This window comes from Hirundo rustica, unplaced genomic scaffold, assembly GCF_015227805.2.
Source record: "Hirundo rustica isolate bHirRus1 unplaced genomic scaffold, bHirRus1.pri.v3 unplaced_BUSCO_63198at7742, whole genome shotgun sequence".
Lineage (NCBI taxonomy): Eukaryota > Metazoa > Chordata > Aves > Passeriformes > Hirundinidae > Hirundo > Hirundo rustica.
Window position 1 is genome coordinate 39,383 of NW_026690739.1, and position 54,665 is coordinate 94,047.

Here is a 54,665-nt window from a genome sequence, read left to right on the forward strand (position 1 = left end):
CGGCGGGAAGGGGGGGACCGCCGCCATCTTGGATGAGGACTGTGGGAAAGGGGAACCGCCGCCATCTTGGGTGAGGGCACAGGCCTTGTCCCCCAAATTTCCCAAAGAATTCCCCAAAGATTGTCCCCTAAGATGCTGTCCCCAAAGACTTCCCCTCTCCCCCAAAACCTCCGTTGTTCCCCAGTGTGTTCCCAGTTCCCCAAGAGGCCTCTTATCCCCAGAGGTGTCCCCCAAGATGGCCCCTGTTCCACCAAGATGTCCCCCGTTCCACCAAGGCGTCCCTCACGGTATCCCTTCTCTGGCAAAGTGCCCGCTGTCCCCCAGGCTGTCCTGTGCCCCCAAAGGATGTCCCCCAGTCCCCAAGATGTCCCTTGTCACACACAGCGTTCCCACAGGCCTCTCTTTATTTCCTGCTGCTGGGAATCCAGGAAGGGGTGCCACGGCGCTGCTTCACGTGCCAGGCTCGGAGTGCTGCAGTGGAGTCGGGGTGCCATGGCAGTTGCCACACAGTCCTGGGTCACGGTGTGCCATGGCAGTGCCACAGGTCCTGAGGCCACAGTGCTGTGGCAGTGCCACACATCCTGGGGTCACGGTGTGCTATGGCAGTGCCACAGGTCCTGGGGTCACGGTGTGCCATGGCAGTGCCACAGGTCCTGGGGCTACAGTGCCATGGCAGTGCCACACATCCTGGGGTCACGGTGTGCCATGGCAGTGCCACATGTTCTGAGGCCACAGTGCCATGGCAGTGCCACACATCCTGAGGCCACAGTGCCATGGCAGTGCCACACATCCTGGGGTCACGGTGTGCCATGGCAGTGCCACATGTTCTGAGGCCACAGTGCCATGGCAGTGCCACACATCCTGAGGCCACAGTGCCATGGCAGTGCCACACATCCTGGGGTCACGGTGTGCCATGGCAGTGCCACACGTTCTGAGGCCACAGTGCTGTGGCAGTGCCACACGTTCTGAGGCCACAATGCCATGGCAGTGCCACACATCCTGGGGTCACGGTGTGCCATGGCAGTGCCACACACGCCAGGCCGTGGCGGAGCTCGGTGTCCCGGCACGGCGGCGCCGCGCCAGTGCTGCCGTGCCAGGATCGGGGTGGGAGCGCCGGGGCGACGCCCGGCACCCCGGGGCCGCGTTCGGGGCGCCGTACCGGTGCCAGGGTTCGGGCGCCGCGGCAGCGCCGCGGCAGCTCCTCACGTCCCCGGCTCACCACGGCGCCGTCGCCGGGAGCCGGCTTTGCCGTGCCGCCCTCCGTCCCGGCGCCGCCCCGCTACTCGGCGCCGTCGCCCAAGTCGTAGCGGTAGTGAAAGATCTGGAAGTTCAGCAAGGTGCCCAGCAGCGAGGGGTAGGAGCTGCCCACCTTGCGGAAGCCCTGCCCCTCGTAGAGCCGCTGCGCCGCCACCTGCACCGCCGAGGTGCTGAGCACCACGCCGCCGTACCCGCGGGCGCGGGCGAAGCCCAGCACCTCCCGGCACAGCGCCCGCGCCAACCCGCGGCCCCGGTGCTCCCGGCTCACCGACATCCTCTTCAGCTCCAGCTCTCCCCGGCCCGCCGGCACGGCCGCCACCATGCCCGCCACCGCGCCGCCCTCCTCGGCCACCCAAAAGCGGCAGCCCGGCGGGCGCAGGTAGGAGGCGGGCACGTCGCACAGGTCGCCGGCCAGCGCCTCCCGCACGTACTCGGCGCTGAGCGAGCGCACCAGCACCCAGAGCAGCGCCAGCGCCAGCGCCACGGCGCCCAGCCCCAGCAGCCAGGAGCCGGCGGCCGCCCGGGCGGCCACGAAGACGGCCAGCAGCGCCAGGCGCACCCCGCGCCGAGCGCAGCACGTGCCGGAAGCCGGCCGGGCGTGCTCCAGGATTCCGCGGGCGAACAGAGCCCGCACGGCCTCGTAGTCCCGGTCCTGGTACTGCCGGATGCGGAACGACGCCATGGCGGGGAAACGCGCGGCGGGCGCGGGACGGAGCGTGCCAACCGGCGGGGGGTGCCCAGGGGATGATAGAGCCTGTGTTTGGGGTGGGATGGGGGGTCAGGGCAGTGACACGGGACGGGGTGCCTAGGGGACGGGAGAGCCTGTGTTTGGGGTGGGACAGGGGTCAGGGCAGTGCCATGGGGCAGGGGTGCCCAGGGGACGGGAGAGCCTGTGTTTGGGGTGGGACAGGGGGTCAGGGCAGTGCCATGGGGTGGGGGTGCCCAGGGGACGGGAGAGCCTGTGTTTGGGGTGGGACAGGGGGTCAGGGCAGTGCCATGGGCTGGGGGTGCCCAGGGGATGATAGAGCCTGTGTTTGGGGTGGGACAGGGGGGTCAGGGCAGTGACACGGGGTGGGGGTGCCCAGGGGACGATAGAGCCTGTGTTTGGGGTGGGACAGGGGGGTCAGGGCAGTGCCATGGGGCGGGGGTGCCCAGGGGACGGGAGAGCCTGTGTTTGGGGTGGGACAGGGGGGTCAGGGCAGTGCCATGGGGCGAGGGTGCCCAGGGGACGGGAGAGCCTGTGTTTGGGGTGGGACAGGGGGGTCAGGGCAGTGACATGGGGTGGGGGTGCCCAGGGACGGGAGAGCCTGTGTTTGGGTGGGACGGGGGGTCAGGGCAGTGACATGGGGTGGGGGTGCCCAGGGGACGGGAGAGCCTGTGTTTGGGGTGGGACAGGGGGGGTCAGGGCAGTGCCATGGGGCGGGGTGCCCAGGGGACGGGAGAGCCTGTGTTTGGGTGGGACAGGGGGTCAGGGCAGTGACATGGGGCGGGGGTGCCCAGGATACCTTCAATCCCATCCCTGGGGTGGGACAGGGGGTCAGGGCAGTGACACGGGTAGGGGTGCCCAGGATACCCTCAAACCCATCCCTGGGGTGGGACAGGGGGTCAGGGCAGTGCCATGGGGTGGGGACCCCCAGGATACCCTCAAACCCATTCCTGAGGTGTCACAGGGGGTCAGGGCAGTGACATGGGGTGGGGGACCCCCAGGATACCCTCAAACCCATCCCTGGGGTGGCATAAGGGGTCAGGGCAGTGCCATGGGGTGGGGGTGCCCAGGGGATGATAGAGCCCATCCTTGGGGTGGGACAGGGGGTCAGGGCAGTGACACGGGGTGGGGACCCCCAGGATACCCCAATCCCATCCTTAGGGTGGCACAGGGGGTTCAGGGAAGTGCCATGGATACAGACACCCAGGATACCCCCAAAACCCCATCCCTGGGGTGGCACAGGGGGGTCAGGGCAGTGCCCACCTTCACAGGCACCCCACCAGGATACCTCAAATCCCATCCCTGGAATGGCACAGGGGAGTCAGGGCAGTGCCATGGGCTGGGGGTGCCCAGGGGACAATAGAGCCTTTGCTTGGGGTGGCACAGGGGTTCAGGGCAGGGCCCACCTTCACAGGGACCCCCAGGATACCCCCAGACCCATCCCTGGGGTGGCACAGGGGGAGTCAGGGCAGTGCCATGGATGGGGACCCCCAGGATACCCCCAAAACCCCCATCCCTGGGATGGCACAGGTGGGTCAGGGCAGTGCCCACCTTCACAGGGACACCCAGGATACCCCCAAACCCATCCCTGGGGTGGCACAGGGGGGGGTCAGGGCAGTGCCATGGGGTGGGGGTGCCCAGGGGATGATAGAGCCTGTGTTTGGGGTGGGACAGGGGGGTCAGGGCAGTGCCATGGGGTAGGGGTGCCCAGGGGACAGGAGAGCCTGTGTTTGGGGTGGGATGGGGGGGTCAGGGCAGTGCCCACCTTCACAGGGAACTCCAAGACAGCCCCAATCCCATCCCTGGGGTGGCACAGGTGGGTCAGGGCAGTGCCACAGAGTGGGGACCCCCAGGATACCCTCAAACCCATTCCTGGGGTGGCATAAGGGGTCAGGGCAGTGCCATGGGGTGGGGGTGCCCAGGGGATGATAGAGACCATCCTTGGGGTGGGACAGGGGGTCAGGGCAGTGACACGGGTGGGGACCCCCAGGATACCCCCAATCCCATCCTTGGGGTGGCACAGGGGGTCAGGGCAGTGCCCACCTTCACAGGGACACCCAGGATACCCCCAGACCCATCCCTGGGGTGGCACAGGGGAGTCAGGGCAGTGCCATGCATGGGGACCCCAGGATCCCACTTTTGGGTGTCACAGGGAGGTCAGGGCAGTGCCCACCTTCACAGGGACCCCCAGGATACCCCCAAACCCATCCCTGGGGTGGCACAGGGGGGTCAGGGCAGTGCCAGTCCCCCGCTCCCACCCAGGGATCCCCCCCAAAAAACAAGGGTATAAAAGCGTGGGGTTCCCTCGCCCGCCACCCCCCGGTGCCAGCCGGGCAGGGGGTTCCACTGGCACACCCGGGGCGGGCAGTGGGGGCACGGGGGAAGAGCAGCGGGATCTGGGGGTGCCCCTGGCATGCCCAGGAGCCCGGCACTCACCGGGAACCGCGGCACGATCCGCCCCGCCCCGGGCAAAGGTGGGCAAAGCTGGGCACCGTGACGGCAGCGGGGCAAAGGGACACGGCGGCGGGGCGGGCCGGGGGGGGCACGGGGACAGGAGGGGACACCGGGACAGGATTTAACGGATGGATGAACCGAGGAAAAGGGGTCCCCAAACCCCGCGGGGGGTTGCACGGCCTCAACCCCCCCTCCGCACCCCCCAAAAACCCCTCCCAGCCCCCCCCCACCTGCTGCTACCGGCGCTGTCGCTCCTCAAACCGGGCCCGGCCGCTCTGCAGCTCCTCGGGGCGAAGCGCGGGGGCTCGGTGACCCCCCAGCACCACGCCGAGGGGCTTTTTGTTGGTTTTGGGGGGGTTTTTTTTTTGGGGGGGGGGGTGTTTGGTTGGGGATCCTCTCTGTTTCCCAGCCCGGCCTGTGCCGGCGGCTCCCAGCGCTGGAAGATGCCCGATGCGTTCAGCCCATTGTTCCGCCGCGCTTTGGCCGGGGGGCTCGCTCAGGTTTTGGGGAGGGGGGGTGGCTCTGGTGACAGCACGGGGTGTGGGGAAGGGGGGGGATCCCCCAAATTCGAGCCGTGCCCAGGCCGGTGGAAGCTCCGGCGGAGCGGCGAGCGCAGGCGCCGAGAGGGAAGTGCTGCCCCTGCCGATGCCGGATGATGCCGCAAACCCGTGCCGGGAAGGTTACGGGTCACGGAGGGGGGGATTCGGGGGGAGCAGCACCTGCGCGGGGCAGGGGGACACCGCCCGGGCTCCCCAAAATCCCGGCGGTGGGGCGCGCCTACGGGCACGGAGGGGAAAGTGGGGCGGGGGTCCGGCCCCTCCCTCCCCGCTGGAGGGACCCCAAAGGTCACCCGGGGTCACCCCCAGGCGTGCTGGAGCCTCCTCCCCCGTGGGGGTCCCGGTGGTTTTGGGGACCCCCCCCCTCCCCCCGAGGCCAGTTCTTTATTTGGGGAGGGGGCACGGGCACGGGAGGGCCCTCCAGCAGCCCCCCGCCCCCTCGGGGGGACACGGCGGCACCAGGGCCGAGCAGGGCACAGCCCCCCGCCCCGCCGGGACCCCCGGAGGGTTGAAGGGGGGGGGGGTCACCCCGACCCCTTTTCTGCAGCCCCCAGTGCCCCCCCGGCTGTCCTTGGCACTCGGGGTGCCCGCCGTGTGTTCTGGGGGTTCAGGGGCTGCCGGCTCTGGTGGTGGTCCCGGATTGCCTCCGACCATCACCCCGCAGCCCCCAGACCCTCTGGAGTTGTCCCCAAAATCCCAACACCCCCCACAGTCCCGGGATCCCCTCGGACCCTCCCAGCGCATCCATGGTCCCAGAACTTCCCAGAGCCGCACATCCCGGGCACCCCCTGGACCCCCCCCACCCTGGAGACCCCCGCATTGTCCCCAAGGCCCCCAGAACTGCGGAGCCCCCCCAGACCCCTCACGGTCCAGCAGCCCCCAGCCCGTCCCAGCGGCCCCAGCACTCTCTGTGCCCCACTCCGCTGCACGTCCCCGGTGTCCCCGTGGTGCAGGAACCCCCCCGGTGTCCCCGAACCCCCCCGGTGTCCCCCCGGTGTCCCCGAACCCCCCCGGTGTCCCCCCGGTGTCCCCCCCGGTGTCCCCCCCGGTGTCCCCGAACCCCCCCGGTGTCCCCCCCAGCCCCGCCCCCTCCTCCCTACCAATGAATCTCGCCTCCTATTGGCCCCCGCCCCGCCCATCCCGCCGCCAGCAGCCAATAGGCGCCCAGATCTGAGGAGGGGGCGTGGCCGAGGTATAACAGACAGGGGGCTCGGCGCTGATGGGCGTGGCTCACGGCGATGACCATATATGGTAACGGAAGGAGGCGTGTCCCACTGCGGGGCGCGGCCGGGCGCTGGACTTTCTATTGGTCATCAAGGAATGGGCGGGGCTCGGCCGCGGCGGCGCAATTGATGGCAGGGAAGGGGCGGGGCCTGGCGAGGGGCGTGGCCACCGGGGCCGGGGCAGGATCGAGCCCGTTCCTATTCCCATTCCCGGTCCCGTTCCTATTCCTATTCCCGTTCCCATTCCCATTCCCGGTCCCGGTCCCGGTCCCGTTCCCGGCCCAGCAGAGTCGCAGCGGCAGCGCAGCTAAACTTTACTGGGAGCCGTCCCAGCCCGGCTCCCCCGCGCGCCCCCCGGCCGAGCCCGCGGCCCGGGGCCGCCCCGCTCACTGCCCGCGGCCCTGGGCGCGCAGGCGGCGGAGGCGCAGCCGCTGCAGCCGCAGGGCCGGGTCGGGGCCCGGGCGGGTCCTGCCGGGCCGGTGGCGGTCCCAGGCCCTCGCCAGGCGGAAGTTGCACGGGGTGGGAACGTTCTCGAAGTAGACCCGGCACGGCCGCGTGGCCGGCTCGTAGCCCTGGGCCCGCGCCGTCACCTCGTACTCGCCCGGGTTGAGCAGCCGCCAGTAGTCCCCGTCCGAGGCTGCGGGTGTCACTCTGCTGTCCCCAGCGCTGTCCCCAGCCCTGATCCTAATTCCCATCCCCAGTCCCATTCCCGGTCTAATACTGCTTCCCATCACCATCTGCAATCCCCAATCCCATCCCCTTCCATCCCTGTCCCCAGCCCCATATCCACAATCCCAATCCCATCCCCTTTCCCAGTCTAATCCTATTCCCATCTCCATGCAGTTCCCAATCCCATTCCCAAATCCCATCTCACTCCTTTCCCTGTCCCCATCCCATTTCCATCTCCACCCCATCCCTATTCTCAACCTCATCCCATCCCTGTTCCCATCCCAATCCCATTCCTGTCCCCATCCCCTTTCCCAGTCTAATCCCATCCCCATCTGCAATTCCCAATCCCATTCCCCAATCCCATTCCCCAATCCCATCTCATTCCTTCCCTGTCCCCATTCCCACCCCATCCCTGTCCCTATTCCCACCTTCACTCCCATTCCTGTCCCATTCCCATCCCATTCCCACCCCATTCCCACACTCGCTCCCCATTCCCGTCCCTTTCCCAACCCATTCCCACCTTCGCTCCCATTCCCGCCCCATTCCCCCCCCCCCATCCCCGTCCCCATTTCCACCCCATTCCCACATTCCCGCCCCCTTCCCGCCCCATTCCCACCTTCGCTCCCATTCCCGTCCCATTCCCGTCCCATTCCCACATTCGTTCCCATTCCCACCCCATTCCTGCCCCCATTCCCATACCTGTTTCTGACCCATTCCCGCCCCATTCCCGTCCCCATTCCCGCCCCATTCCCGCCCCATTCCTGTCCCATTCCCGCCCCATTCCCACATTCCCGTCCCATTCCCGTCCCATTCCCGCCCCATTCCCGTCCCATTCCCGCCCCATTCCCACCTTCGCTCCCATCCCCGCCCCCATTCCCCCCGCCCCATTCCCACATTCCCGTCCCATCCCCGCCCCATTCCCACATTCCCGTCCCATTCCCGCCCCATTCCCGTCCCATTCCCGTCCCATTCCCGCCCCATCCCCATTCCCATCCCCGCCCCGGCGGTGCCCGGTACCGGTGCGGATGTCGTGGTTGATGCCATCCACGGAGATGATGGCGTTGGGGATGCCCTGCCCCCGTGTCACTGTCCCGAACCACGCCCTTGATCCCGCGGTGCACCTGCAGCCACGGCCCCAGTGTCCCCAGCGTCCTGTCCCCAGTGTCCCCAGTGTCCCCAGTGTCCTGTTCCCAGTGCTCCCAGTGTCCCCAGTGTCCCCAGTGTCCCCAGCGTCCTGTCCCCAGTGTCCCCAGTGTCCCCAGTGTCCTGTTCCCAGTGTCCCCAGTGTCCCGTTCCCAGTGCTCCCAGTGTCCCCAGTGTCCTGTCCCCAGTGCTCCCAGTGTCCCCAGTGTCCCCAGTGTCCTGTTCCCAGTGCTCCCAGTGTCCCGTGTCCTGTTCCCAGTGTCCCCAGTGTCCCCAGCGTCCTGTCCCCAGTGTCCCCAGTGTCCCCAGTGTCCCCAGTGTCCTGTCCCCAGTGTCCCCAGTGTCCTGTTCCCAGTGCTCCCAGTGTCCCCAGTGCCCTGTCCCCAGTGTCCCCAGTGCTCCCAGTGTCCTGTTCCCAGTGTCCCCAGTGTCCCCAGTGTCCTGTTCCCAGTGTCCCCAGTGTCCCCAGTGTCCTGTCCCCAGTGCTCCCAGTGTCCCCAGTGTCCCCAGTGTCCTGTTCCCAGTGTTCCCAGTGCTCCCAGTGTCCTGTTCCCAGTGTTCCCAGTGTTCCCAGTGTCCCCAGTGTCCTGTCCCCAGTGTCCCCAGTGTCCTGTTCCCAGTGCTCCAGTGTCCCCAGTGTCCTGTCCCCAGTGTCCCCAGTGCTCCCAGTGTCCTGTTCCCAGTGTCCCCAGTGTCCCCAGTGTCCCTGCACCCCCAAACCCCTCCCAGTGTTCCCAGTGTTCCCATTGTCCCCAGTGTCCCTGCAAGCCCAGTGTCCCCATTATCCCTCCACCCCCAGGCCCACCCAGTGTCCCCAGTGTCCCCAGTGTCCCCAGTGTCCCTGCACCCCCAGAGCCCCCACTCTGGACCCCCCTTCCCGGTGTCCCCATGGCCCCAAAACCACCTGGGCCCCCAGTTCTTCCATCGCCAAAACCCTCCTAAATCCCCCATCCTGGATCCCTCCGGTGTCCCTGTGTCCCAAACATCCCCAAATCTGCCGCTCTGGATCCTCCTTCCCCAGTGTCCCCATGATCCCAGAACCACCTGGGCCCCCCCAGTGTCCCCACATCCCAAACCCCCCACCCTGAACCCCCCTTCACAGTGTCCCCATGGCCCCAACACCCCAAACCCCCCACCCTGAACCCTCCTGTCCCCAGTGTCCCCATTGTCCCAGCACCCCCAAATCCCCGCACTGTCCCCCATGGCCCCACAACCACCTGGACCCCCCAGTGTCCACATACCCCAACCCCCCACCCTGAACCCCCCTTCACAGTGTCCCCATGGCCCAAACACCCCAAATCCCCCACTCTGGATCCCCTTCCCCAATGTTCCCATGATCCCACACCTGGACCCTTCAGTGTCCCCATGGCCCAAATACCCCAAATCCCCCACCCTGGATCCCCCATTCCCAGTGTCCCCATGGCCCCAGAACCACCTGGACCCCCAGTGTCCCCACATCCCAAACCCCAAAAAAGCCCCCATCCTGGACCCCCCTTCTCCACTGTCCCCATGATCCCAGAACCACCTGGACACCCCCAGTGTCCCCGTGTCCCAAACACCCCAAATCTGCCACTCTGGACCCCCCATTCCCACAGTCCCCATGGCCCCAGAACCACCTGGACCCCCAGTGTCCCCATGGCCCAAACACCCCAAATCTGCCACTCTGGACCCCCTTCCCCAGTGTCCCCATTGTCCCAGCACCCCCAAATCCCCGCACTGTCCCCATGATCCCAGAATCCCCTGGACCCCCCCCAGTGTCCCCATACCCCAAACCTCCCATCCCCAATGCTCCCATGATCCCAGAACCCCCTGGACCCCCCAGTGTCCCCACACCCCAATCCCCCCATCCAGCCCCCCCTTCCCCAGTGTCCCCACATCCCAAACCCCGCATCCTGCACCCCCCCCCAGCGCCCCACACCCCAAACCCCCCCAAATCCCCCATCCCCAGTGTCCCCACACCCCAATCCCCCCATCCTGCACCCCCCAGCGCCCCACACCCCAAACCCCCCCAAACCCCCCATCCAGCCCCCCCATCCCCAGTGTCCCCACACCCCAAACTCCCCATCCTGACCCCCCAGTGTCCCCACACCCCAAACCCCCCATCCCGCGCCCCCATCCCCAGCATCCCGCCGCTCCCAGCTCCCCCATTCCCGCCCCTCTCCGTCCCCTCTCCGCGGACGGCCCCGGGCACCCTTGGGTGCCGCCGCCGCCTCCCACCTGCTCCATGAAGAGCAGCAGCGACTCGCGGTTGTTCTCCCACTCGTGCGGCAGCTCGGAGGCGTGCGGGAATTTGTCGCACGAGAGCTCCACGGTGATCTCGAAGCAGTTGGTGTGCAGGTAGCTGAAGTCGTTCATGCCTGTGGGGAGGGGTTTTGGAAAAGTCTCGATGTTTTTGGGGTTTTTTTGGGGTTGTTTTTAATTAACCCGGGGTTCCGGGAGGTTTTGGGATGGGTCGGGACAGACGAAAAGGAGGGCGCGGCGATTGTCGGGCCCCGGGGCTGGGGGAGGTTCGGTGTCACCCGCTCGGGTTTAGGTGGGTTCGGAGGAGGGAATTAAACAGAGGGACCCTCGGGGTAAGAGGGTTTGGGGGGTTTGGGGGGTTTGGGAGGGGTTTGGAGAGGGTTTGGAGAGGGTTTGGGGGGTTTGGGAGGGGTTTGGGAAGGGTTTGGAGAGGTTTGGAGAGGTTTTGGAGAGGGTTTGGAGAGGGTTTGGAGAGGGTTTTTGGAGGGGGTTTGGAGAGGTTTGGAGAGTTTTGGAGGGGTTTTTGGAGAGGTTTGGAGAGGGTTTGGAGGGGTTTGGAGGGGGGTTTGGAGGGGTTTGGAGGGGGTTGGAGAGGGTTTGGAGGGGTTTGGAGGGGTTTTGGAGAGGGTTTTGGAGGGGGTTTGGAGGGGTTTGGAAAGGTTTGGAGAGGTTTTAGGGTTTTTTGGGGCGGGTTGTAGGGGTTTTGGGAGGAGTTTGGAGAGGCTTGAGGGTGTGTTTGGGGGGGTTGGGAGGGGTTTGGAAGGGGTTCGGGGGAGTTTGGAGAAGTTTTGGAGAAGTTTTGGAGAAGTTTTGGAGGTGTTTTTGAGAAGAGTTCCAAAGGCATTTTAGAAGAGATTCTGAGGAGGGGTTTTGGAGGGGTTTTGGAGGGGTTTTGGAGGGTTTGGGAGGGCGCTTGAAAGGGTTTGGAAGGGGTTTGGAGGGTTTTGGAGAAGTTTTGGGGGCGTTTTGAGAAGGGTTTCAAAGGGATTTTAGAAGAGATTCTGAGGAGGGGTTTTGGAGGGGTTTTGGAGGGTTTGGGAGGGCGTTTGAAGGGGTTGGAAGGGGTTTGGAGGGTTTTGGAGAAGTTTTGGAGAAGTTTTGGGGCCTTTTGAGAAGGGTTTCAAAGGGATTTTAGAATAGATTCTGAGGAGGGGTTTTGGAGGGGTTTGGAGGGGTTTGGAGGGGTTTGGGGAAGTTTTGGAGAAGTCTTGGGGGTGTTTTGAGAAGGGTTTGGGAGGGCGTTTGAAGGTGTTTGGGGGGCTTGGAGAAGTTTTGGAGAAGTTTTGGGGTTGTTTTTAGAAGAGTTCCAAAGGGGATTTTAGAAGAGACTCTAACGAGGGGTTCAAGAAGTGGTTTCGAGGCGTTCTAAGGGCATTTCAAGAGACCTCAAGGAAAGTTCCGGATCCCGCTTCTTCCCAGCGCCCCCACTTCAGCGCGCCACCCCCGTAACACACACCCGCCCGCGAGGCCTCCATCACTGAACACCCCCCAATCACCTCCCACCCTCCGCCCCCCGCCCGACGGCGGGGCACTCACTGCCGGCCACCGTGTGCCAGCGCGCTCCGTTGATGACGCCGCCGAAGCGGGCGAAGTCGTCGTGGTGGCAGCGGCGGGGCCGGGCGCCGGCCATGGCGGGGTTGGCGGCGGCGTAGACGGTGGCCAGCCAGCGGAAGACGCCGTCGTCGGGCGTGGGCGTCAGCTCCCGCGCCTTCCAGTAGGTGCGGCTCATGTCGAAGGGGTAGGTGACCACCAGCTCGCCGCCGTGCAGGTTGGCGCTCAGCACGAACGGGTAGCGCTGCATCCACGCGATCACCGCCCGCGTCTCCGGCGCCACCTGCGGGCGGGGTCAGCCCCCGCCCCGGGGGGGGTGGTGTCACCGGGGTGTCACCAGGGTGGTGTCACTGCTGTCACCCGTGTGGTGTGTCACCGGTGTGGTGTCACCAGTGTGGTGTGTCACCAGTGTGGTGTGTCATCAGGGTGTCACCAGTGTGGTGTCACCAGTGTGGTGTGTCACCGGGGTGTCACTAGTGTGGTGTCACTAGTGTGGTGTGTCACCGGGGTGTCACCAGTGTGGTGTGTCACCGGGGTGTCACCAGTGTGGTGTGTCACCGGGGTGTCACCAGAGTGTCACCAGTGTGGTGTGTCACCGGGGTGTCACCAGTGTGGTGTGTCACCTGCACAGCGGTACGGCCGGTGTCACCCCCGGGGTGGTGTCACCAGTGTGGCGTGTCACCAGTGTGGTGTCACCAGGGTGTCACCTGTGTGGTGTGTCACCAGTGTGGTGTGTCACCTGCGCGGCGGCGGTGCGGCCGGTGTCACCCCCCGGGGCGGTGTCACCAGGGTGTCACCAGTGTGGTGTGTCACCAGTGTGGTGTCACCAGTGTGGTGTCTCCTGTGTGGTGTGTCTCCTGTGTGGGTGTGTCACCCGTGTGGTGGTGTGTCACCTGTGTGGTGTGTCACCCGTGTGGTGTGTCACCAGGGTGTCACCAGCGTGGTGTGTCACCTGTGTGGTGTGTCACCCGGGCAGTGGCACGGCCAGTGTGGTGTGTCACCAGTGTGTCACCAGTGTGGTGTGTCACCAGCATGGTGTCACCCATGCAGTGTGTCACCTGCGCGGTGGCGTGGCCGGTGTCAGCCCCGGGCGGTGTCCACCCGTGTGGTGTCACCAGGGTGGTGTGTCACCAGAGTGTCACCAGTGTGGTGTCACCAGGGTGGTGTGTCACCGGGTGTCACCAGGGTGGTGTGTCACCAGTGTGGTGTGTCACCCCCGTGCGGTGTGTCACCCATGCAGTGTGCCACCTGCGTGGCAGCACGGCCACTGTCACCCGTGTGGTGTCACCAGTGTGGTGTGTCACCCGTGCAGTGTCACCGCTGCTGTCAGCCCCGGCAGTGTGTCACCCGTATGGTGTCACCGCTGTCATCCATGCAGTGTGTCACCTGTGCAGGGTGTCACCTGTGCAGGGTGTCACTTGTATGGTGTCACCCGTGCGGTGTCACTGCTGTCACCCACACAGTGTCACTGCTGTCACCCACACAGCGTCACAGCTGTCACCCGGGGGATGTCACCGCTGTCACCTGCACAGCATCACCGCTGTCTCCCATGAGGTGTCACCGCTGTCACCCACAGTGTCACAGCTGTCACCCACATGGTGTCACAGCTGTCACCCATGAGGTGTCACCTCTGTCACCTGGACAGTGTCACAGCAGTCACCCACACGGTGTCACAGCTGTCTCCCATGAGGTGTCAGGTCACCGCTGTCACCCACAGTGTCACAGCTGTCACCCGCACGGTGTCACAGCCGTCTCCCATGAGGTGTCACCTCTGTCACCCATGAGGTGTCACCTCTGTCACCTGCACCGTGTCATCACTGTCACCCATGAGGTGTCACCTCTGTCACCCACAGTGTCACAGCTGTCACCCACACGGTGTCACAGCTGTCACCCATGAGGTGTCACCACTGTCACCCATGAGGTGTCACCGCTGTCTCCCATGAGGTGTCACCTCTGTCACCCATGAGGTGTCACCTCTGTCACCTGGACAGTGTCACAGCTGTCACCCACAGAGTGTCACTGCTGTCACCCACAGAGTGTCACTGCTGTCACCCACACAGTGTCACCTCTGTCACCCACACAGTGTCACAGCTGTCACCCATGAGGTGTCACCTCTGTCACCCACACAGTGTCACAGCTGTCACCCATGAGGTGTCACCTCTGTCACCCACACGGTGTCACAGCCGTCTCCCATGAGGTGTCACCTCTGTCACCCATGAGGTGTCACCTCTGTCACCTGGACAGTGTCACAGCTGTCACCCACAGAGTGTCACTGCTGTCACCCACAGAGTGTCACTGCTGTCACCCACACAGTGTCACCTCTGTCACCCACACAGTGTCACAGCTGTCACCCATGAGGTGTCACCTCTGTCACCCACACAGTGTCACAGCTGTCACCCATGAGGTGTCACCTCTGTCACCCACACGGTGTCACAGCCGTCTCCCATGAGGTGTCACCTCTGTCACCCATGAGGTGTCACTGCTGTCACCCACACAGTGTCACAGCTGTCTCCCATGAGGTGTCACCGCTGTCACCTGCGCCTGGCGGCGGTGGCCACGGCCTCGTGGCTCCAGGTGACACCCCCCGGGTTGGGTGGCACCGTCCCGGTGCTGGCCTGGGAGGTTTGGGAGGGGCTTTGAGGGGTTTTGGGTCTCACAGTGACCCTGACACAGGAGGGACGGTTTGGGGTGGGTTTGGGGTGGGTTTGGGGCGGTTTGGGCTGGGTTTGGGGCGGGTTTGGGGTGGTTTGGGCTGGTTTGGGGTGGTTTGGGGTGGGTTTTGGGCTGGGTTTGGGGTGGTTTGGGGGGGGTTTGGGAGCAGTTTTGGGGGTGGTTTTGGGCTGGGTTGGGGGGCGGTTTGGGGCAGTTTGGGGGGGTTTGGGGGGTTGGGCTGGGGTGGGGGCGGTTTGGGGCAGTTTTGGGCTGGGTTTGGGGTGGGTTTGGGGTGGTTTGGGCTGGTTTTGGCAGGTTTAAGGGAGGTTTGGGCTGATTTGGGCAGGTTTTGGCTGTTTTTTGGCAGGTTTAGGGCAGGTTTAGGCCAGGTTTTGGCTGTTTTTTTGGCAGGTTTTGGCAGGTTTAGGCTGGTTTAGGCCAGGTTTTGGCAGGTTTAGGCCAGGTTTAGCCAGGTTTTGGCTGTTTTTTTGGCAGGTTTTGGGCAGGTTTTAGCAGGTTTTGGGGCAGGTTTAGGCAGGTTTAGGCCAGGTTTAGGCCAGGTTTGGGCAGGTTTGGGCTGGTTTTGGCAGGTTTGGGCTGGTTCAGGCAGGTTTAGGCCAGTTTAGGCCAGGTTTGGGCAGGTTTGGGCTGTTTTTTTGCAGGTATTGGCAGGTTTGGGCAGGTTCAGGCAGATTTAGGCCAGGTTCAGGCAGGTTTAGGGCAGGTTTGGGCTGGTTTTGGCAGGTTTGGGCAGGTTTAGGGCAGGTTCACGCAGATTTAGGCCAGGTTCAGGCAGGTTTAGGGCAGGTTTGGGCTGGTTTTGGCAGGTTTGGGCAGGTTCAGGCAGGTTTAGGGCAGGCTTAGGGCAGGTTCAGGCAGGTTTAGGGCAGGTTTAGGGCAGGTTTAGGCCAGGTTTGAGCTGTTTTTGGCAGGTATTGGCAGGTTTGGGCAGGTTCAGGCCGGTTTTAGGCCAGGTTTAGGGCAGGTTCAGGCCGGTTTAGGGCAGGCTTAGGGCAGGTTCAGGCCGGTTTAGGCCAGGTTCAGGCCGGTTTAGGCCAGGTTCAGGCCGGTTCAGGCCAGGTTCCGGCGGGTTCGGGCCGGCTCTGGCGGCTCACCGTGGCGTTGGCGAAGGTGTAGTACTCGGGGATGGGGATGTAGTGGTTGGGGAACTCGTGGGGCACGCGCGCGTTGTCCTCGGCGTCCCACAGCGCCGTGTTCAGGTCGGCGAAGTTGTGGTTGAGGTCGATGCCCTCGTACGTCCAGCGGCCCGTGGCCCAGCCGGCCAGCTCCGAGCCCTGCCGGGACAGCGGCGTGGGCACCGGGACGGGCACCGGCATCACCGGGACGGGCACCGGGACGGGCACCGGGATCACTGGGAGGAGCACCGGGATGGGCACTGGGGTCACTGGGATGGGCACCGGACGGGCACCGGATCACCGGGACGGGCACCGGGATGGGCACTGGGGTCACCAGAAGGAGCACTGGGAGGGGCACTGGGATGGGCACCAGGATGGGCACTGGGTTCACTGGGATGGGCACTGGGATGGGCACCATGGTCACCAGGATGGGCACCGGGATGGGCACTGGGACAGCGGCGTGGGCACCGGGACGGGCACCGGGATTGGCACCAGGATGGGCGCCATGGGCACCGGGATGGGCACCGGGATCACTGGGATGGGCACCGGGATGGGCACCGGGATCACTGGGATGGGCACCGGGATGGGCACTGGGGTCACCAGAAGGAGCACTGGGAGGGGCACTGGGATGGGCACCAGGATGGGCACCGGGACAGCAGGGTGGGCACCGGGATGGGGACCATGGGCACTGGGATGGGCACTGGGATCACTGGGATGAGCATCATGGGCACTGGGATCACTGGGATGGGCACTGGGGTCACTGGGATGGGCACTGGAATGGGCACCAGGACAGGCACTGGGATTGGCACTGGGTTTGCTGGCATGGGCACTGGGATGGGCATTGGAGTCACCAGAAAGAGCACTGGGAGGGGCACCATGGTCACCAGGATGGGCACTGGGATGGGCACTGGGGTCACTGGGATGGGAACTGGAATGGGGACCAGGACAGGCACTGGGATGGGCACTGGGTTCGCTGGGACGGGCACTGGGGTGGGCACCGGCATGGTCACTACAGTCACTGGGACAGGCACTGGGATGGGCACTGGATGGGCACCACGGATACCGGGCTGGACACTGGGATGGGCACTGGGGTCACTGGGATGGGCACTGGGATGGGCACTGCGGTGACGGTGACGGCGGCGGCGGTGCCGGCCGTACCAGGCGGTAGGCGGTCTCGTAGCCGTCGGGGTTCATGGAGGGCAGCAGGTGGATGCGCGTGCCCGTCACCAGCCGCGCCACGCGCGCGTCGCCCAGGCGGAAGCGGCGGCACAGGAATTCCATCAGGTTCAGCAGCAGCTCCCGGCCCAGCACCTCGTTCCCGTGCATCCCGGCCACGTAGCGGAACTCCGGCTCCCCTGCGCCGCAACGGGGGACAGCGTGAGGGGCCTGGGGACACGGTGAGGGGTCTGGGGACACACTGAGGGGTCTGGGGACACCGTGAGGGGTCTGGGGACACACTGAGGGGCCTGGGGACAGCGTGAGGGGTCTGGGGACACACTGAGGGGCCTGGGGACACACTGAGGGGTCTGGGGACACCATGAGGGGTCTGGGGACATCGTGAGGGGTCTGGGAACACACTGAGGGGCCTGGGGACACACTGAGGGGTCGGGACACGGTGAGGGGTCTGGGACACTGTGAGGGGTCTGGGGACACGGTGAGGGGCCTGGGGACACGGTGAGGGGTCTGGGGACACGCTGAGGGGCCTGGGGACACACTGAGGGGTCTGGGGACACGGTGAGGGGTCTGGGGACACGCTGAGGGGCCTGGGGACACGGTGAGGGGCCTGGGGACACGGTGAGGGGTCTGGGGACACGCTGAGGGGCCTGGGGACACACTGAGGGGCCTGGGGACACGGTGAGGGGTCTGGGGACACGCTGAGGGGCCTGGGGACACGGTGAGGGGTCTGGGGACATCGTGAGGGGCCTGGGGACAGCGTGAGGGGTCTGGGGACACGCTGAGGGGCCTGGGGACACGGTGAGGGGTCTGGGGACACACTGAGGGGTCTGGGGACAGCGTGAGGGGTCTGGGGACACGGTGAGGGGTCTGGGGACACCGTGAGGGGTCTGGGGACACGCTGAGGGGTCTGGGGACACAGTGAGGGGCCTGGGGACACACTGAGGGGCCTGGGGACACACTGAGGGGCCTGGGGACACGGTGAGGGGTCTGGGGACATTGTGAGGGGCCTGGGGACACGCTGAGGGGCCTGGGGACACGGTGAGGGGCCTGGGGACACACTGAGGGGCCTGGGGACACACTGAGGGGCCTGGGGACACGGTGAGGGGCCTGGGGACACCGTGAGGGGTCTGGGGACACGGTGAGGGGCCTGGGGACACGGTGAGGGGCCTGGGGACACGGTGAGGGGTCTGGGGACACCGTGAGGGGCCTGGGGACACACTGAGGGGCCTGGGGACACGGTGAGGGGCCTGGGGACACGGTGAGGGGCCTGGGGACACTGTGAGGGGCCTGGGGACACGCTGAGGGGTCTGGGGACACGGTGAGGGGCCTGGGGACACTGTGAGGGGCCTGGGGACACGCTGAGGGGCCTGGGGACACTGTGAGGGGCCTGGGGACACGCTGAGGGGCCTGGGGACACTGTGAGGGGCCTGGGGACACGCTGAGGGGTCTGGGGACACGGTGAGGGGCCTGGGGACACGCTGAGGGGTCTGGGGACACCGTGAGGGGCCTGGGGACATGGTGAGGGGTCTGGGGACACCGTGAGGGGTCTGGGGACACTGTGAGGGGCCTGGGGACACGCTGAGGGGCCTGGGGACACTGTGAGGGGTCTGGGGACACGCTGAGGGGCCTGGGGACACTGTGAGGGGTCTGGGGACACGCTGAGGGGCCTGGGGACACGGTGAGGGGCCTGGGGACACGCTGAGGGGTCTGGGGACAGCGTGAGGGGTCTGGGACAGCGTGAGGGGTCTGGGGACAGCGTGAGGGGCCTGGGGACACGCTGAGGGGTCTGGGGACTGTCCCTGAGTCCCTGCACGCCTCTGGGTGGCCCTGTCCTGGGTCTCCCTGTGTTCCCGAGTCCCTCCATGCCTCTGGGTGTCCCTGTCCCCGTCCTGGGTGTCCCTATGTCCCCAAGTCCTTGCACCGCTCTGGGTGTCCCTGGTGTCCCTATCTCCATCCTGAGTGTCCCCAGCCACCCAGTCCCCACCCTGTGCCAGGCTGGGTGGCCCAGACACCCCATCCTGAGCCATCCTTGGTGACTGTCCCCAGTGTCCTACACAACCCTGGTGACTGTCCCCAATGTCCCACCCCATCCCTGGTGACTGTCCCCAGTGTCCCACCCCATCCCTGGCCACCCCGGGTGACCCCCTCCTCATCCCGGCCATCCCCAGTCACCCTGTGCCAACCCGGCCATCCCTGAACTCTGCCCCATGCCCACCCCCGCTGTCCCCCGCTGTCCCCACTGTCCCCTCTGTCCCCACTGTCCCCAGCTGTCCCTGCTGTACCTGCTGTCCACGTGCCCATCCTGGCTGTCCCCTCTGTCCCCCTCTGTCCCCCTCTGTCCCCTCTGACCCCGCTGTCCCCACTATACCCAGCTGTCCACTCTGTCCCCAGCTGTCCCCAGCTGTCCCCCGGCTGTCGCTTCTGTCCCCGCTGTCCCCTCTGTCCCCCGCTGTTCCCTCTGTCTCTGCTGTTCCCTGCTGTCCCCTCCGTCCCCTCTGTCCCCTCGCTGTCCCCTCTGTCCCCTCCGTCCCTTCTGTCCCCCGCTGTCCCCGCTGTCCCCTCTGTCCCCTCTGTCCCCCTCTGTCCCCTCGCTGTCCCCTCCGTCCCCGCTGTTCCCTCTGTCCCCGCTGTCCCCCCCCGTCCCCGCTGTCCACTCTGTCCCCTCTGTCCCCCTCTGTCCCCCGCTGTCCCCGCTGTCCCCTCTGTCCCCCTCTGTCCCCTCTGTCCCCCGCTGTCCCCTCCGTCCCCTCCGCCACGCACCGAGTTCGTGCTGCCCGGGGTTGTCGGAGATCTCCATCACGTAGAGGCGGCGGCCGCGGGAGCTGTGCCCGATGCTGTACACGCGGGTGATGTCGGGGCACTCCTCGCTCACCCTCCTCATCAGCTGCGGGCGGCGACAGCGACAGCGACAGCGTCAGGACAGCGACAGCCCGGGGGGACCCGCGGGGAGGCGGCACAGCGGGGGGGGCCCGGGGCTGGCACCTTTCTCATCTCCTGGTAGTTGTGGTGGCGGAAATCCAGCGGAGGCTCGGCCGGGGGCGGCGGGTGCCAGGCGTGGGCATCGCTGGGGTCTGCGCGGGGACAGCGAGGGGACAGCGCGGGGAGAGAGAGGGGACAGCGAGGGGACAGAGAGGGGACAGCGCGGGGACAGCGAGGGGACAGCGAGGGGGGACAGCGCGGGGACAGCGTGGGGACAGCGAGGGACAGCGAGGGGACAGCGAGGGGACAGTGTGGGGACAGCGAGCGAGGGGACAGCGAGGGGATAGCGAGGGGACAGCGCGGGGACAGCGAGGGGACAGCGCGGGGACAGCGAGGGGACAGCGCGGGGGACAGTGAGGGGACAGTGTGGGGACAGCGAGGGGACAGCGAGGGGACAGCGAGGGGATAGCGTGGGGACAGCGAGGGGACAGCGAGGGGACAGCGAGGGGATAGCGTGGGGACAGCGAGGGGACAGCGAGGGGACAGCGAGGGGATAGCGCGGGGACAGCGCGGGGACAGCGAGGGGACAGCGCGGGGACAGTGTGGGGACAGCGAGGGGACAAAAGTCAGGGACGGACAACGGCCCAGAGCGCCGATCCGGCCACAGCGCCGGTGCTGGGGCAGTGTGTGGGGACCCAGGGACAGGCAGGGGACAGGGAGGGGACAGGCTGGGGACGGGCAGGGGACAGCCAGCGGGTCCCCAGGGGGCAGGGGACACGCAGGGGACACGCAGGGGACAGGCTGGAGACACCCACCGGGCACGGGGCAGGGGACAGCAGGGGACACCCACCGGGCACGGGGCAGGGGACAGCAGGGGACACCCACCGGGCACGGGGCAGGGGACAGCAGGGGACAGGCCAGGGACACCCACCGGGCACGGGGCAGGGGACAGGCAGGGGACACGCCGGGGACACCCACCGGGCACGGGGCAGGGGACAGCAGGGGACACCCACCGGGCACGGGGCAGGGGACAGGCAGGGGACAGCAGGGGACACCCACCGGGCACGGGGCAGCCCAGCACCTCGGCCCGCAGGCAGACGGTGCCGTTGGGGAACCAGCTCTGGGGGTTGATGCGCAGGAAGCGCCCCACGAGCGGAGAGGGCAGCAGGTTCAGCACCGGCGTCTCGGGGTCTTTGTTGGCCGGGAACACCTGCGGGGGACAGCGGGGACAGGGGGGGACAGCGGGGACAGAGGGGACAGAGGGGACAGAGGGGACAGCGGGGACAGGGGGGACAGCGGGGACAGCGGGGACAAGGGGGGACAGAGGGGACAGAGGGGACAGAGGGGACAGCGGGGACAGAGGGGACAGCGGGGGACAGAGGGGACAGAGGGGACAGGGGGGGACAGGGGGGACAGGGGGGACAGCGGGGACAGCGGGGACAGAGGGGACAGAGGGGACAGGGGGGACAGGGGGGACAGCGGGGACAGAGGGGACAGAGGGGACAGCAGGGACAGAGGGGACAGGGGGGACAGAGGGGGACAGAGGGGGACAGCGGGGTCAGGGGGACAGCGGGTGTCAGAGGGGACAGTGGGGACAGGGGGGACAGTGGGGGACAGAGGGGGACAGCGGGTGTCAGAGGGGACAGTGGGGACAGAGGGGACAGGGGGGACAGAGGGGGACAGCGGGTGTCAGAGGGGACAGTGGGGACAGAGGGGCTCCAGGGGTCCCAGGGTCCTCCCGGTGGGCGCTGCTCAGACCCCAAAGCCACCGGCCCCAAATCGGTTCCTGGCACGGGTCAGGCAGGGGAACCCCAAAATCCACCCCTGGTACGGAGATCACCAAACCTGGCACAGGGCACCCCAAATTCCACCCCTGGATCCTGTCACAGGGATCCACCCCTGGCACGTGGCCCCCAAACTGGTCCCAGCACAGCCCTGACACAGCGACCCCAAATCCATCCACGGTCCAGGAACCCCCAAATCCACCCTCAGCACAGGGACCCCAACCCCAGCCCTGGCACAGGGACCCCCAAATCCACCTCTGGTACAGGGCACCCCAAAACCACACAGCACAGGGACCCCCAATCCCATCCTGGGCACCCCAAACCCTCAGAACACAGGGACCCCCAACCCCAGCCCTGGCACAGGGACCCCCAAATCCACCTCTGGTACAGGGCACCCCAAAACCACAAAGCACAGGGACCCCCAATCCCACCCCGGGCACCCCAATCCCACCCCTGGCACCCCAAACCCTCAGAACACAGGGGCCCCCAATCCCACCCCGGGCACCCCAATCCCACCCCGGGCACCCCAAACCCTCGCCACCCCCAGGCTGCCGTGCCCGCCCCCGGTGCCGCGCGTGTCCCCACAATTAACCCCCACTATAATTAACCCTTCCCTAATTAACCCTTCCCTAATTAACCCCGCTGCCATCCTCACCCCCCTGTCACCATCACCCCCCCCACGCTGGCACGATTAACCCCCGAGCAGAATTAATTAATCCCCGAGCAGAATTAATTAACTCCCGGGCATAATTAACCTCCCATCCTTCCCTCCCAGGCTGTCACTGCCACCCCGGCACTGTCACCCACCGTGTCCCCATCCCTCAGGGGTGCCACCCTGGCACTGTCACCCACCGTGTCCCCATCCCGGTGCCATCCCCGGTGCCACCCCCATGTCCCCACCCCGGCACTGTCACACCTGTGTCACCCCTGTGTCCCCTGGTGCCACCCCCGGTGCCACCCCGGCACTGTCACCCACCGTGTCCCCATCCCGGTGCCACCCCCGTGTCCCCACCCCGGCACTGTCACCCCTGTGTCACCCCTGTGTCCCCTGGTGCCACCCCCGGTGCCACCCCGGCACTGTCCCCCCCATGTCCCCCGTGTCCCCCGGTGCCACCCCCGGTGCCACCCCGGCACTGTCCCCCCCGTGTCCCCCGTGTCCCCGGTGCCACCCGCGGTGCCACCCACCGCCTCCTCGCTGCCATTCCAGCTGGGCGCCCACTCGTAGGAGTCGTTGCTGACCTGCACCTTGTAGGACGTCACCCAATCGTACCTGCGGGACAGGGCCGGGCCCGGGGGGCCCCGAGTGTCCCCGGGGTGTCCCGGGGTGGCACTGGGGTGTCCCCAAGTGTCCCAGGGTGTCCCGGGGTGTCCCCAGGGTGTCCCCTCCCTGTCCCAGGGTGTCCCGGGGTGTCCCCAGGGTGTCCTGGGGTGTCCCCAAGTATCCCCAGGTGTCCCCAAGTGTCCCCACCCTGTCCCCGGCTGTCCCAGGGTGTCCCCGGGCTGTCCCCAGGTGTCCCCACCCTGTCCCAGGCTGTCCCAGGGTGTCCCCGGGCTGTCCCCAGGTGTCCCCACCCTGTCCCAGGCTGTCCCCAGGGTGTCTCCAGGGTGTCCCCAAGGTGTCCCAGGGTGTCCCCAAGTGTCCCCGGGGTGTCCTGGGGTGTCCCCAGTCTGTCCCCGGCTGTCCCAGACTGTCCCAGGCTGTCCCCAGGGTGTCCCAGACTGTCCCAGGGTGTCCCCAAGCTGTCCCAGGCTGTCCCCAGGGTGTCCCCAGCTGTCCCCAGACTGTCCCCAGCTGTCCCCAGCTGTCCCCAGACTGTCCCAGGTGTCCCCAGGCTGTCCCCAGTCTGTCCCCAGGGTGTCACCAGTCTGTCCCCAGTCTGTCCCCAGACTGTCCCAGGTGTCCCCAGTCTGTCCCCAGGCTGTCCCCAGGCTGTCCCCAGGCTGTCCCCAGTTGTCCCCACTCTGTCCCCAGCTGTCCCCAGGTGTCCCCAGGTGTCCCCAGTCTGTCCCAGGGTGTCCCCAAGGTGTCCCCAGTCTGTCCCCAGACTGTCCCAGGTGTCCCCAGCTGTCCCCAAGCTGTCCCAGGTGTCCCCAGCGCCGTGCTCACGTCCAGATGGAGTTGAGGCCCTGGGTGACGACGCCGGTGAAGCGCGTGAGGCGCCGGGCGTCCACCTGCAGCCACTGCCGCGTGTCCTCGCGCGCCGCGCACCAGCCGCCGTCGAAGGCGTCGCCGTCATCGAGCCCCGACTGCGCCGGGGACACCGGGGACACGCGTGGCACCGCGGGGGCACCGGGGACACCGACACGTGTGGCACCGCGGGGGCATCGGGGACACGGACACGCGTGGCACCGCGGGGACACCGGGATCACAGCACGGACACGCGTGGCACCGCGGGGACACCGGGATCACAGCACGGACACGCGTGGCACCGCGGGGGCACCGGGGACACCGACACGCGTGGCACCGCGGGGACACCGGGGACACCGACACGCGTGGCACCGCGGGGGCACCGCAGTGGGGACACCGACACGCGTGGCACCGCGGGGACACCGGGGACACCAACACGCGTGGCACCGCGGGGGCACCACAGTGGGACACCGACACGCGTGGCACCGCGGGGGCACCACAGTGGTGGCACAGGGATCATGGCACGGACACGTGTGTGGCACCAGGATCCCAGCATGGGCACGCGTGGCACCGCGGTGCCACCGGGATCACAGCACAGACACGCATGGCACCGCGGTGGCACCAGAGTGGTGGCATCGGGATCCCAGCATGGACACGCGTGGCACCACAGTGCCACCGGGATCACGGCACGGACACGCGTGGCACCCGCGGGGACACTGGGATCACAGCACGGATACGTGTGTGGCACTGTGGTGGCACCGGGATCACGGACACGTGCGTGGCACCGCGGTGGCACCAGAGTGGTGACACCAGGGTCGTGGCACGGACACGCACATGGCACCACAGTGACACCGGGATCACAGTACGGACACACGTGGCGCCACGGCGGCACCGGGATCACGGGGTGACACGGGGGAGGGAAGGAGGGGGCCGGGCTGGAGACACCTGTGTCCCTCGCGTGCCCCTCGCGTGCCCCTCGCGTGCCCCTCCTGTGCCCCTCGTGTGCCCCTCCTGTGTCCCTCGTGTGTCCCTCGCGTGCCCCTCGTGTGCCCCCAGCTCGCCGGGAGATGTCACAACCGCGCCGTGAAGGTGCCGCGAGCTGCGCGCCACACCCGCCCTGCGTTTGGCACACCCACGTGCCACGTGCCACGCGTGTGACATCCGGCACTCACCCGAGCCTGGCACAACCCTGGCACACTCCTGGCACAGGCAGCAGTACCTGACACACTGCTGGCACACTCCTGACAGTACCTGACACGCTCCTGGCACACACAGGCACGCTCCTGGCACACTCTTGGCACCCCCCGGCACACTCCTGGCACACCTGGCCACATCCGGCAGTACCTGACACTCCTGACACACCCGACACACTCCTGGCACACCTGGCAGTACCTGACACACCCCTGGCACACCCCTGGCACTCCTGACACATTCTTGGCACACCTGGCAGTACCTGACACACCCCTGACACACCCCTGGCACCCCTGACACACTCCTAGCACACTCCTGGCACACCCCTGACACACCCCTTGCACGCCCCTGGCACACAGAGGCACACCCTGGCACACCTGGCAGTACCTGACACACTCCTGGCACACCCCTGGCACACCCCTGGCACTCCTGACACACTCCCAGCACACCCCTGGCGTACCTGGCAGTACCTGACGCAATCCTGGCACACCCCCTGGCACACTCCTGGCACTCCCCTGGCACTCCTGACACACTCCTGGTACCCCCTGGCACTCCTGGCACACTCCCAGCACACCCCTGGCAGTACCTGACGCACTCCTGGCACACTCCTAGCACACCCCCTGGCACACTCCTGGCACTCCCTGGCACTCCTGGCACACTCCCAGCACACCCCGGCGTACCTGGCAGTACCCGACACACTCCTGGCACTCCTGGCACCCCCCTGGCACCCCCCTGGCACCCCCCGGGCGTACCTGGATGTTGAGGCGGCCGCGGTGCGCGCCCAGCCCGTGCCGCTTGTGGCTGGAGGCCCGGAGCTGCTCGTCCAACACCCGCAGGGACTCCAGCCCCAGGGGGGGGCACGCTGCGGGCACAGCGGGCACCGCGCTCACACGGGCACCCCGGGAGGGGCTGTCCCCAGCCCGGCTGCCCCCCGAGTGCCCCCCGAGTGCCCCCCGAGCGCCCCCCGAGTGCCCCCCGGGTGCCCCCCGAGTGCCCCCCGCCCCCAGCGCACGTACGGGGCTCCCGCGGAGCCGGCGGCTTCTTCCTCAGCACCTTCTTCTTCTTCTTCCTCAGCACCTCGGCGCTGCGGCTGCCAGGGGACACGGGGGTGACAAAGAACCCTGGCACCGCCCCGGTGAGCCCCCTCCTCTCCTTGCCAGCCTGCCCCGAACCCCCCGGCCCGTACCTGTGCCCATCCCGAACCCCCCCGGTTCCTACCTGTGCCCGCCCCCCGAACCCCCCGGCCTGTACCTGTGCCCATCCCGAATCCCCCGGGCTGGTACCTGTGCCCACCCCAAACCCCCCGGTTCGTACCTGTGCCCATCCCGAACCCCCCCGGCTGGTACCTGTGCCCATCCCGAACCCCCCCGGCTGGTACCTGTGCCCACCCCGAACCCCCCCGGCTGGTACCTGTGCCCGTCCCGAACCCCCCCGGCTGGTACCTGTGCCCGTCCCGAACCCCCCCGGCTGGTACCTGCGCCCACCCCGAACCCCCCGGCTGGTACCTGTGCCCGCCCCGAACCCCCCGGTTCCTACCTGTGCCCGCGGGCTGCCCGTCCCGAACCCCCCCGCGCCGGGAGGGCCCGGGGCTGGCGGGGGTGGTGCTGCTCCGCACCGGGGGTCCCGCGGTGCCCTTCGGGGGTCCCGCGGTGCTCTTCGGGGGTCCCGCGGTATCTTTCAGGGGTCCCGCGGTGCCCTTCGGGGGTCCCGCGGTGCCTTTCAGGGGTCCCGCGGTGCCTTTCGGGGGTCCCGCGGTGCCTTTCGGGGGTCCCGCGGTGCCTTTCAGCGGTCCCGCGGTGCCCTTCGGGGGTCCTGCGGTGCCTTTCAGGGGTCCCGCGGTGCCCTTCGGGGGTCCCGCGGTGCCGCCCGTGGTTGGGGACACCCCGCCGGTTTTGGGGGTGCCGCTGGTCGCTCCCACCGCCGTGGCTCGGGCCCGGCGGGCAGGGGGGGAGCGGCGCGGGCGGGGGGCGGCGGGGGGCACAGCAGCAGCGGCAGCAGCAGCAGCGGGGCGAGGGGGAGCCCCGGCATGGCCGCCGGTCCCTGCCCGGTTCTTGCCGGTTTCCTGCCCGGTTCCTGCCGGTTCCTGCCGGTCCCTGCCCGGTTCCTGCCGGTCCCTGCCCGCTCCGGGTCCCGGTTCCGGCCCCTCCCCGCTCCCGCCCCCTCCCGGCCGCGACCCCCGCCCGCTTCCTGCCCGGGACCCCCGGCCGTGCCCCGCCCGTTCCGCTCCCCGTGTCACCGCAGCCCTCCAACGGGGGACACCGGGTCCCCAGCGTGTCCCCAGCGTGTCCCCCAGCGTGTCCCCTCAGTGTCCCCGTGTCCCATCACCGTGTCCCGCTGTCCCCTCAGTGTCCCCTCAGTGTCCCCTCAGTGTCCCCGTGTCCCCTCCCCGGGGCTCTCCCGGCTCTCCTCCCGCCGCAGCCGCGCTGCCGCCGGCCGAGCCCGGGGCCCCGGCCGGTCCCGGAGCGGGCGGAGCGGGGCCGGGGTGACCCCGCCTGGGGCTGGGGCTGCGGGGGAAGCGGGGGTCCGGCTCCGGCCCTGTCCCCCCTCAGCCTGCGCGGGGTCCCACGCGCGCTCCCGATGAATTTTCCCCGCTTTTATTGGGATTTCCTGCGCGGGCGGCGCAGCGCCGGGGTCACCCCCGTCCCCTTGTCCCCATCCCTGTCCCTCCGGGGCTCTGTGGCGCTGCTCCGGGATCCTTCGGATCCGCAGCGCCCGGGGATGCTCCGTCCCCATCCCGGGCACGGCGCACGGAGCGCTCCCGGCCCGCCCGCGTGGAAGGGTTTTTGTTCCGCCGTGGCCCGGCGCTTTCCAGGTCCGCGGCATTCCCGGCCCCTCGCTCCTGGCGCCTTTCCCGGCTCCAAAGAGCGCACGGGCCCCGATTCCAGCTGGCTCAGCACTTCTCGGGCTGTCAGGAATTTCCTGGCGCAGGCTCCGGGAGGCTGCAAGATCCCGCTCCGCGATGCCTTAAAGGAGCCGCGGCTTTTCCCGGCTGGAAAAACCCGACAGGAATCCTGCTCCGGGGGTCCCTCGCAGCCCGTAAGGGAACGGGGTCAAAAACGCACCCAGCGCGGGTTGGGAGGGACACGGGGACAGCGACACAGAGAGGACGCGTGGGGCCGCGGCTCCAGAAGGTTCCAGAAGGTTCCAGAGGGCCCCGTGGTTGTCGGGGCGCCGCCGCGTCCCGTTGTGACGCGATGCCGGCGCGGCCCCGAAGGTTCCCGCTCCCAGCAGAGCCCCAGCTCCAGGATCCCTCTGGAGATGCCCCCGGAGAAGCCGAAGCCCAACTCCCGGCCGGGCCGGGGGCTGCGGAGGCTCCGGATGCAGCAGCGGGAACTCGGGGACGCGCAGGGATGCCGAGGGACGAGCCGGGGCGACGTCCGCGGATGCAAAGATCTGCGCCGGTGGTTGGATTTGATCACCCGAGAGATGTCCCACGTGGAAGAACTCGTGGACCGAGAGCTGTGCCGGGAGAAAGCCAGGAGAGGCCAGGAACCGAGCCAGGGGCAAGGCGACGGGAACGGGGATCCGTCCCAGCGGGAAGAACTCCCCAACCAAGAGCGGCGCCAAGGGGAAGCCATTGGATCCCAAGAGCTGTGCCAAGGGGAAGCCAATGGATCCCAAGAGTGGTGCCAAGGGGAAGCCAATGGATCCCAAGAGTGGTGCCAAGGGGAAGCCAATGGATCCCAAGAGTGGTGCCAAGGGGAAGCCAATGGATCCCAAGAGTGGTGCCAAGGGGAAGCCAAGGGATCCCAAGGGGAAGCCAATGGATCCCAAGGGGAAGCCAGTGGATCCCAAGAGCTGTGCCAAGGGGAATCCAAAGGACCCCAAGAAAAAGCTAAAGGATCCCAGGAGCGGCACCAAGGGGAAGCCAAAGGATCCCAAGGGGAAGTCAATGGATCCCAAGAGTGGTGCCAAGGGGAAGCCAATGGATCCCAAGGAGAAGCCAATGGATCCCAAGGAGAAGCCAATGGAGCCCAAGAGCAGTGTCAAGAAGAATCCAATGGATCGCAAGAGCGGCACCAAGGAGAAGCCAATGGATCCCAAAAGTTGTTCCAAGGGGAAGCCAATGGATCCCAAGAGTTCTGCCATGGGGAAGCCAATGGATCCCAAGAGTGGCACCAAGGAGAAGCCAATGGATCCCAAGAGAAGCGCCAAGGGGAATCCAATGGATTCCAAGAGCAGCACCAAGAAGAAGCCAAAGGATCCCAAGAGTTCTGCCAGGGGGAATCAAACAGATCCCATGAACAGCGCCAAGGGGAAGCCAATGGATCTGAACAGTGGTGCCAAGGAAAAGCCAATGGAGCCCAAGAGCGATGCCAAGGAAAAGCCAATGGAGCCCAAGGGTGGCACCAAGAAGAAGCCAAAGGATCTGAAAAGTTGTGCCAAGGAGAAGCCAATGGATCCCAGAGCGGTGCCAAGGAGAAGCCAATGGATCCCAAGAGCGGTGCCAAGGAGAAGCCAATGGATCCCAAGAGCAGTGCCAAGGAGAAGCCAATGGATCCCAAGAGCAGTGCCAAGGAGAAGCCAATGGATCCGAAAAGTTGTGCCAAGGAGAAGCCAATGGATCCCAAGAGCAGTGCCAAGGGGAAGCCAATGGATCCCAAGAGCAGTGCCAAGGAGAAGCCAATGGATCCCAAGAGCAGTGCCAAGGAGAAGCCAATGGATCCGAAAAGTTGTGCCAAGGAGAAGCCAATGGATCCCAAGAGCAGTGCCAAGGAGAAGCCAATGGATCCCAAGAGCGGTGCCAAGGAGAATCCAATGGATCCCAAGAGTGGTGCCAAGGGGAAGCCAATGGATCCCAAGAGCAGTGCCAAGGGGAAGCCAAAGGACACAAAGACCTGTCCCGGTGGGAAGACGTCACCGGCCGAAGGAAATCCCACTGGGAACACCGCACCGACCGAGGGAAAGCCGAAACGTCCCCGAAGCGGTGCCGACGGCAAGGCCACAGAGCCCCAGAGCTGTGCCAGGGGGACGCCAATGGATCCAGGAGCGTGTCCCAATGGGAACATCTGATCCACCAAGAGATGTCCCGAACGGAAGAACTCCTCCACCAAGGGACGTCCCACACGGAAAACATCACCCACCAAAGGCCGAGCCAAGGAACAGCCAAGAGACACCAAGAACGGCGCCAAGGGAACGTCAACGCATACAAAACTCTGTCCCAATGGGAAGACTTAATCCACCAGGAGATGGCCCAAATGGAGGAATCCATCAACCAAGAGACGGCGCAAATGGAAGAATCCATCAACCAGGAGACGTCTCAAATGGAAGAATCCATCAACCAGGAGACGTCTCAAATGGAAGAATCCATCAACCAGGAGACGTCTCAAATGGAAGAATCCATCAACCAGGAGACGTCTCAAATGGAAGAATCCATCAACCAACAGACGTCCCAAATGGAAGAATCCATCAACCAACAGACGTCTCAAATGGAAGAATCCATCAACCAAGAGATGTCCCAAATGGAAGAATCCATCAACCAGGAGATGTCCCAAATGGAAGAATCCATCAACCAAGACCTGTGCCAAGGAAAAGCCAAGAGACCCCAAGAACGGCACCAAGTGAAAACCAATGGATACAAAACTCTGTCCCAATGGGAAGCCTTAATCCACCAGGAGATGTCCCACATGGAAGAATCCATCAACAAAGAGACATCCCACATGGAAGAACCCACCAACCAGGAGATGCCCCAAATGGAAGAATCCATCAACCAGGAGATGTCCCAAATGGAAGAATCCATCAACCAGGAGATGTCCCAAATGGAAGAATCCATCAACCAGGAGATGCCCCAAATGGAAAAATCCATCAACAAAGAGATGTCCCAAATGGAAGAATCCATCAACCAGGAGATGCCCCAAATGGAAGAATCCATCAACCAGGAGACGTCTCAAATGGAGGAATCCATCAACAAAGAGATGTCCCAAATGGAAGACTTGGTCAACCAAGACCTGTGCCAAGGAAAAGCCAAGAGACCCCAAGAACGGCACCAAGGGAAAACCAATGGATACAAAACTCTGTCCCAATGGGAAGCCTTAATCCACCAGGAGATGGCCCACATGGAAGAATCCATCAACCAAGAGACATCCCACATGGAAGAACCCACCAACCAAGAGATGCCCCAAATGGAAGAATCCATCAACCAGGAGATGCCCCAAATGGAAAAATCCATCAACAAAGAGGTGCCCCAAATGGAAAAATCCATCAACCAGGAGATGCCCCAAATGGAAGAACCCAACAATGAAGAGACGTCCCAAATGGAAGAATCCATCAACCAAGAGATGCCCCAAATGGAAGAATCCATCAACCAGGAGATGCCCCAAATGGAAGAATCCATCAACTAGGAGATGTCCAAAATGGAAGAATCCATCAACCAGGAGATGCCCCAAATGGAAAAATCCATCAACAAAGAGGTGCCCCAAATGGAAGAATCCATCAACCAGGAGATGCCCCAAATGGAAGAACCCAACAACCAAGAGACATCCCAAATGGAAGAATCCATCAACCAAGAGATGCCCCAAATGGAAGAATCCATCAACCAGGAGATGCCCCAAATGGAAGAGCTCACTGGCCAAGACAATGGGACACCACGACACACCCAGCGCAGCGTCCAGGGAATGTCAAGGGATGCAAAACTCTGTCCCAACGGAGAACTCCATCAACCAGGAGACGTCCCGGTGGGAAAGACTTCCCTGACCAGGAGCCGTGCCAACACAGCAGCGGGCACACCCCTGCCCACTCCACCGGCGCCCTCCAGCCCCGCCCATCCTGACCTTTCCCACCCCCGCGGCCGCTCTCCGGACCCCGGCACCGATGCCAGCTTGGAGAAGTTCAGCGTTCCCAGGGAGTCCATCCTGAGTTCCCCCTTCTGACCCACCTGGCTGAAGCCCACGGGGAGAAATGGTTCCTGTGTGCCCCCCAAAAAGGCAGCGGGTGCCCCAAGGCCCGGAATGAAAGGAATGAAAGGAAAGAAAGGAATTCCTGAATTCCTGCAGCGCTCTCGGCTGCTGCTGAGCCCCGGGAGGGGGTTGAGTGCTCCAGGAGGGGCTGAGTGCTCCAGGAGGGGGCTGAGTGCTCCAGGAGGGGCTGAGTGCTCCAGGAGGGGCTGAGTGCTCCAGGAGGGGCTGAGTGCTCCAGGAGGTGCTGAGTGCTCCAGGAGGTGCTGAGTGCTCCAGGAGGGGGCTGAGTGCTCCAGGAGGGGCTGAGTGCTCCAGGAGGGGTTGAGTGCTCCAGGAGGGGGCTGAGTGCTCCAGGAGAGGTTGAGTGCTCCAGGAGGGGCTGAGTGCTCCAGGAGGGGCTGAGTGCTCCAGGAGGGGGCTGAGTGCTCCAGGAGGGGGCTGAGTGCTCCAGGAGGGGGCTGAGTGCTCCAGGAGGGGGCTGAGTGCTCCAGGAGGGGCTGAGTGCTCCAGGAGGGGCTGAGTGCTCCAGGAGGGGGCTGAGTGCTCCAGGAGGGGGCTGAGTGCTCCAGGAGGGGGTTGAGTGCTCCAGGAGAGGGCTGAGTGCTCCAGGAGGGGGCTGAGTGCTCCAGGAGGGGCTGAGTGCTCCAGGAGGGGGCTGAGTGCTCCAGGAGGGGCTGAGTCCTCCAGGAGGGGCTGAGTGCTCCAGGAGGGGCTGAGTGCTCCAGGAGGGGGCTGAGTGCTCCAGGAGGGGCTGAGTGCTCCAGGAGGGGCGGAGTGCTCCAGGAGAGGGTTGAGTGCTCCAGGAGGGGGTTGAGTGCTCCAGGAGGGGCTGAGTGCTCCAGGAGGGGCTGAGTGCTCCAGGAGGTGCTGAGTCCTCCAGGAGAGTCTCCAAATTTGGGGTGTCACCGTGGAACGGAGGGGGCTGGGAGCAGGTTGGGTGCAGGGCAGGGACTCGTGGAATCACGGAGTTGTTTGGGTCGGGAAAAAGCCTCCGAGATGATGGAATCCAGCTCTGCCAAGGCCACCAGTGTCCATGTCCCAAGTGCCACATCCACAGGGCGTTAAATCCTTCCAGAGATGGGGACTCCACCTTCCAGGGCTGGACAGCCCCTTCCAGGAAGGAATTTTCCCAGTATCCAATCTGGCCCAGCCCGAGGCTGTTCCCTCTCCTCCTGTCCCCTGGGAGCAGATCCCAACTCCCACCCAGCTCCAGGAGTTGTGCAGAGCCCCCCCTGATCCCCCCTTTTCTCCCTCAGCCTCTCCTGGAGCTCCAGACTCTCTCCGTCCATCCCTTGGAGCTCCGGCGTCACCCAGAGTCACCAAACCCCGAGGAACGACCCCGAACTCGCGCCCTGGGGTAACTATACAGCGAGAACCTTTATTTCTGGGGGACACCCCACAACCGTCTCTCCCACCGCCGGACCATCGGAGACCCGGCTCCAACCCTCTCCCAGCTTTGGGTTCAATCCGCTCCCAGCTCCGATTTCTTTTTTTCCCCGACCCCCGAACGAGCGAGGGAATCCGAACGCACGGAACCGCCCGGGCCCCGAAGCGTCGCTCCCGGGGAGCTCCATCACCTGGAGCTCGGCTCTTCGCCCTCGTCGTCCTGCTGCTTGGCCATGAATTGCTGCGGAGGAAGGAGAAGACACGGTGCTGAAGGGCCTTCTCCAGGATGGGCCTTTAAAACCTGGGGCCAGGTTCGGTCAGCTCCTCCCAAGGCCAAGGTGGGGTTTATCCCGTGAAACGCCCCCCCAAATTCGGCTCCCGGGATGACACCGACGCGGGGAAGCTCCCGAGGGGAACGTGGCCAAATTTCAGGGGATGGGGATGAAATATTCCCGAACCCCATCGAACGCCAACTCCCGGGGGATTCTCCGTGCCCCCCAATCCAAGGGGTTTTTTGGGGGGGGACGTTCCCGTTTTCCCGGGGCGGTACCTCCATGTTTTGCCGGTGCAGGGGGGTCCTGCAGTGGTTGATCATGGAGGGTTCGTCGGCGTAGAAGAGGGAGCAGATCTGGCAGAAGAAGCCGGCCTTGGGGACCAGGATGTCCAGAGCTGAGGAGACACCACAGTCAGCACACCCAGCTCCGAGGGAAAGTCCAACCTCCCGTTCCGCTCGGCAAAACCGGGGGATTTGTGATTCCTCAGGGGGAAAGGACGGTTCTGGAACGTTCCAAGAACCAGGTTTTTCACCCGAGCTGGTCCCCACCCCGTTTCTATCCACTGGTCATCTCTATCTCCAATAAACACACCGTTTTCTGGGAATAAAGCCACCAATCCCATGGAAGCTGGAGCAGTTCCTGAAGGACTGACCCCATGGAAAAGTGATCCATGTTGGAGCAGTTCCTGAAGGACTGACCCCATGGAAAAGTGATCCATGTTGGAGCAGTTCCTGAAGGAATGGCCCCAGGGAAAGTGATCCATGTTGGAGCAGTTCCTGAAGGACTGACCCCATGGAAAAGTGATCCATGTTGGAGCAGTTCCTGAAGGAACGGCCCCATGGAAGCTGGAGCAGTTCCTGAAGGACTGACCCCACGGAAGCTGGAGCAGTTCCTCAAGGACTGACCCCATGGAAGTTGGAGCAGTTCCTGAAGGACTGACCCCATGGAAGCTGGAGCAGTTCCTGAAGGACTGACCCCATGGAAGCTGGAGCAGTTCCTCAAGGACTGACCCCATGGAAGTTGGAGCAGTTCCTGAAGGACTGACCCCATGGAAGCTGGAGCAGTTCCTGAAGGATTAACCCCATGGAAGTTGGAGCAGTTCCTGAAGGACCGACCCCATGGAAGCTGGAGCAGTTCCTGAAGAAATGACCCCATGGAAGCTGGAGCAGTTCCTGAAGGAATGACCCCATGGAAGTTGGAGCAGTTCCTGAAGGAATGACCCCATGGAAGCTGGAGCAGTTCCTGAAGGACTGACCCCATGGAAGCTGGAGCAGTTCCTGAAGGAATGACCCCATGGAAGCTGGAGCAGTTCCTGAAGGACTGACCCCATGGAAGCTGGAGCAGTTCCTCAAGGACTGACCCCATGGAAGCTGGAGCAGTTCCTCAAGGACTGACCCCATGGAAGCTGGAGCAGTTCCTCAAGGACTGACCCATGGAAGCTGGAGCAGTTCCTCAAGGACTGACCCCATGGAAGCTGGAGTAGTTCCTGAAGGACTGACCCCATGGACATTGGAGCAGTTCCTCAAGGACTGACCCCATGGAAGTTGGAGCAGTTCCTGAAGGACTGACCCCATGGAAGCTGGAGCAGTTCCTCAAGGACTGACCCCATGGAAGCTGGAGCAGTTCCTGAAGGACTGACCCCATGGACATTGGAGCAGTTCCTGAAGGACTGACCCCATGGAAGCTGGAGCAGTTCCTCAAGGACTGACCCCACGGAAGCTGGAGCAGTTCCTCAAGGACTGACCCCATGGAAGCTGGAGCAGTTCCTGAAGGACTGACCCATGGACATTGGAGCAGCTCCTGAAGGACTGACCCCATGGAAGCTGGAGCAGTTCCTCAAGGACTGACTCCATGGAAGTTGGAGCAGTTCCTCAAGGACTGACCCCATGGAAGCTGCAGCAGTTCCTCAAGGACTGACCCCATGGACATTGGAGCAGTTCCTCAAGGACTGACCCCATGGAAGCTGGAGCAGTTCCTGAAGGATTGACCCCATGGACATTGGAGCAGTTCCTGAAGGACTGACCCCATGGACATTGGAGCAGTTCCTCAAGGACTGACCCCATGGACATTGGAGCAGTTCCTCAAGGACTGACCCCATGGAAGCTGGAGCAGTTCCTCAAGGACTGACCCCATGGACATTGGAGCAGTTCCTGAAGGACTGACCCCATGGAAGTTGGAGCAGTTCCTCAAGGACTGACCCCATGGAAGCTGCAGCAGTTCCTGAAGGACTGACCCCATGGACATTGGAGCAGTTCCTGAAGGACTGACCCCATGGAAGTTGGAGCAGTTCCTCAAGGACTGACTCCATGGAAGCTGGAGCAGTTCCTGAAGGACTGACCCCATGGAAGCTGGAGCAGTTCCTGAAGGAATGACCCCATGGAAGCTGGAGCAGTTCCTGAAGGACTGACCCCATGGACATTGGAGCAGTTCCTGAAGGACTGACCCCATGGAAGCTGGAGCAGTTCCTGAAGGACTGACCCCGTGGAATTTGGAACAATTCCTGAAGGACTGACACAATGGAAGTTGGAGCAGTTCCTCAAGGACCAACCCCATGGAACTTGGAGTGACTTCTGAAGGACCAACCCCATGGAAGTTGGAACAATTCCCCAAGGACTGACCCCATGGACATTGGAGCAGTTCCTCAAGGACCGACCCCATGGACATTGGAGCAGTTCCTGAAGGACTGACCCCATGGACATTGGAGCAGTTCCTGAAGGACTGACCCCATGGACATTGGAGCAGTTCCTGAAGGACTGACCCCATGGAAGCTGGAGCAGTTCCTCAAGGACTGACCCCATGGAAGCTGGAGCAGTTCCTCAAGGACTGACCCCATGGACATTGGAGCAGTTCCTCAAGGACTGACCCCATGGAAGCTGGAGCAGTTCCTCAAGGACTGACCCCATGGAAGCTGGAGCAGTTCCTCAAGGACTGACCCCATGGAAGCTGGAGCAGTTCCTCAAGGACTGACCCCATGGACATTGGAGCAGTTCCTCAAGGACTGACCCCATGGAAGCTGGAGCAGTTCCTCAAGGACTGACCCCATGGAAGCTGGAGCAGTTCCTGAAGGACTGACCCCATGGACATTGGAGCAGTTCCTCAAGGACTGACCCCATGGAAGCTGGAGCAGCTCCTGAAGGACCGACCCCATGGAACTTGCTCCATCCCCACAGCCCCATCTCGCAGCCCTGGCAGCAATCCCCTTTCCAAACACCAAACATTGGGAATAAAAACTTGCCAGAGGCTGGGAACCCTCAGGAGACACCACTCTGCCCCCGGCTACTAACCCATAATCCCACCTGGATTTGGCAATTCCAGGAAAGATCTTCCCAGGGTTAAACGTGGACATGGAGAAGCCAAGAAAAACCACGGCTTCTGGGCCCGGACTTTGAGGTTCACCGCGGTTCCGAGGCACAGGAGGAGTTTTCAAAGGGGCAGGGAAGAATCTTCCAGCCGGGAAAAAGCCCGGAGAATTTCAGGGGATCGCTCTGGATTTACCTTTGGGAGCGCTCTGCGCCTTGGGGACACCGGGAAAAGCCGTTTTCTTCTGCTGAGGCTTCGGTTCCGCGTCTCCCCGCTCCCAGCCGAGCTGCCGGAGAAACGCGCGTCGGGACGGGATCGCGGAGCAGAGTCCCGGAACGACGCGACGCAATCGCGGGACCTAAAGGACACGCACAGGGACACCAACTTCCGCCGGCCCGGGCGGCCCCGAGCTCCGTCCAACCCGGCCTCGACGCTCCTCACCTTTAGGCTTGGGGATCTCAGCCGGTTCCTCCTCCGCGTTCGCGTCTCCCAGAATTCCCATTTCTTCCGGTCCTGCCACGGCGACGATGTCTTCGTCGTCCTCGTCCTCGGGAGGGTTCTTACCCGGCAAAGCGCTTTCCTCTTCCTCGTCGCCGACTTCATCGACTGTAACAAAGTTGAGTTCCTCTTTGAGGTGGTTGAAGTCGGCCAGGAAATCGTCCTCGTCCTCGTTAACCTCGTCCAGAGTCACCAGAGGATTGTCCTCGTTGTCCTCCTGGATCTCGTCCACGGTCACCAAGGCGTTGGGATCGTCGGGCAGCCGGGAGGCGGCGCGCTCCCCGCCGTCGGCTTTGCCCTCCTCGGCGGCGGCGGCGGCGGCGGCGGCGCTCAGCTCGGCGGGCTCGTCCAGGGGCAGCTCCTCCACCTCGCCGATCTCGTCCACCGTCACCAAGGGCTCGGCCTTCAGGTCCCGCTCCTCCAAGTCGGCCCGCGGCCCGCGCCCGCCGGGCTCCTCCCGCTCCGAGAGCTCGTCCGGCGTCGGCGGCGCCCGCGGGTCCTTGGCCGCTTCCGACGGCTCCTCCTCTTCCGCCACCTCATCCACCACCACCAGGCCCCGCGGGTCCTCCTCCTCCTCCTCCTCCTCCTCCCCGATCTCATCCAAGGTGACAAAGGACGCCTCACCTCCGGCTCCGCAACTCTTCCCTTTCCTCCGCTTGGACGCCGGCTCCGGAGGCTCGGCTCTGGGAGCTTCTTTTCTCTTCCCCCGCAGCGGGTTGCGCCGCGGGGTCGCCGGAGACTCGGCGTCCTCCAGCACCTCGTCCACCGTGACGAACTCGTCCAGGTTAAACGGGAAGAGCTCGTCCTCCTGGGAAGGGAACGCGGGAACGTCACCTCCGGGAGGAACGTCCTCGCCACGGCTCCGAAGGGGCGGGGGGAACAGTTAAACGCCGAGTTTAACCGGATTTAAAAATGAAAAATTTAACGCGCGGCACCGAGCGATTCGTTCGATTCGACTCGGGTTTAGGCTCAGGGAGCCGAAGGCCTTGGGAAAACACGGCAGCGGATCGTCAGGGGAGAGAATTCCACGGGTTAAAGAAATCGGCGGAGGAAATTCCAATGGGGAAAAAAAATCAACGGAGGAAATTCAGCGGATAAAGGTCAATGGAAAAAATACAATGGAGAAAATTCAACGGAGGAAATTCAGCGGATAAAGGTCAGTGGAGAAAATTCAATGGAGAAAATTCAATGGATAAAGGTCAATGGAGAAAATTCAGTGGATAAAGGTCAATGGATAAAATTCATTGGAGGAAATTCAGTGGATAAAGATCAGGGGAGGAAATTCAGCAGATAAAGGTCAATAGAGAGAATTCGGTGGATAAAGGTCAATGAATAAAATTCAATGGAGGAAATTCAGCGGATAAAGGTCAATGGAGAAAATTCAGTGGAGAAAATTCAGCGGATAAAGGTCAATGGAGAAAATTCAATAGAGAAAATTCAATGGATAAAGGTCAATGGAGAGAATTCAATGGAGGAAATTCAGCGGATAAAGGTCAATGGAGAAAATTCAATAGAGAAAATTCAATGGATAAAGGTCAATGGATAAAATTCATTGGAGGAAATTCAGTGGATAAAGATCAGGGGAGGAAATTCAGCAGATAAGGTCAATGGAGAAAATTCAGTGGATAAAGGTCAATGGAGAAAATTCAATAGAGAAAATTCAATGGATAAAGGTCAATGGAGAAAATTCAATGGATAAAGGTCAATGGAGAAAATTCAATGGATAAAAATTCAGCGGATGAAATTTAGTTGACGGAATTCAATGACAAAATTCAATGGAGGAAATTCAGCGGATAAAGGTCAATGGAAAAAATACAATGGAGAAAATTCAACGGAGGAAATTCAGCGGATAAAGGTCAATGGAGAAAATTCAATAGAGAAAATTCAATGGAGAAAATTCAATGGATAAAAGTCAATGGAAAAATACAATGGAGGAAATTCAGTGGATAAAGGTCAATGGAAAAAATACAATGGAGAAAATTCAATGGATAAAAGTCAATGGAAAAAATACAATGGAGGAAATTCAACGGAGGAAATTCAGCGGATAAAGGTCAATGGAGAAAATTCAGTGGATAAAGGTCAATGGAGAAAATTCAATAGAGAAAATTCAGTGGATAAAGGTTAATGGAGAAAATTCAATAGAGAAAATTCAATGGATAAAGATCAATGGAGAAAATTCAATAGAAAAAATTCAGCAGATAAAGGTCAATGGAGAAAATTCATTGGATAAAGGTCAATGGAGAAAATTCAATAGAGAAAATTCAATGGATAAAAGTCAATGGAGAAAATTCAATAGAGAAAATTTGGTGGATAAAGATCAATGGATAAAATTCATTGGAGGAAATTCAATGGATAAAGGTCAATGGATAAAATTCATTGGAGGAAATTCAGTGGATAAAGATCAGTGGAGAAAGTTCAGCAGATAAAGGTCAATGGAGAAAATTCAGTGGATAAAGGTCAATGAATAAAATTCAATGGAGGAAATTCAGCGTATAAAGGTCAATGGAGAAAATTCAAGAGAGAAAATTCAATGGATAAAGGTCAATGGAGAAAAATCAACAGAGAAAATTCAATGGATAAAGGTCAATGCAGAAAATTCAGTGGATAAAAATTCAGTGGATGAAATTTAGTCGATGGAATTCAATGGATTAAATTCAGCAGATAAAATCAACGGAGAAATTCAGTGGATCAAGATCAGTGGATAAAAATTCAGTGGATAAAAATTCAGCGGATGAAATTTAGTTGATGGCATTCAATGGATAAAATTCAACAGATAAAATTCAGGGGAGGAAATTCAGCAGATAAAAATCAATGGAGAAAATTCAGTGGATTAAATTCAATGGATGAGACCCAATGGATAAAACTCAATGGATGAAATTCAATGGATAAAATTCAGTGGATAAAGGTCAATGGATAAAATTCAGTGGATAAAAACTCAGCGGATGAAATTTAGTCGATGGAATTCAATGGATGAAATTCAGCAGATAAAGATCAATGGAGAGAATTCCGGGGATAAAAATTCAGTGGATGAAATTCAGCAGATAGAAATCAACGGAGAAAATTCAGTGGATTAAATTCAATGGATAAAATTCAGTGGATAAAGGTCAATGGATAAAATGCAATGGATAAAAACTCAGTGGATGAAATTTAGTCAATGGAATTCAATGGATAAAATTCAACAGATAAAATTCAGTGGATTAAATTCAGCAGACGAAAATCAATGGAGAAAGATCAATAAATAAAGTTCAATGGATAAAAATTCAGCGGATGAAATTTTAATAGATGGAATTCAATGGATAAAATTCTGTGGATGAAATTCAATGGAGGAAATTCAGCAGATGAAAATCAATGGAGAAAATTCAGTGGATAAAGATCAATGGAGAGAATTCCGGGGATAAAAATTCAGTAGATGAAATTCAGCAGATAGAAATCAAAGAATAAAATTCAGTGGATTAAATTCAATGGACAAAATTCAGTGGATAAAGGTCAATGGATAAAATGCAATGGATAAAATTCAGCGGATGAAATTCAGCAGACAGAAATCAATGGATAAAATTCAGTGGATTAAATTCAATGGAGAAAATTCAGTGGATAAAGATCAATGGATAAAAATTCAGTGGATGAAATTTAGTCAATGGGATTAAATGGATAAAATTCAACAGATAAAATTCAGGGGAGGAAATTCAGCAGATAAAAATCAATGGAGAAAATTCAGTGGATAAAGGTCAATGGATAAAATTCAGTGGATAAAGATCAATGGAGAAAATTCCGGGGATAAAAATTCAGTAGATGAAATTCAGCAGATAGAAATCAAAGGATAAAATTCAGTGGATTAAATTCAATGGATAAAATTCAGTGGACGAAATTCAGTGGATAAAGGTCAATTGATAAAAATTCAATGGATAAAAATTCAATGGAGAAAATTCAGTGGATAAAGCTCAATGGATAAAGGTCAATGGATAAAAATTCAATGGATAAAAATTCAATGGAGACAATTCAGTGGATAAAGGTCAATGGATAAAATGCAATGGATAAAAATTCAGTGGATGAAATTCAGCAGATAGAAATCAGTGGATAAAATTCAGTGGATTAAATTCAATGGAGACAATTCAGTGGATAAAAGTCAATGGATAAAAATTCAGTGGATAAAATCCAATGGATAAAATTCAATGGACGAAAATTCAGCGGATAAAATCGAAGGGACAAAATTAAACGGATAAAATTCAGTGGATAAAATTCAATGGACAAAATTCAGTGGATAAAGGTCAATGGAGAAAATGCAATGGATAAAAAATTCAGCGGATGAAATTCAGAAGATAGAAATCAATGGAGAAAATTCAGTGGATAAAGGTCAGTGGATAAAAATTCAGCGGATGAAATTTAGTCAATGGAATAAAATGGATAAAATTCAACAGATAAAATTCAGGGGAGGAAATTCAGCAGATAAAAATCAATGGAGAAAATTCAGTGGATTAAATTCAATGGATGAGACCCAATGGATAAAACTCAATGGATGAAATTCAATGGATAAAATTCAGTGGATAAAGGTCAATGGATAAAATTCAGTGGATAAAAATTCAGCGGATGAAATTTAGTTGACACAATTTAATGGATAAAATTCAACAGATAAAATTCAGCGGATTAAATTCAGCAGACGAAAATCAATGGAGAAAGATCAATGAATAAAGTTCAATGGATAAAATTCAGCGATGAAATTCAGCAGATAGAAATCAAAGGATAAAATTCAGTGGATTAAATTCAATGGAAAAAATTCAATGGAGAAAATTCAATGGATAAAGGTCAATGGATAAAATGCAACAGATAAAAATTCAGCGGATGAAATTTAATAGATGGAATTCAATGGATAAAATTCAGTGGATGAAATTCAGCAGACAGAAATCAGTGGATAAAATTCAGTGGATAAAGGTCGACGGAGAAAATGCAATAGATAAAAATTCAGCGGATGAAATTTAATAGATGGAATTCAATGGATAAAATTCAGTGGATGAAATTCAATGGAGGAAATTCAGCAGATGAAAATCAATGGAGAAAATTCCGTGGATAAAAATTCAGTGGATGAAATTCAGCAGATAGAAATCAAAGGATAAAATTCAGTGGATTAAATTCAATGGACAAAATTCAGTGGATAAAGGTCAATAGATAAAATGCAACGGATAAAAATTCAGCGGATGAAATTCAGCAGCTAGAAATCAATGGATAAAATTCAGTGGATTAAATTCAATGGATAAAATTCAGTGGATAAAGATCAATGGATAAAAATTCAGCGGATGAAATTTAGTCGATGGAATTAAATGGATTAAAATTCACAGATAAAATTCACGGGAGGAAATTCAGCAGATAAAAATCAATGGATAAAATTCAGTGCACAAAATTCAGTGGATAAAGGTCAATGGAGAAAATTCTGGGGATAAAAATTCAGTAGATGAAATTCAGCAGATAGAAATCAAAGGATAAAATTCAGTGGATTAAATTCAATGGATAAAATTCAGTGGAGGAAATTCAGTGGACAAAATTCAGTGGATAAAGGTCAATGGATAAAAATTCAATGGATAAAAATTCTGGGGATAAAAATTCAATGGATAAAAATTCAATGGAGAAAATTCAGTGGATAAAGGTCAATGGATAAAGGTCAATGGATAAAAATTCAATGGATAAAAATTCAATGGATAAAAACTCAATGGAGACAATTCAGTGGATAAAGGTCAATGGATAAAAATTCAGTGGATGAAATTCAGCAGACAGAAATCAAAGGATAAAATTCAGTGGATCAAATTCAATGGATAAAATCTAGTGGACAAAATTCAGTGGATAAAGGTCAATGGATAAAAATTCAATGGATAAAAACTCAATGGAGACAATTCAGTGGATAAAAGTCAATGGACAAAAATTCAGTGGATGAAATTCAGCAGACAGAAATCAGTGGATAAAATTCAGTGGATAAAATAAAAGGGACAAAATTCAGTGGACAAAGTTCAATGGATAAAATACAATGAACAAAATTCAGTGGATAAAAGCCAATGGAGAAAATTCAATGGACGAAATTCAGCGGATAAAATCGAAGGGACAAAACTCAGCGGATAAAATTCAAAGGATGAAATTCAAAGGATGAAATCCAACCCACCCCAAAGGAACGGGTGCCCCACCCCAAATGATGCCTCTGATTTTCTCCCGTCGATAATTCCAAATTTCTGTTCCTTTCTCGGCCAAAAAGTTCCACCCCGACCTCGCCTTTTCATGGATATTTAGCACACGCTGGGAAACTGGGATTTGGGGCTGGATTTCTGGGATCTGATCCCAGCTGGAGCCTCCTGGCGGTCCCAGCTCCACGGGCTCGGAGAAAGGGGCTGAGAAATCCAAGGGAAACCGACCCCAAAGGGATTCCGGCATCCCAAAATCCACGGACGCCGCGTGGGAAAAGGGCAGGAATGTGGCGATCCCACCGCGGGGGAAAGATTCCTGAGGGCAGGAACGCGATGGGATCCCGGGACGGTTCGGGTCGGAAAACATCTGAAATCCCACCTCAAGGAACATCCCAAATCCCCTTTATCCATCCTCACCTCCTTCTGCTTCCCAGCGCCGCTTTTCCCAGCCGCGGCGCCGCCCCCGCCGGGAACCTGCGGAACGGGGACCGGAAAAATCCCGTGAAAATCCCGGGAAACGCCGATCCTCGCCCGGATCCAGGAGCCGCTCCGGGGATTTGCCGCCAACGGGCGACACCCGGCTCAGGAGCTCGGAAAAGCCAAATCCCGCGGGGCTTTTATTCCCGCCCCGAGGAACTCGGTTCCGATTCGCCGCCGGAACGACTTCCGGAGGGTTCTCCCGCCCGCACCTCCTCCGGCCGCCCGGGGATTTACGGAAAAAGGAACGAGCGCGGAACCCCGGCGATTCCCCGCCCCGCTCACCCCATTCCCGCCGGGCTCCCGGCTCGCGTCCGACGTTCCGCCGCGGGATTCCTGCCGGGAATCCTTCTCCTGCTGGGCCTGGGCTCTTCCCGCCGGCCCCGGGATTCCCGCTCCCTCTGCGCTGGCCGTTGCCGGCTCCCGGCTGAGCGGCGCTTTTGGGGGGGATTTTCTGCTCCCCGCTTTTTCCCGGCGACGCCTCGGCGACGCCGACGGGGATTCTCCGCTTCAGGATGTCGGGGCACCGACACCACGGCCTTCAGGAAGGTTCTGCCCGGGCGAGGCTGCTTGGGATTGGCGCGGCTCCCGTCCGGTTTGGCGGCTCCCGTCCCTTTGTTCTGCGGGCTTCGAAGCGGATTTCCCGCCTGGATCTCGCTGCCGGAGTTCTCCCCGGCCTTGGGGGAGGATTTTCCCGGCGTTTTCTCCGCTTCTAGCCCGGCTTTGCCCAGAACTTTGCCCGGATTTTCCCCGTTTTTAAGCGCCGACTCCTCGCTCTCCGCCCCGGCCGCGTCCCGTTTTTTTCCCCGGAGCGTCGCCGCTTTTCGGGACGCTTTTCCTCTCGGCGTCGATTTTCCCGACCTCCGCGCCGGGGTTTTTTTCCGCGCCCGTGGCCTCGGCCGAGCTCGGCGACGTTGCGGGGACGGCTCCCGGCGTTTCCCCGCCCGCCGCCGCCGTCGGCTCGCCGCGCAATCCCGGCGTTTCCGCGGCCGGAGCCGAGAGCCCCGAGCCCTCCTCCCGGATTCCCGCCTCGTCCCGAGCCTCTTCCTCCGCCGCTTTCTCCTCCGCCCTCGCTCCGGGCGACGCGGCGCCGGCGGGAATTCCCGTGCCGGCGTCGGCGTCCGTCGCCGCCGCGCTCCCGCCCGCGGCTCGGGGATCTCCTCGGCGGCGTTCAGGGCGGGGGTTTGGCTTTTCCCGGCTTCTCCCGACGGAATGCCGGTCGGTTTTTGCGCCGGTCCCGACACCTCCGGGGGTTTTTTCGAGGCGGAGCTGAAAGAGTTGAAAGGGAATGGAAGAAATCAAATGGTGGATGGGGAGAATTCCCAGAATTCCCGGCAAAGCTCCGGATGGCACCGGCGGGGTTTTGCCCAGAATTCCCAGAATTCCCAGCAAAGCTCCGGGTGGCACCGGCGGGGTTTTGCCCACAATTCCCACCAAAGCTCCGGGTGGCACCGGCGGGGTTTTGCCCACAATTCCCACCAAAGCTCCGGGTGGCACCGGCGGGGTTTTGCCCAGAATTCCCAGCAAAGCTCCGGGTGGCACCGGCGGGGTTTTGCCCAGAATCGGGAATTCTGTGACAAATGGAAGTGAATAATTCATATTTCGGAGATCCCGGAAAATTCCCGTCCCAAAGTCGGAAAAACGGGAATATCCGAGCAAAAAGAAACTCCCGGAAAACGGAATGAGCCCAATCCCGACACAGCAAACTTGGATTTGGGATTGGATTTAGGATGGGGTTTTAATTCGGGTTTAAATTCCGCATTTTCCACGGAGGTAACGCGACCCCGAGGTGGCAGGGGATGGAATTTTCCAAGGAATTTCCGAGGTTCTTCCCCGAAGGAAATGAGTTTGGGAAATGCTGGAATTAGGCAGGGCCTGGAGCGGAATTGCAGCGGAATTCCGGCAGGGAATTTCTGCGCCGGAAGCGGGGAAAATCAGGATTTGGGATCCCCCAAAGGGAATTTCCCGTCGGTTTGACGTCGTTGGCTGGGCTCGGTTTGTTTTCTCATCCGCTGGGATTCGTGGGGAATTCCTGGGATTTACGGAGAATTCCTGGGATTTATGGAAAATTCCTGGGATCCATGGAAATTCCTGGGATTTATGGAAAATTCCTGCGATTCGTGGAAAATTCCTGGGATTTATGGAAAATTCCTGGGATTCAGGGAAAATTCCCGGGATTCAGGGAAAATTCCTGGGATTTATGGAAAATTCCTGGGATTTATGGAGAATTCCCGGGATTCAGGGAAAATTCCTGGGATTTATGGAAAATTCCCGGGATCCATGGAAAATTCCTGGGATTTATGGAAAATTCCTGGGATTCGTGGAAAATTCCTGGGATTCATGGACAAGTCCTGGGATTTATGGAAAATTCCTGGGATTCAGGGAAAATTCCTGGGATTTATGGAAAATTCCTGGGATTTATGGAAAATTCCTGGGATTCAGGGAAAATTCCTGGGATTTATGGAAAATTCCTGGGATTTATGGAAAATTCCTGCGATTCGTGGAAAATTCCTGGGATTTGTGGAAAATTCCTGGGATTTATGGAAATTCCTTGGGATCCAGGGAAAATTCCTGGGATTTATGGAAAATTCCTGGGATTCAGGGAAAATTCCTGGGATTTATGGAAAATTCCTGGGATCCATGGAAAATTCCTGGGATTCAGGGAAAATTCCTGGGATTTACGGAAAATTCCTGGGATTCAGGGAAAATTCCTGGATCTATGGAAAATTCCTGGGATTTATGGAAAATTCCTGGGATTTATGGAAAATTCCTGGGATTTATGGAGAATTTCTGGGATTTATAGGAAAATTCCTGGGATTCAGGGAAAATTCCTGGGATTTATAGAAATTCCTGGGATCGATGGAAAATTCCGGGGATTTGTGGAAAATTCTTGGGATTCGTGGAAAATTCCTGGGATTTATGGAAAATTCCTGGGATTTATGGAAAATTCCTGGATCCATGGAAAATTCCTGGGATTCAGGGAAAATTCCTGGGATTTATGGAAAATTCCTGGGATTCAGGGAAAATTCCTGGGATTCAGGGAAAATTCCTGGGATTTATGGAAAATTCCTGGGATTTATGGAAAATTCCTGGGATTTATGGAAATTCCTGGGATTCAGGGAAAATTCCTGGGATTCAGGGAAAATTCCTGGGATTTATGGAAAATTCCTGGGATTCAGGGAAAATTCCTGGGATTCAGGGAAAATTCCTGGGATTTATGGAAAATTCCTGGGATCCATGGAAAATTCCTGGGATTTATGGAGAATTCCTGGGATTTATGGAAAATTCCTGGGATTCAGGGAAAATTCCTGGGATTCATGGAAAATTCCTGGGATTCATGGAAAATTCCTGGGATTCAGGGAAAATTCCTGGGATTTATGGAAAATTCCTGGGATTCATGGAAAATTCCTGGGATTCAGGGAAAATTCCTGGGATTTATGGAGAATTCCTGGGATTCGTGGAAAATTCCTGGGATTTATGGAAATTCCTGGATCCATGGAAAATTCCTGGGATTCGTGAAAAATTCCTGGGATTCATGGAAAATTCCTGGGATTCGTGAAAAATTCCTGGGATTCGTGGAAAATTCCTGGGATTTATGGAAAATTCCTGGGATTCAGGGAAAATTCCTGGGATTTATGGAAAATTCCTGGATTCAGGGAAAATTCCTGGGATCCATGGAAAATTCCTGGGATTCGTGGAAAATTCCTGGGATTCATGGAGAATTCCTGGGATTCAGGGAAAATTCCTGGGATTTATGGAAAATTCCTGGGATTTATGGAAAATTCCTGGGATCTGTGGAAAATTCCTGGGATTCAGGGAAAATTCCCAGGATTCAGGGAAAATTCCTGGGATTTATGGAAAATTCCTGGGATTTATGGAAATTCCTGGATCCATGGAAAATTCCTGGGATCCATGGAAAATTCCTGGGATTTATGGAAAATTCCTGGATTCATGGAAAATTCCTGGGATTTATGGAAAATTCCTGGGATTTATGGAAAATTTCTGGGATTCAGGAAAATTCCTGGGATTTGTGGAAAATTCCGGGGATTCATGGAAAACCCGGCCTGGATCCATGGAAAATTCCTGGATCCATGGAAAATTTTTGAGGATTTTTTTGGAAATTGTTGAGGAGTTTTTGGGGGAATTTTTGGGGATTTTTTGAGGATTTCTTGGAAATTTTTGAGGATTTTTTGGGGATTTTTTGAGGATTTTTGGGGAATTTTTGAGAATTTTTGGGGGAATTTTTTTAGGACTTTTTGTGGATTTTTTGGGGCCTTTTTGAGGATTTTTTGGGAACTTTTTGAGGATTTTTTGGGAATTTTTTGAGGATTTTTGAGGGCCTTTTTGAGGATTTTTTTTGGGGATTTTTTGAGGATTTTTTGAGGAATTTTTGAGGATTTTTTGGGAACTCTTGAGGATTTTGGAGCGATTTTTTTTTAGAGGGATTTTTTGGGAAAGCTTCGTGAATTTTGGGGGGGAATTTTGTGAATTTTTGAAGATTTTTTGGGGGAATTTTTGAGAATTTTTGAGGGAATTTTGGTGAATTTTTGGGGGGAATTTTTGAGAATTTTCGAGGGAATTTTCGTGAATTTTTGAAGATTTTTTTGGGGAATTTTCGTGAATTTCTGAAGATTTTTTGGGGGAATTTTGTGAATTTTTTGGGGAATTTTTGTGAATTTCTGAAGATTTTTTGGGGGAATTTTTGAGAATTTTCAAGAGAATTTTCGTGAATTTTTGGGGGGAATTTTAGTGAATTTTTGACTATTTTTCTGGGGAATTTTTGAGAACTTTCAAGGGAATTTTTGTGATTTTTTGTGGAGGAATTTTTGTGAATTTTTGGGGAATTTTTGAGAATTTTCAAGGGAATTTTCGTGAATTTTTGTGGAGGAATTTTTGTGAATTTTGGATGATTTTTCTGGGGAATTTTTGAGAACTTTCGAGGGAATTTTTGTGAATTTTTGTGGAGGAATTTTCGTGAATTTTTTGGGAATTTTTGTGAATTTTCAAGGAATTTTCGGGAATTTCTGTGAATTTTTGGGGAAATTTTTGTGAATTTTTGGGGGGAACTTTTGACAATTTTTCTGGGGAATTTTTGAGAACTTTCGAGGGAATTTTTTGTGAATTTTTGTGAATTTTTTCGGAGGAATTTTTGTGAATTTCTCAAGACTTTTCTTCTGGGGAATTTCTGAGGGAATTTTCCGATAATCATTCCGAAGGGCAAACACCGGATAAAATCCCCCCAAATCCCCCCAGTCCCCGCTGGCCGAACCTTCCTCCGCTCGCTCCCGTCCTCGCTCTTCACTTCCTTCCTGCCGCGCCCTCGGCCTGGAAAGCGAAAGCCGAGGTGAGGATCTCAGGGGCCGGGGGATGGCGGGCGGGATTCCGAGAGGAACCCAGGGATGGGGCCCGACCCCGTTCCCGAGGTGTTCCAGCACCTGCACCCCTGGGAAATCCTCAATCTTGGGGGGAAATCCCAATCTTGGGGGGCAAAATCTCAATTCTGAGTGAAATCCCCAATCCTGGGGGAAAAATCCCAAACTCTGGGTGGGAAAATCCCGAATCTGGGGGGAAATCCCGAATCTGGGGGGAAATCCCGAATCTGGGGGGGAAAACCTCAATTCTGACAGAAAATCTCAATTCTGAGGGGAAAATTCCAAACTCTGGGTGGGAAAATCTCATTCTGAGTGAAAATCCCATCCTGAGGGGAAAATCTCAATTCTGAGGGGAAAATTCGAAACCCTGAGGGGAAATTCCCAATTCGGAGTGAAAATCTGAATCCTGAGGGGAAAATCTCAATTCTGAGTGAAAATCTGAATCCTGAGGGGAAAATCCCAAATTCTGAGGGGTAAATTCCAATCCTGAGGTAAAAATCCCAAACCTGAGTGGGAAATCCCGAATCTTGGGGGGAAAATTTCAATTCTGACAGAAAAATCTCAATTCTGAGGGGAAAATCCCAATCCTGAGGTGAAAGTCCCAAACTCTGGGTGGGAAAATCCCGAATCTTGGGGGGAAAACCTCAATTCTGACAGAAAATCTCATTCTGAGGGGAAAATCCCAAACTCTGGGTGGGAAATCTCAATTCTGAGTGAAAATCCCAATTCTGAGGGGAAAATCTCAATCCTGAGGGGAAAATTTGAAACCCTGAGGGGAAATTCTCAATTCTGAGTGAAAATCTGATCCCTGAGGGGGAATCCCAAACCTGAGGGGAAAATCCCAAACTCTGAGGGGTAAATTCCAATCCTGAGGGGGAAAATCCTGAATCTTGGGGGGGGAATCTCAATTCTGAGGAAAATCCCAAACCTGAGGGGAAATCCCAAACCTGAGGGGAAAATCCCAAACTCTGGGTGGGAAAATCCCGAATCTTGGGGGAAAATCTCAATCCTGAGTGAAAATCCCCAATCCTGAGGGAAAATTTCCAATCCTGAGCAGAAAATCCCAAACTCGGGAAGGGAAAATCTCAATTCTGAGTGAAAATCTGAATCCTGAGGGGAAAAATCCCAAAAGTGAGGGAAAATTTCCAAACCTGAGGGGGAAAATTCCAAACTCTGGGGGGAAAAAATCTCAATTCTGAGAGAAAATCCCAATCCTGAGGTGAAAGTCCCAAATCTTGGGGGGGAAATCTGAATCCTGAGGGGAAAAAAAATCCAAACTCTGGGGGGGAAAATCTCAATTCTGAGTGAAAATCCCAATTCTGAGGAGAAAATTGGAAACCCTGAGGGGAAAAATCCCAATCCTGAGGGGAAAATCCCAAACTCTGAGGTAAATTCCAATCCTGAGGGAAAAATCCCAAACTCTGGGTGGGAAAATCCTGAATCTTGGGGTGAAAATCTCAATTCTGAGGGAAAATCTGAATCCTGAGGGGAAAAACCCAAAAGTGAGGGAAAATTTCCAAACCTGAGGGGGAAAAATCCCAAACTCTGAGGGGTAAATTCCAAACCCTGAGGGGAAAAATCCCAAACTCTGGGTGGGAAAATCCTGAATCTTGGGGTGAAAATCTCAATTCTGAGGGAAAATCTGAATCCTGAGGGGAAAAACCCAATCCTGAGGGAAAATCTCAATTCTGAGTGAAAATCTCAATCCTGAGGGGAAAAATCCCAAACTCTGGGGGAGAAAATCTCAATTCTGAGTGAAAATCCCAATTCTGAGAGGGGAAAAATCTCAATCCTGAGGTGAAAAACCCAAACCTGAGGGGAAAATTCCAAACTCTGGGGGGAAAATCTCAATTCTGAGTGAAATCCCAAACACTGAGGGGAAAATCCCAAACCCTCAGGGGAAAATCTCAATTCTGAGGGGGAAGTCCCAAACCTGAGGCAAAAATCCCAAAGTGAGGGAAAAATCCCAAACCCTGAGGCAAAATCCCAATCCTGAGGGAAAATTCCAATCTTGAGAGAAAAATCCCAAAAGTGAGGGAAATCCAAAAACCCTGAGGGAAAAATATCCCAACCCCAAGAGAAAAACCCCAACCCTGAGGGAAAATCTCAATCCTGAGGGAAAAATCCCAATTCTGAGTGAAAATCTGAAACCCTGAGGGAAAAACCCAAACTCTGAGGGAAAAATTCCAAACCTGAGGGGGAAAATCCAAACTCTGGGGGGGAAAATCTCAATTCTGAGTGATAATCCCAATCCTGAGGAGAAAATTGGAAACCCTGAGGGGAAAAATCCCAAACCTGAGGGGAAATCCCAAACTCTGGGTGGGAAAATCCTGAATCTTGAGGTGAAAATCTCAATTCTGAGGGAAGATCCCAAACTCTGGGGGGAAAATCTCATTCTGAGTGAAAATCCCAATCCTGAGGGAAAATTTCCAATCCTGAGCAGAAAATCCCAACTCTGGAGGGGAAAATCTCAATTCTGAGTGAAAATCTGAATCCTGAGGGGAAAACCCAAACCCTGAGGGAAAAATCCCAAAAGTGAGGGAAAATTTCCAAACCTGAGGGGGAAAATTCCAAACTCTGGGGGGGAAAAATCTCAATTCTGAGTGAAAATCTCAATCCTGAGGGGGAAAATCCCAAACTCTGAGGGGTAGATCTGATTCCTGAGGGGAAAAATCCCAGAAATGAGGGGAAAATTCCAAATCCTGAGGGAAGAATCCCAAACTTGAGAGAAAAATCCCAAACCCTGAGGAAAAAATCCCAAACCTTAAGGAAAATTTCCAGTCCTGAGGGGAAAATCCCAACCCTGAGGGGAAAATCCCAACCCTGAGGGGAAAATCACAATCCTGAGGAAAAAATCCCAAACCCTGAAGGAAAAAAATCCCAAACCGCAGGAGAAAAATCCCACTTTTGAGGGGAAAAACCCCAACTCTGAGGGAAAAAAACCCCCACTTTTGAGGGGAAATGCCAAACCCTGAGGGAAAAAATCCCAAACCTTAAGGAGAATTTCCAGTCCTGAGGGCAAAATCCCAACCCTGAGGGGAAAAATCCAATCGTGAGGGAAAATCCTAAACGCCGGGGAAAAAATTTCCAATCCAGAGGGGAAAATCCCAAATCCTGAGGAGAGAATCTCAATACTGAAGCCAAAATCCTAACCCTGAAAAGGAAATCCCAAACCCTGAGGGAAAAAATCCCAATCCTGAAGGGGAAAATCTCAACTCTGAGGGGAAAAATTCCAAACCCTGAGGAAAAATTTCCAATCCCAAGGGGAAAATCCCAAACCTGAGGGGAAATACCCAATCATGAGGGAAAATCCCAACCCTGAGGAAAAAAAATCCAAACCCTGAGGGAAGTTTCAAACCCTGAGGAAAAAAATTCCAATCCTGAGGGGAAAATCCCAGAAGTGAGGGGAAATCCCAACCCAGAGGGAAAAAAATCCTAAACCTATGAGAAAAATCCCAACCCTGAGGGGAAAAACCCCAAACCTGAGGGGAAAATCTCAATCCTTATGGGAAAATCGCAGGCCTTGAAGGGAAAATCCCAAACCCTGAGGGGAAAATCCCAAACCCTGAGGAAAAATCTCAATCCTGAGGGAAAAATCCCAGAAGTGAGGAAAAATCCTAAACCCTGAGGGGAAAAATCCCACTTTTGAACATCCCAGCTCTGAGGAAAAAAATCCCAAACCTGAGGAAAATTCAAAACTCTGAAGAGGAAAATCCCAACCCTGAGGGAAAAATCCCAAAGCTGAGGGAAAACCTCACCCTGAGGGGAAAACTTCCAAACCTGAGGGGAAAAAATCCCAACCCTGAGGAAAAATTACCAATCCTGAGGGGAAAATCCCAAACCTGAGGGGAAAATCCAATCGTGAGGGAAAATCCTAAACCCCGGGGAAAAAATTTCCAACCCAGAGGGGAAAATCCCAACCCTGAGGGGAAAAATCTCAAACCCTGAGGGAAATCCCAAATCCTGAGGGAAAAATCCCAAATCCTGAGGAGAGAATCTCAATACTGAAGCCAAAATCCTAACCCTGAAAAGGAAAATCCCAAACCTTGAGGGGAAAACCCCAACCCTGAGGCCAAAATCCCAATCCTGAAGGGGAAAATCTCAACTCTGAGGGGAAAATCACAATCCTGAGGAGAAAAATCCCAGAAGTGAGGGGAAATCCCAACCCAGAGGGAAAAAATCCTAAACCCTATGAGAAAAATCCCAACCCTGAGGGGAAAACCCCAAACCTGAGGAGAAAAATCTCAAACCCTGAGGGGAAATCTCAATCCTTATGGGAAAATCGCAGGCCTTGAGCGGAAAATCCCAAACCCTGAGGGAAGATCTCAATCCTGAGGGAAAAATCCCAGAAGTGAGGGAAAAATCCCAAACCCTGGGGGAAAAAATCCCACTTTTGAACATCCCAGCCCTGAGGAAAAAAATCCCAAACCTGAGGGGAAAAATCTCAAACCCTGAGGGGAAATCTCAATCCTTATGGGAAAATCGCAGGCCTTGAGGGGAAAATCTCAATCCTGAGGGAAAAATCCCAGAAGTGAGGGAAAATCCCAAACCCTGAGGGGAAAAATCCCACTTTTGAACATCCCAGCCCTGAGGAAAAAAATCCCAAACCTGAGGGAAAATTCAAAACCCTGAGAGGAAAATCCCAAAACCTGAGGGGAAAATTTCCAACCCGAGGGAAAAATCCCAAAGCTGAGGGGAAAACCTCAACCCTGAGGGGAAAGAATCCCAAAACTTGAGAGAAAAATCCCAACCCTGAGGGGAAAATCACAATCCTGAGGGGAAAAATCCCAACCCTGAGGAAAAATTTTCAATCCCAGGGGAAAATCCCAAACCTGAGGGGAAAAATCCCAAATCCTGAGGAGAGAATCTCAATACTGAAGCCAAAATCCTAACCCTGAAAAGGAAAATCCCAAACCTTGAGGGAAAAATCCCAATCCTGAAGGGGAAAATCTCACTCTGAGGGGAAAATCCCAAACCTGAGGGGAAATCCTAAAACCCCGGGGAAAAAATTTCCAACCCAGAGAGGAAAATCCCAAACCTGAGAGGAAAAATCCATCGTGAGGGAAAATCCCAAACCCTGAGGGAAAAAATCCCAACCCTGAGGGAAAAAATCCCAACCCTGAGGAGAGAATCTCAATACTGAAGCCAAAATCCTAACCCTGAAAGGGAAATCCCAAACCTTGAGGGGAAAACCCCAAACCCCGAGGCCAAAATCCCAATCCTGAAGGGGAAAATCTCAACTCTGAGGGAAATTCACAATCCTGAGGGGAATAATCTCAGAAGTGAGGGGAAAGTCTCAACCCAGAGGGGAAAAATCCTAAACCCTATGAGAAAATCCCAACCCTGAGGGGAAAATCTCAAACCCTGAGGGAAAATCCCAATCCTGAGGGAAAATCCCAATCCTGAGGGAAAATCCCAAACCCTGAGGGGAAAATCCCAAACCTTGAAGGAAAATTCCAATCCTGAGGGCAAAATCTCAACCCTGAGGGGAAAACTCCAACCCTGAGGGGACA

General features: G+C 58.2%; 4 protein-coding genes across 4 annotated transcripts; 1 reads left to right on the forward strand and 3 right to left on the reverse strand.

The window, feature by feature from the left end:
* Positions 1-1,149: 1,149 nt before the first annotated feature.
* NAT8 (N-acetyltransferase 8 (putative)) lies at positions 1,150-5,699 on the reverse strand. Its single transcript, XM_040054499.2, has 2 exons — positions 4,648-5,699; positions 1,150-2,011 (listed from the first exon to the last, which is right to left on the reverse strand). The coding sequence occupies exon 2, from the start codon at positions 1,937-1,939 to the stop codon at positions 1,280-1,282; it is 660 nt and encodes a 219-aa protein (XP_039910433.1). The 5' UTR covers positions 1,940-2,011; positions 4,648-5,699; the 3' UTR covers positions 1,150-1,279.
* An 884-nt stretch (positions 5,700-6,583) lies between these two features.
* Positions 6,584-25,983, reverse strand: LOC120748362 (probable carboxypeptidase X1). Its single transcript, XM_058419182.1, is given in 15 exon segments — positions 6,584-6,834; positions 7,884-7,947; positions 7,949-7,987; positions 10,227-10,366; positions 11,787-12,084; positions 15,569-15,748; positions 16,748-16,944; positions 19,526-19,649; positions 19,748-19,836; positions 20,744-20,894; positions 22,654-22,738; positions 23,576-23,715; positions 25,540-25,649; positions 25,804-25,908; positions 25,974-25,983. Coding segments are annotated over 15 exon segments (1,983 nt in total).
* A 3,828-nt stretch (positions 25,984-29,811) lies between these two features.
* On the forward strand, positions 29,812-31,128 carry LOC120748363 (uncharacterized). Its single transcript, XM_040054501.1, has one exon. The coding sequence runs from the start codon at positions 29,812-29,814 to the stop codon at positions 31,126-31,128; it is 1,317 nt and encodes a 438-aa protein (XP_039910435.1).
* A 1,908-nt stretch (positions 31,129-33,036) lies between these two features.
* Positions 33,037-49,105, reverse strand: LOC120748365 (zinc finger protein 638-like; the record flags this gene model as incomplete). The annotated part of the gene is made up of 8 exons (XM_040054502.1): positions 33,037-33,310; positions 33,620-33,738; positions 36,840-37,002; positions 37,086-37,950; positions 43,721-43,777; positions 44,066-44,288; positions 44,556-45,049; positions 49,050-49,105. Coding segments are annotated over 8 exons (2,243 nt in total), but the record flags the coding sequence as incomplete, so codon positions are not given.
* Between the last annotated feature and the right edge of the window lie 5,560 nt (positions 49,106-54,665).

Bases quoted from the DNA above. Each gene is read 5' to 3' on its own strand.
- NAT8 (XM_040054499.2), bottom strand. From the start codon at position 1,939: ATGGCGTCGTTCCGCATCCGGCAGTACCAGGACCGGGACTACGAGGCC.
- LOC120748363 (XM_040054501.1), top strand. From the start codon at position 29,812: ATGTCCCGAACGGAAGAACTCCTCCACCAAGGGACGTCCCACACGGAA.